Here is a 72,089-nt window from a genome sequence, read left to right on the forward strand (position 1 = left end):
CCAGGGCTGCACTCCCAGTGGCTCCACAGCCCCATATGGCTCAGCCTGGCAGGGAGCCTAGCTGTGGCTCTCCCTGCCTCTTACAGTTGGGTTGCGTGAAGCAGATCACAGTGCAGGAGAAGAGAAATGAGCCCGGGCTCAGTTCCCCTCCCCAGCACTGCAATCAGGCTGGGGAAGTGAGCTGAGCCTGATTGCTCAGTTCCCCTCTCCAGCCCTACGATTGGGCTGGAGAAGGCAACTGGGCCTGGGGAAAGCAACTCAGCCCAGCTGAGCTGAGTTTCTCTCCCCAGCCCAATTGTAGCTTGATCTTAGTGCTGGGGGAGGGGAACTCAGCCCAGCTGTGCTGAGTTACTTTCCCCAGCCTGATGGTAGAGCTGGGGAGGGGATCTCAGCTCAGCCAGGCTGAGTTGCATTCCTCAGCCTGATCATAGCACTGGGGAGGGGAACTGAGTGATAGGGCTCAGTTCCCTTCCCCAGCTCCCAGGACTTAGGTGGCAGCACCCGGCTTCCTTTCCTCATCTGGCAGGCAGATTGGGGGCCACAGCCCCAGGAGGACTGGCACAGCCCCCACATTTGTCCAGGGTTGTGGGCCCCCATCTGCCTGCTGAACGAGAGAGGCTCTCACTGTTTTAGCTAAGTGAAATGGAACAGCAGTTTCGAATCAAAATTAAATTTGAAACAAAACGCTGTTTCATGAAAACCTCAGAACTCAAGTCAAAATGGAATGGTGCCATTTCACACAGCCCTAACCCACATGTGTCCTCACTTCTTTCTGATTCAAAATTCCTAGGTCTAGATCTGAGGAGGTATACCTATTGTCCTTATGGCAGTGTCACATTTTGCACAGTGACCTAGTGATGAGAGCACTTGTTTACCAAGTGGGACACTTGAAGTTTAGGCTCTCCTTACCCTGATAAGATTGAAACTCACACCTTGCAATTCTGGGGAGGTATTGTCATCACCAGGATATAAACTAGTCTAGGTGGAGGCACCCTCTTCACCTCATGTTGAAGCTGGTTGAGTAGGTAGCCAAGAATGCAAGAATTGTGAAGCTAGAAGGACAGCAAACAGAAGGAACCATGTGAAAAAACTCTAGTTTTGATGTCCAGGGAACTCTGCATTCCACATGGAGAAATGTAATTACTTATTTGCATTGACTGAGAGCTGTATCTAGAAAGGAGCGCTGATGTTTCAGTACTTAGCTTTTAGGAGCCAGTTGCCCAGTGGCGTATCCAATTCTTATGTAGGCATCCAAAGTCCAAATACAATTCATATGAGGGTTTGGCTTGACAGAAGCCAGCCACCTAAGCAGAGACAACCTAAACTAGCCACTAGGAAAGGGAACAAACCTAACATAAGTCTCATTAACGGTTAGTAGACACTTTAATCAAAAGGGAGTTATGCATCTCCACTTGGGATTTTCAGCCATAAATCCTGTCGGGAGTTAGATTTCCAACCCTACAGTGTCATGTCCCAACCCTTTTACCCAATAGCCCAGGAATTCAGGTACTTATCTGGGAATTAGGAGACCTCTGCTGCTTGATAGAGAGGAGGGACTTGATTCCAGGTCTCTTACATCCCAACAGGGTGCCTCAACCACTGCGTGGTAGAGTCAGTCTCTCTTTTTCTCTTTCTCCTTTGTATGAGTAGTTATTTATACAAAACTGAAAGTATTAAGCAAAGCTTTATCCCCTCAACTCTAGTTGTGCCATTAAAATGCACGTTTTGCACGGTGTGCTTTATATCTTCTTTCTTATATACCAGTAATTCCTCTTTTCAGACTTTTCTCTATGGACTATTGGACAAATCTAGTTTAAACACAGATTGCCATACATGGTATCCCTCCTTTTCCATGACAATATACATTGACATACATAGTATCCCCTCTTTTCATGGTAGTATATTCCACAAACCTGTGTAGTTATTTTCACCTATTCAGTGTAAGATGAGGTGCATGCAAATTACCACCAATTCAGGATGGTTTATTTATACCTTGTTTGATCAGTTTTATGGTAGCTTTCTATTAGAGACTTTTAAAGAGGCAAGTATCATTTGTACTGTTTTACCATTGCTTGCACAAAATTGAGTCTGCAATAAATAAGCATTTCACAAACTCTCCTCTGATTGCATCTTCATAATGAACCTCCCTGAGAGTGTAAACCAAAGGCAGAGTGACTGTAAGTTAAAAGACAGAAATAATTCAATTTCCTAGTTTTGGGGGGAAGAGGTTATTTGCAGCGCTCCTGCAAAGACCATTAGCATCCTTATAGGCAACATGTCTTTTTTAAGAAGCAACAGTACCAACAGGGGACAAGTTGTATGATACTTCAGTGAATTCCTAGTTCTGTTGAGGTTAGTGAGTTAGTGGCAAAATATCTGCTATGTAAGATAGCCTTTCTTTGCCCCAGGCCTTCTCCCCTCACCCTCACCCCCCACCATCCCTGCCATTTTCTTTTTTTAATTCTCCAAAATGCTTACCATACATTCAGAAGCTTACAAAAATGAAACACAAACAATAAGAAATACTTATAAAATGAAAAGAGAAGGAGAATGTGTTTAATATATGGCATGATATTTAATAATCTGTAAATACCTGTAGATTTTATAGGAAAGATGAGAGTATTATGGATGAGTAGAAGAAGCCAAGAGAAGTAGTGAGGGATAGACCAGCATTATTAGAAGAGATGGCTCCTTAAAGGAAATTACAGCAGAAAGGTGGTGAGAAGACATGAAGAGATGGGTGGAATTAGTGTACTACCAAACCCAGTGAGAGGCAAATGATGATAATAATGAAAAGCATTAACAACTTCTATCTCTTTTCTCATGTGACTACATCTTTGAGGAGAGCATAGAATTAGCAGCAGGTAGGAAACATCATAATGATTGTCATTCTGGTCTGCCAGTTCTAGTATAAAGCCAAGATAAGGTTGCTTATTCAGACTCCTAAATATTTGAATTCAAGATTTCCTGTGTCAAGCAGCAAAATTACATCTGCGTAAAAATAAATTGTTTTCAGTTAAATACTTTTTATTCAGCTAATAAATTACTTAGTTTGAAAATTAATTTTTTTTTTCAGGGAAAAATAACCATTACTAGGCTTTCTCCACTAGAGGTCTCCAGAGAAATACAAGTAGAAATAGTCAGAGCTGGGAAAGATGCATTTAACCTTTTATCTTGGCCCCACTCACATTCTTTAAAGACAAAAATTATTACCTGCATTTTGTTAGAATAAGGAATTACTGAATCTGCCCCATTTGTTCTAACACATTCCACTTACTTTGAATAGTTTGCAATCCTTGCTACCCACACTAAAAATGTAATTTCATCCATCATATTATTTTTAATGAACATTATAATAACATATTCAACCTCATATGAAATATAATATTCTGGAATGCAAAATAAATAAGTGAATCATGTAATAACACTACAAAATAACTAAGAACTAGATTACAATAAATATAGTAGCAACAAATACAGATGAATAAGCCCTGTGTTTAATTAACCACTACAATATTTTAGTCTTTCACTTGCAAAAAACCCACAACCCCCCCCCCCCCAACAAAAAAACCCCAAACCCTTGTTATTTTGGTATTTCCATGGGTGATAGAGACCTGAGAGCTTCTTTGTGCTAATATTTCTTATAATATCATATAGTCAATTATCTGCAATTTGATTCATGAAATCCATGTATTTGTTGTTGTTGTTGTTGTTATCTGATTAATTGTTTTTTCTCTTTTCTAGATTCATTATGTTTTTTGTTCTTCCAATGTATGTTTGTTAACTTATACGTCTGGCCAATTCCCTTCAATTGACTGAATCACTTCCTGAATTAGTTGGAAAGTTATCCTGTCCACTGCAGACATTTCTTGTAACACATATGACCATCTGTAGTTTCTGCGTAATCATTCTTTCCTTTGAACTCTTGCTATAGGCTATTAGGTCAATGATTTGAACTTTCCAGGAATACTAGGATTGTGGTCAGTGATCTTTTTTTCTTGCCGTATCCTCTTAGTTGGATCACAATGGCTCCAACCTTGCAACAGCCTACACATGCCAACCACAACTCCCTATAATGTTCCTAAGCAGTTGTCTTCATATTTCTTGTAGAGATGTGCTTTGTTAGGAAAGAGTGACTGTAATCAAATACACAGGGCTTTTCTGCAGTGGGATTACTATCATGATTAAAGTTAGGTGCAAGTGTAACTCTTTCCTAGAATTAGGTACAACACTATTATTAAGCAGGACAATATCTGTATCTGTGATCATTTGGATGAATTTCTTGAATGTGTAGAGAGCTAGGAAGCTGTGAAAAACATAAAACTGAATTTTCCACACTTAGTCCAGTGGAAAGATTAACCATTTAGGTTTTCACAGGAGTGTGTGATTTCCTCCCAGAAAATTTTAATTCCTATGGCTTTACTCCCACTATTTATCCTCATAATAAATTAACAATATTCAATAGTTGAGACTCCAAATCATAACCAATTTCTTTCAAACTGATTTATATGACTCAATAGTTATATTTTTTCATCATGCTCTCATTTTACTCTCTGATATTAGAGCTATATGCTTAAGTGTGGCGGGCATGTAAGGCTATATAGTGCTAATTATATAGTGCCCTCTTTATATGCAGGAATGGTAAAATAAACTATTTTGGTATTGTTATGGTATAATGCTTAATATAGAATCTGAATTCTCAATGGGTTGTTCAACTGGGTGGATCTTAAACTGTTATTCTTTAATTCCTGTTGGTAGATGTGTCTCTGAGGTTTGCTACTATAGTTTGCTACTAGGATGGAACTAGGAAAGCCCCATAGCCCTTTGACTCAGAAGGATTTCTGAAATATGCCTTCTGCTTCCTCTTTACATGATATACTTATCCTAGGAGATGAACTTCAGAAGGATCACAAGAGTCCATTTCATAGAGGAAGGTTATTTCATGCAATAAGAACAGCTGCCATCTCATTATACGTAAATAAAAACTTAATTCCACTTTCATGACCTTACTGTTTCAGGGTTTGTTCGATTTTATTTTAATTTTACGTGCCATTGGAAAGATGGAAAAGCATTTAATCATGATGCCTAGTACACTTTAAAAATACAGCCCCACTGAGTAATCCTGAAGTATGCCCCCCACCCCATGTAACTATATGTGCTGAAACATCCATAATTTCTGCCCATGTTGTATCTAGTCTGTAGTTAACCAGAGGAAAGATGGGTCTGAGTGTCATTCCAACAATTTTAATGCTTACCAGACTCACCTGCAGTTATACACTTACACACCTGGGCATGTTTAACACCAAAGATTGACTTCTAAGTAGAAAGCATTCAATGCAGAAATGTAGGGTTTAAATTAGGGTTATTAATGTATCCAGTCTTATAAGTATGTGAAAATATTTATGGATTCATCAGATGCATATTTGTTTAAAATATTATATATTATGTGTGTATGTATATATGTATATACATATATGTATTTTTTTTAAATGAATATGTCTGCATGATTTAAAGAAAGTTTTCTGTAGGGATCAGGAATGTCTGTATTCCAACACGGCTACAACATATACCCCTGTATTCTGGTATGCCACTGGTTCATTTTGTAGCCATGGGGAAGTCCCTTTACCACTATGCCTTAGTTCTTTCATTTGCAAAATCAGAACTACTCTTCTCTATCTGCTTCAGAGGATTGTTGTAAAGATTATTTGGCCAGTGTCTATAAGAGCTGTGAATATATAATATGCCAATTACATTGCCGTTAAATAATTAATAACTAATTCACAATGATTATGTTAACATTAGGGTTTTTTTCTGAGGAGACATACTATCTGGTGCTAGTGTTTTTGAAGAAGTATTGATTGTAACATTAATCAATTTCATTAATAAAATGGCTGAACTCAGGTCACAACAGGAAATGCACAGACATGGAAAAGCTACATGGAAAATAAGGGAGTTCTTCTGGGCAGAAGTGCAACAGCTAGCACAACAGGACCCTGATCTCAACTCCTGGATGCTTCTTCAGTATAAATGTTAAGTCATAAATTAAAGCCTGAAGTTCTTTAACTTTTAAATGTCAACTAGAAAAATGAAAAGCATCCACTCTTTATGTAATAAGGAAGAAATTAGTCAACACCAGGGGAAAAATAACTTGCTTGGCATGTTTAATGCACAGTATTAATTTAGCTGGTTGAATCTGGCAGCCGATTGAAGTTACTGTTCTGAGGAGGGTGGTACAGTTTCAGGTTGATACACTGTTCTCCTCCCACAGCCTTCTAGCATGTATATAAACTGTAAGCTCTTCCAAGCTGTTTGCCAGTTCTCTCCTTAGGCTTTCCAGGAGCAATAGAGGACTAAGGATGAAGATCCTTTTTTTATCCATCTTTTCCATTTTTCTGTTATCTGCTTTTGACGGAGCAGACTCTTCTGCTCACTATGACAAGATTTTGTCCCACAGTCGAATAAGGGCACGTGAACAGGGGTAAGTACATGCCTTAACATTCTAAAAGGGGGACTTATTTGCTCCCATATCCATCTAAAATGAGATTTGTGTACACTGCCTACATCTCAATTTTTAAATACATTTATTATGAAATAATCCATATAACTATTTGTAAGGAAACTGTAAAAATAGATTTTCTGAACTATTGGAAAGTTAAAAAAATACTCCTGGAGATAAATAAAATGTAGGTACTTCTGTATCATTAAAGACTGTTATACTTTTATCACAGATATAGTAGGTGATCACATATGTTTAATGTGGACTTTTGACCAGGATAGGTGTACATCTAACACTATTTTCTCTCTAACATTGTTTTCTCTCTCTCTGTCTCTCTCTGTCTAATTCTGTCCTGCTAAAAAGTTTGACTATGTCCCATTTTTTTCTGGTTTGTAAACTCTCAGTGAGAGCCCATGGTAAAACTTCTGTTCCTAGTTTAGTAATACAAGCATGTTGTATGGCATTGCATTCAAAGGCAGTGAATCAAAATCATTCTTCAGAGTGAAGGTAGCTTAATAGTAAAAAATTGTTCTGACAGAGAGAGAGAAAATATTTAAACAGAGCTGTTTTCAGACATGTTGGTGAAATTGATCCTTTTTTTAATTGTACAAAGCTTCTTCCTCTTTCCAAGATGAACTGAATTTTTTAGAATAAAAAATGTTCAAGGTGTTCCTCTTCCTTGAAAGGATATATTCTAGCACTCAGATGGATAAACTACTACACTGTAATAATATACACATTCATGGCAAAATAGTTTTGCTCCTTCAAATGTTCTTTTAAGAAAATCTTTGGGTAGTACATCGCCGTATTATAAAGAAGTTACCTTGTTTGAAATTTCTGACTTTGTTATATGGCAATTTACCCTTTGGTCCCCCATAATTCTTAGCTTGTTTATTTAGGTGCGCTTAGTATTCCAAACAGTGGCAATCAAAACAGCTGATTTAATTACAGAAGCTGTGGTCCCCCCCTTGAATAAAGAAAAAAGTCACCTTTCTACTCCTCCTCCCTATGACCTACAGCCACACAGCTGTGTACAAGATGAAACCTTTAATGAAAAGAGCTTGAAGGTATTCACAGCTCAGTCACAAGTTGATGGTAATTTACTTCAGGAAAAAAAAGTAATGCATAATAAAGCTTGATTTGGCACAGCTAACAGGCTCAATTCATTAGAAAGAGGGGTCTGAGTTGGCATAAAGAAGCAATCGCCTTTCCCTTAAAGGGAGGGCGGTCTTTCCAAGGAACCCTGCAGGGCCACCTCAGGAGCTTGGACTGTGGCTGTCTCAAATCACACCTGCCCTGGGAATTAGAACCAGATGTTTCTCTCTCTCTCTCTCTCTCTTTTTTTTTTTTTTTTTGCTCCTGACCCATAAATATTGTACTAGAAGCTATTTTCAGTCACTCTCTTTCAAATATATATGAAGTCCTTTTCTCTCATCTGAATTGTTTTACTCTCACCAGGCCAAATGTCTGTGCTCTTCAGCAAGTCATGGGAACCAAAAAGAAGTATTTTAGCACTTGCAGAAACTGGTACCAGGGAGCCATCTGTGGCAAGAAAGCGTAAGTGACACCTACTCCTGTTTCATGACCATTTCATGCTTAATAATATAGTCTTACAGAAGCCTCCGAACGTTTGCTTCAAATTACAAATGCCCACTGCCAGCAATAGAAATTCTGCAACTGTTAAGACAGTGTTTAGCAAAGAAATGCAACTTGCTTTACAACCAGTAATTGATTTCAACAACCTACTCAGAGGTAGGTGTTAATAAAGCTGGTGAAATAGAAGCTAGATCTACACAGCAAGACGTGATTGTAGCATATACCAGCTCATGCTAGGGAGTATCAGTAATTAAAGCTGTATAGACACAACTGTGTGGGATTTAGTGTGTACTAGAAATCAGAGTACTAGATCTCCCTGGCACTGGGTATGTATATGGTTGTTAACATTCACTATAGCTCACCCTGACACACCTTCACTGATATTGTTACCGATGCTCATCCCATTAAACCAGGAATATCTAATGTACAGCCCACAGGCTGTATACACCTCATGGAGATGAGTCATTCAGGTCAAGGGGCTTCTTGTTTTAGCTGCCAGTGGCAAAGGAACCTCTGTTTATGCCAGCAGCAGAGTTAACTCTGGCACTGTTTAAGTCCATCATCTTGGCTGCCAGAGGTGCAGATTCAGCACAACTCTGGTAGTCATAGTGATGGGGGTGTTTGATCAGCAGTGGCTTGCTCTGCTTAACTTCTTGACTGCTGGTGTTGACACAGAAGCTCTGACAGCTGCAACAAGAAGGCCTGCAGGCCAGATCCAGAGGTGGGTCATCCAGCCTGTGAAGAGCCCAATAGTTCAAACTCAGCCTGCAGGACCAAATGAGTTTGAGACCCCTGAATTAAACACAGGGATCCTGGTATATATTACAACTGCACCTTCTTTGTGCAATGTAAACATACCCTCAAACTGAAGTTAAGTGACCTGGCCAGTGCTAATATGCAAGATGGGTTGGGGAGACATGGAATTCAGTATTCCCTGGCTCTAGTCGTGTGCCGCCACCATGCCTTTCACTACATGCTATAGGAGGAAAGTAGGACTAGGGCAGTTTCATTGTTGAGGTTGGTATCTTTTTTTGCTTCATAGAGAAACATGTTTCTATAGTTTTTGTTTTAAATATGACCTCAGGATTTCAAAGTAAAATCAGTTGTCTTACTACCCTGTGGTTGGTGAAGATAACAGGACATGATCCATCTCTGACCATGTAGTATTTATGGGGCATAGATACATTCACATGAGGAACTAAGCCAGAACTCTTCCTGACCTGCATTTCTCACTGCTGCTATGTTGACTAGAAGATCCGACAGAACAGTTATTCTTAGAATTAAATAATGACTGTGCTTTGTCACTATCTGTCACCTAAATGGATCAATTAGTAGTTTCACAGCATTTTACCTTTGCTTTAAATGATGAAATACTACTATTTGGATAATGTATTTTCCCATTATGGCAAAAAACATTAAATAATGTATTTGCCAATTAATCATTTCCAGCATTCAGTTACATCTAGATACTATTTTTCGGAAGTACTTACATGAATGAGGAGTCTAAGACTCATTTTGATAATGCCTTAAGGCCTGATCCCTAACCCTAAAGGTGGTTAAACTCATTTGGTTCTTCCCTGCTTGACATGAAAGTTTCACAGGCTCATGTAGTTACCTTCTGCTTCTACCAGCTTTGGCCAAGGCTGAGAAGCTAGATGCCTTGCTTCTTGCCTAAGCCCCATTTTGGATAGTGGAACAAGGCTGAGTGGTGCCTAAGTGCACTGAGCCACTTGATCCAGTAGATGTATTCAGAGCTCGGTTCCTGAACTTAGGGCTGTTTATTTATTTTACATTACGCTGTCATTGGGTAGAATCCAGAAATAATCCTAGTTGTAGATAGTAAATCCAGTTTGCCTCCTTCTCAGCTAATTGCCTACCCACTAGGCTCCAGAGGTATTCCTTGTTTGCTGTTCTTCTGGCCCCATAACATTTGCATCCCTTTCTGTACTGTGGCTCAACTTCACCCAGGAGGGATAGTAGGCTGCTGGGTGTGGCCCTTCTTTGCCAATGAAAGGCAAGGGTGTCAATCCCCCACAAGTGGAATACGAGTTTGGACCTATGTCTCCCAGTTCCTGCACAAGTGCTCTCACCACTAAACTATTACATTGGGAAAGGGGCAGGGGGCAACCTCTACAGAGGCCGGGTTTAAAATAGAGTAAGCCCTGCTCAGTTCTTTCAAAGAACACTTGTAAAGACCTGCCCTCAGGAATGTGTTCAAGACTCTGGATCCCAAGTGGATAGAGGAATTTTCTTTGTAGCCTATATTTAGCTACTTAAGCCCCAAATAGGGCTGGAAATTCAGACACATCACTGCACTTAGTACTTCTTAGGCTAGGAACAGACATTATATTATTCCTGGACAAGTTGTGCCTGTGTTTGTCCCAGAACACAAATTTCACAGGATTGGTGTGTACATGCATCACTTCTTAGTTCAGGTTTAGTGAATAGCCGAAAGCATTTTATTCTGCCACTGGTTATCCTGCGATTGAATGCCAAGATAAACTGTTAGTACTTTGCATCCCATGAACCTTTTTAGAATTAATCTGTGACAATTTAATGGGGATCTGAATGACTGCACTTTGTCTTGAGATAAAATGGTTTGTCATGGAACAGATATAATGTCTGTAGCCTCAGGGTGTGTACAGGTCTTCATTGCACCTGGTCTGTTCACCTGGCTCATTTTAAGCTATGTGAATGTTGATTAGGAGTGGTGTTTACAGAGACATCTGCTAGTCCCAGGAGCTGTATGGAGAAACTGCAGTAAGTAATTCATGGTGGGATTGGGAGGGTGGGGGGGTGCTAGTGGGTCTGGGGAGGGTTGGCATGTTTGGGTGGGGAGGACTAGCAGGTCCACAGGGTGTGTTGGTGGGTCCTTGGGGTGGGTTATCTGACCATGGGTGGCAGATTTGGGAGGCTAAAAATAACTGAGTCTGCGCAGGGGGGCAAAGCACATCCCTGGAGTAAGAAGCTGGGCTTTCCCAGCACTGGGACTACATTGCAAACACATATAGGCATTCAAGAGATTGGACTAGCCCATTCCCAATCTGTTAGCTCACATTCCCAAGTGAATTAACTTAGATTGAGTCCACCATTTTTGCCCAATTTAACCTTCCTGAATGCCTGTACAATTAGGCATTTAGACTGAGCCAGTGCAGGGGCAGGCAAAATATGGCCCGCGGGCCAGATCCAGCCCACAAAGCCATTCTATCCAACTCACAAGGCACCTAAAATATTTAAAAAGTAATATTTATCTGCCCCTGACTGCCTGTCAAAGATGACAGGAGCCAGAGGCAGCAGGAGCCAGGAGCCAGCGGCAGCAGCAACAATGCCCCTTCCCCCCACCCAGAAGCTTCTGCCCTAGCAGAGGCTTCTGGCCTGGGACCCTTGGGCTGTTCCTGCCTTCCTCCATCCAAGAAGGAAATTCAGGTAAGAACGAGAGGAGCAGGGAGGAGGATCACTGGTGCAGCAGGAGTCAGCCTGTCCCAGCCAGCATCACTTAGTTCCCAGCTGGCAACTGCATGGTGCCAGCTAGGGCAGGCTGGCTCCTGCAGCACCATGTGGTTCTGACCCTGCAGCTGGAACCACGTGGTGCTGGAGCAGTGGGCCAGGGGGAGCAGTGGTGGCAGGCATGGAAGAAAGGGAAGCAGCAGGGGAAGGGCAGTGGCAGCAGGCACAGGGGTGGGGAGTGGGGGTAAACGGCAGCAGGAAGGAGCGAAGGGCCCCAGGGGTCAGGGCCAAGGGCAGCAGGAGCCAGCTGGGAACCTTGGGGCTGGATAGGCTCCTGCTGCTTTCTGCAGTTCCAGCGTTGCAGCTGGGAACCATGTGCTGCTGGGAGGTGCCTGGCCAGGCCGGCCAGCTCCATGCCATGAAGCACTGTATGGTTCCCAGCTGCAATGCCAGAACCGCAGAACACAGCAGAGGCCAGTGAAGACCTGCAGTTCCCAGCTGGCTCCTGTGCCACTTCTATCACAGGGACTGTGCACTGGGGGAAGCCCTGTGCTGGAGCTGGCTTCCTTCCCCCAGTTAATGTACAGGTCTCCAAACTGGGAATGGAGGGAGCCCTGTCCCCCTGCTTCCCCACAGAGTCCACTGTGGAGCTTTCCCATGCAATTGTAGGAACTGCAGGGAGTCGGTGCAGAGCCCCCATGATAGAGGCAGCCAGGCAGGCTGTGCTCTTTGCCCTGCACATAGTGCTGGCTGGAGCCGCAGTCCACAGGTGCTGCACCAGGCAGGAGCTCCCTGAGCCTCCCCTGCCCCCCCGTTGCTATCAGCAGTGGGGGCTGTGCACCATGGGGGGAGTCCTCACACCCCACAAACCTCACACACTCACACCCTGCCCTGACATCCCCCACCCACATATGCACACACCCCCAACATACCCTATGCCTCCCCACGCAGCCACATCCCTCATGCAATATAAAAGGGTATGACTATATTTTTAAGTTATTATGCAACTCTTTCTATATGCAGAACACAAGCACAAATCATGACAATTATTTTTTGTAATGAAATCAAAATATGTTCTAGTAGGTGTTTGTTTGTTTTTTTTTTTTCTGGTTCTAAGATGGCAACCCCTCCCCACCCCCAAAGGAGTATTTCTGGGGGGCAAAGGGAGGGAATTCTGGTAGCAAAGGTTGGGGGTTAGGGGGCAGGACTTCTGGTCCCAATATGGCAACCAGGGGGTGGGGGAACTGTCAAAGGGCAGAACTACCCATGCAGCCCTCAACAGCTTGACAAAACTCATTAAGCAGCCCTCCATCAGAAATAATTGCCTGCCCCTGAGCTAACCCTAATTAGGTCAATCTAAATGTAACTTCTGTGCATACCCTTACAAAGGTTAATTCTAAGCAGCTCCCACTTCAGTGTTTTTGCCATTTTGCATCATCCTTCTGAAACATCTTATTCTCCGCAGCCCTAGGTGCTTTTTTCTTTAGTTCTGGACTGCATTATAGAGCCAGATGCTTAAATCTTAATTTGCTGTGGCATCTAATTTGTAGGTGACTAAATCTTCTTGGATTTGGCACTTAAAAGCCTACTTTTACTTGAAAGCTCATGAGATACTCTCATCATTGTCCAAATAGTTTTTTTTAAAGATGAGGTTCATGTAGTAAATCATTTAGGACTTCTTTATAAGGGACACAAAAAAGTTCATTTGGATTAAGGTAAGTAGTTAATTTACTACTGAGATACATTAGCTCAGATTAAGGTAAAATAAATAGTTGCTCCTTATTAACTGCCTCTTATTTCAGAATAAGACTGTCTTATTTGAAATAGGCTAAATCTACTCCAAACTTACTGACCTGGAATAGTCAAGTTGGTATAGCTATAATTTCCATGCAGACAAACCCTTAGGGTATGCCCAGATAAGCAAGAATGTGCAGTATGAGGCACACATGAGGGTATTTGCCACGCTGCTAATTTGCAGCACAGAGGCTTTTTTTGACACTGGGAGATCTTAGTGTCAAAAAAATCTGTGCCTAAAAAAATTGGGGTGGAGCATGTGAAGGCAGCATACACCACCTGAAACTGGAGACTGGCCAGCCAGAGCAAAGCTCAGGATGCTGGCCAGGCTCCATGCACCAGGTCACTGCTGCTGGAGCCATAGGAGGCCCCCAGGACCCAAGGTCAGGCTGCTGGGGCCAGTCCAGGTGCTGGCCCCAGCCTCCCCTACCTCACCCAGGGCAACTTGCTACGTGCCAGAGCATGCATGCATGGACGTTCCACAGGTACAAGTAGTAGTGGCACAACTAAGTGTCACTGCTATTTATCCCTGGGCAAATGCATGTGTGCATTCATCTGGTCATGCCCTTAGAGGTTTTTGGAAAATTCTAATCCTAGACTACAATGAGTGGATAATAGTGGAGCATTTGAACAGGAAGTGACCAAAATCTTAACATTCATTTACATGGTTAGGTTTCAAAATCAATTTTTAAAAAGGAGGATACATACTTTGTTGGTCTCTGTTTTTACATTTGAACCAGGATACATGAATATGGTTAAAAATAATTAATGATCAAAAGGGACTTCAGTAAATGCACATGATTGTCACTAATGCCCTTTTGACTTATGTCTGGGCAACTTTTTTTTCAGATGAACCCCTTTTTTTGCCAAAAAAAGAAGACTGGGGCTAATTCTTCAGCCAAAGACATTTAAAAGTCAATACACTTTATTCAGTATTTTCAAAATTACACATTCTGATTATATTTTTAGTTTTGAAAATGACTGTTTTCTCAATATTTTTCCTAAAATTTTACGTGTTCAAACAAAATTTAAAATTAGAGCAGGTTTAAAATTTAAAAAATTAAAAATGAGATCTGTGAATTTACAATAGTCCAGAAGAGACATGAAGCAAACTTATACTATGGTTGCTACTGGTGCTGGTCAGTGTTGGAAGGTCATGAGACTGTTTTGCATTTCTGAGATTCCTGGAAGACATTCTGTGTCATGACAGAACTCTAGAATGGACCCTTATAAGAAATTATGGGAAAAGACAGAGGAGGAAGAGGTGGAGGAGGTCTCTGGTCTTCTTTATGAGAAAATATTTTCAATATCTTTTAGTGTCATGTGGTTTTGTGAGGTCAATTATGCTATATAATAGTGAAGATATAATTCCAACACATAATCTTGCCTTTCAAATATTCCAGTGATTCTCAGATCAGTTTAGACACCAGGCCTAAGTACAGACAGTCAAAAAGCCCAAGGCTGAATCGATTCAGTCTTTGCATCTTAGTCTAAACTGCAGAGATTAAACTGAGAAACAAATGGACAAACATTCACTTTTGATTCAGGAAATGCAGCCACATACCTGCAGTGGCTGAGGCCAGAAGCTAGGAGGGCACTACAGCATGGTTCTCTGGCATATAGACAGCATGGGTTGTGTGTTTGCTTCCTTTTCCTGCTGTTTCTGAGGTCTCTGGGATTTGCAGTCCAGAATCACAACAGTAGGACTCTGTATGGTTGCTCATCACTTCTTCCTGCTTCCAGGTGCCTCTGGGATTTCTAGTCCACAGTCGCAGCCAGCAGTAAGTTTTTAGTAGGGCAGGGCAGGGCAGCTCTGTATTCAGGGGAAGGGAAGTTTAATCCCCCTCCCTGGCCCCAGACTCCAGCTGGGGTTTGCTAGGAGGGGGGGGGGGGCAGGAGTGGGAAGTCCCTGCCTTCTCCCTCCCACTCCCCAACCCTTTTCTGTGGGAGCAGACAGCACAGCCCAACTCAGGACTGGAAAGCATGCTGGACTGCTGGGGAACTGTGATTTAATTTGAACCAGGAAGGGGTCTGGGACAAAAGTTTCATAAACCATTTTGATCCAAATCAGTTAAGTCTGATACCACATTCAACCAGGTTAATCTTAAACCAGTTTCAGCCCTTTTGAAATTGGGTTGTGTGCACTGAACTTCTGTTCTGTTACAGATTTAAACCAGTTTCTGATTACTTAAATCACTTTATGTCTAACTTCTGTCCCTCACCCAGGTGTGAAGTCTTGGCCTCGCTAAAGCCCTTGGAATAATGCCCATTGACTTCAGCAAGGCCAGGCTTTCATCCTGGGCTTTCTGCTGTTGTAAACTGAGATAAAATTCACTGTTCATATTTCCCCAAGAGGTTCAGATGAGTAGCAACATTATTATGCTCCTAAATGGGCTTATGTTATCTGACTGAACAGGCAGAGATACTGCTTTAAATTTTCAGAAGGTTTCCTAGAAATGTATAATAATAGCTATAATCTATAATGTATAAATACATTAATAATAATTAATCCCATAGATTTTGACAAGGTGAGTCTGCAGAAGGATCATGATCTGGGTCATGGTCTATCTGCTGCTTCTTTGAATGTGCTTAACTCAGTTAGTTATACCTCAGGTTTCAGATTCTCAGAAAACAATGGAGATTAATTTCCAGGACTCAAACTGGTGCCACTGAATTTCTTTGATCATCCCTCTGACTACAAACCAAATTTTTTAGTTTATTTAATGTTCTTTCACCATTGAAGTCTGTCTTTCTCCTCCAGGTGGCATTGCAATACTAACTCTTTCCTTCAGAGTATATTGTGTCAGCAGTCCAGAGTACTTATTCACCTTTTATGTAACGTTTGCCATACTGCTGACTTCTTTGGCATTACACCTCATCCCACAGGAAACACATTAGGGAGAAAGATGTTTCTTTCAAATGATTTAGGCTGAACTTCTTTGGAAGTTTTCAAGGCTTTCTTTATATTCCAAAGGTCATATTCTGACCTGCCCATGTGAGTTTACTTCTTCATAAATGTCATGTTTTAGCAGTACCCTGTCAATGAAAGTCTACTGAGTGTATTAAGATGACATGGACAGTATTCATTACTTTGCTAAGCCATAGTGGTAACATGAGTTATTTTTTATGGCGAGGGACATCATGAAGTGATCAAAGAAATATTCTGAGGCAATAAAGAGATTTTACAGTACTCTAAATAAAGTCCTTGAGGATATTTCGGGCTCACCAAAAATCAGTTTGCACAAAGCTATCACACCTTCTTAATTCTTCTTAATTTTTCATGCACTTTTAGATTAAGTGATGACTAAAAAGTGTATCTAAGAGAAAAAAATGTAACTCAGATTAAGTTTAAATTATAGAAGTATTGGTAATTTGTGATTACAGTATAGCATCTAGTCCTCTCTGGGGATCTCCACCTTGTAATGGTGGAGAGGCTTGCATGTTCCAATGATCCTGAGAGCAAGGCTGTCGGGAGCTTCATGCTCCTGGTAGGGTCACCCATGGTGGCAAGGTCAAGGGGGAGATTCCTGACTAAGAGCAATCCAAGAAGACTTCAATGGCAGACCAGGCAGAAGAAAAGTGTAAGCCCCTTTTCAGCAGCTGTAAAGGCAGATGAAAGCTGCAGCAGATCAAGGGTCTTCAGTTGTCTTGGATTCTATGCCTTGGACTGAGATCCCTATCTGTCAAGGACCGTGCCTCTGTTGGCATGTGACATCAACCTCATGCTGAAAGAAGTCACACACAGGCATCTTCCTTATGGGAATCATATAGTGAGTCTCCTGACTCACTATTAAGGTCCTTGGAAGACAATCTTACTCGATCGCAAGTAATCGTCCATCATCATCAGAGCATCGAGTATAAATTAGCTGGTATTTAGAGTAATTTCATTGTTAGTAGGAGATTTTGTACAATAGTGTATCTAAAATGAAACTGCAGACTTCACAACAATATTTCTTCAGTTTTAGCAATTCCAAAGTTAGCAGTTTTCAGATCTTAAATACTAAGACAGTAAGGGTGGCATTCTGTTTTTTTCTGATCATCTAAGTGGTCATTTCTTGGTCATCTACAGGGTATTTTGACACTTACGCTCCCAGGACAATTTTACTTTTGGAGTCATGCCCCTGTACACATGGACAACTATATGCAGCTACATAGTCACATAGACTGAGCACATACAGTAGCTTCCACAGTACATATATGTGCTCCTTGTAGCTGCATAGTGGACTTAGACATCTGAAAATGGAGGAAATCAAAACCCATATCTGTGGAACTTAGCCTCATCAATGAAGAGGGGCTGTGTGTATGCACCTCTTCTGTTCCTGTTGCTTTGTGTCAGGGGCACTTACCTGAAAAACCAGAAGACCCAGGGTATGGACCCCTCTCATCCAGAGAGGGCTTGAATCTGGGACCCTCTTGCTTCCTAGCCTAGTACACTAACCACCACCCTAGAGGTCAGCTACTTTTCAGTACCTCTCTGATGATCCTTTTGAAGCTGAGCCACTAACACAGTTGTTGAGAAATCAGGATGAAAGGCAACGCAGGGTGGAAGCTGTGGAATGGTGGTTAGCATGCTGTGTGAGGAAGTCAGAAAAACGCAAATTTAAATCATTCCTGGGTGAGGTTGGCCCATGACTCAGGACTTCCAGCTTCCCAAATGAGTACCTGACCCACTCAGCTATTCACAGGGAAAAAAGGAGACTCTTTGTCTCATCTGTATGTGACTGTTTAGCTGTCTACATGAGTTCAGGAATTCCTCATGGCACATAAGTGCCAAAAATGCCCTGAACATGACCACAAAATGGCCAGTTAGATGACCAGGAAAGAATAGAATGCCACATTACATGTTCAGGAGATAGGAAATGATAGCAGGTAAATAGGCTTTCTATCTACTACTATAGTAACACCTTTTCAAAATGACCTCCTGAGCTGAAGGCCCTTTAGAAATAAGGGTCCCATTTGGACCATGGATGTGTTTGTGAATATTAAGCAAAGACAATGAATCATTTACAAAAAAAAGTGTCCTAAGGCTGTTCTGCAGTTGACAATTTGCAGTTTTCAAATCCCCAAGATCCTGCTCTGGTGTCCAGGTATAACCATTGCCAGAATGCCCTGTCCATGAACATTTTATCCTGGGAATACCCCTTATCCAGAAGTATAAGACAGGAGTGGCATTGAGCTGTTTTCTTTGCTTAAGAATTCGGCATTATTACATAGCTATCCATGTATTCATTCAGTCCTGTGAGACCTCATTATGTGCTGAACTGGTAGAGTTATGTTGATGAAACTTCAACTTGGAGTGTAATGTTATTGCAAAGACAGCAGTAGCTACCTATCTTCATATGTTCCGTACATGAAGACTACTGAGCAATCATATCCAACAGTGATTTCAAAAAATGCTGCTGGTTCTAACAACCACTTGGTATAAGATCTATTAGGTTTACCCTCCCCACAGGTCATAATAGCTTTGGATGGCCAGATTTGAATTCCTAGAGGTCCCTCAGAGGAAGCATGCTGTATGTTAAAAGGAGTATGATAAGCCAAGGGTACTTGCATTGTAGTTCTTGGCCAGAAAAGCATTTTCTTTGTCCATTATGTTCTTTGGCTGATGTTCTACTTCGCATTCATTGTATTTGCATCAGACTGTATCTTTTCTCTGCTGAATATGGTGAAAAGAGGAAACCTGTTATTTCTTGTGATATGGCTGTAGCTCAACCCTCTCTTTCCTATCACCAGAAACAAACTGAGATAGCATAAATACACTGAACATTTACCAGATTCCTTTTAGAGCACTTCGTGCCTAGAAAAAAGTACATTTTCTTATAATATGCTGGGAAATACATGGGAAACAGCTAATTGCTGTTCTGCTGTAGAGACTGAACAAGACCCAGCTTCTTTCTGATTACTGCATTTCATCTGTGTATAAGTAAAGTTTTGAAGCCCAATTTTTAACTCTTAAAATTCAACCTTGACTTATACACTGTATTCCCATCCCCTGCAAGCAGCACCAAGCTTGGCACTTAGCTGGTGCAGCCCAGGCAACACCACTTGGAAGGGATGAGGATGCACCAGCCAAGCACCAAGCCTGTTTTTATCTGCTGTGAGTGGTGCTACTCAGTGCCAAGCCAAACCTCATCCCCTGCAAGTGGCACTGCCTGGGCTGCACCAGCTGAGTGCCAAGCCTGGTGCCACTTGCAGGGGATGGGACCACAACAGCCAAGTGCCAAGCCTGCCCTTTCACTGTGAGTGGTGCTGCTGAGTGCTGAGCCCAGCGGTGCCAGCCAAGCTCTGAGCCTGGTGCTGCTTGCAGGGGACGGGGCTGGGCTTAGTGCTCAGCAGCACTGCTCGCAGGCGGATGAAGCTGGGCTCAGCATTTGAATGGCATGGCCCCATCCCCTGTGAGTGGTGCCAGGCTTGGTGCTCGACTGGTGTAGCACAGGCAGGACTGCTTGCAAGGGATGAGGCCACTCCAGTCAAGTACAGAGCCTGGCCCCTTCCCCTTCGAGCAGCACTGTGGCATGTGCCCATCCCCTGGGTACCCAGCCTGCAGTGAGGGCACACAGGGGTTGGTAAAAGTTGACCCCATATTTCTGATTCAAAAAGTAACGTTAACTTAAATATGGGATTTATGACATTCCTTACTTTTTGGATCAGAAAAATGTCAGCTTATACACCATGTCAACCTATACACTATGAAATGAAAATCTAGAGGCATTCAGGGTAGGGGAGGAAAGGGTGAACGGCCTTTCTCTCACGCTTATGTGGCCTGTACAAAGGCCAAAAACTTGTTCAAGTGCACCCTGGAGAGCACAAACTTACCAGATGGGGAGGAGCAGGGAGGACAAAGGTTTGGCATGCTAAAGGGAAGCAAGGTTCACTATTGCTACTTGTCATGGAGGAGGAGAAGGTAAAACCCTGCTCCTTGCCAAATGTCACAATCCAGTCTTATACATGCCAGGTTTGCCTTCTCAGACTTACTTGTTGTGAAATAGTAGTCCAATATATATAGTTGTCTTGCCTTCCAGTAGGAATCTTTTAAAGGGAATTGTCTTAATTGAAAGAGAGGTTATTTTTTAAGAGTGCACAAATCCCTTTTGTTACTGCTAACTTTTACCAGGCTGATTTCCTGGTTGAGATGGACTTAGTGGGTTCAATAAAAGATATCATTCACAAGAATCCTTGCCTCTTTTGTATTTCCTGGACCATCACAGCTATGAGATCATTCCAACAGTACAAATAACTTTTGAAGCTTACTTAGAATAGGCATGTAGAAAACTTAGCAGAAAAAGTTGTATGTTTTAAAATCCTGTTAAAAAGAGAGAGAAGGAAGTTAAACAGCCTACATTCATAGCACAAAATAACTAATACGATATAGGGCATTTGTTCTAATTAAAAGCTCTTTGTTCTTTATCAGCTCAGTCAATTTGCAAGAGATTATGTAGCTAAGAGTCTCACTTGAAACCCCTGCCTGTAATGTTATTTCAGTCTGATCTCATTTCTATGGCTCTTCAAATAGACTTTATACCACAATTCTGCAAATCCAACTTTCAAGTAATTGGAGTAAGCTTTTTAATTTAGCATATTTGTGGTGAATATTTTGTCAGCTCTAATTCATTACCAAAATAACAAAACCACACAAAGCTGCCTCTAGAGAGCTTTCAGCTGAAAACCTGGGACTCAAAACTGAAACCACATATATGTATATCAAAGCCTTCAATGACTTACTATCTAGAACTCCAGAACTGCATGAAAGGAGTGCAAATTAATCCCAGAAAACCCATATGTCTTAAGAACAAAATAATGTAACATTTTGATTGCAACTTATTTCCAGTGATTCACAGCACTTGGGCAGTAACTACTTTGAAAGCTTAGCTGAAGAAAGAGGTTGAAAATTTAAGCTACTGCTTAGACTTCAGTATACTGATATAATTTATTGCATTCTTGATCCTGGACCAACCAAACTCAACTTTGCTATAACTCCACTGACTTTAATGGGGTTGTGATTCCTTACAATAGGACTGAATTTGGTTAAAGATGTCTATTTTCAAGCTTCAATATGATATCAGAAAAACTCAAAGATAAGTCATTTCTAAGACAGCTGGTATAGGTTTGTCAGTTAACTTCTAATTCCTTTTCTTTTCCCTTCATACATAAACTCTTACTCCTGTTGCTTTGTTTCCCTCTGTTAACTCTTTCTTTGGCCTTGTACAAAGTTCCTGCTCTCCCAGGAGAAACTACATGCGCACAAATGTTCAGGCTTTTTCTCCCCGAGTTAAAATGGCTGCTCCAGGAGAAAAACAACCTGGGAAAAACCAGGGTTAAATTATTCCTAGAAGAGTTCCTCCTGGGAGAGCAAATGTCTGTATATACCATGGCTTCTCCCTGAAGAGAACAGTCTTCCATCCTCCTTCTTCCCCCTCTGTCCTTAGAGGAGATGAACAGTTTGTCTCTGGGTGGACTCTGCTGCTCCAGCAGAAAGAAGGACATGCCCTCTTCATAACCCCCACATTGTATGGCAGGGAAACACAGCCTGATCCACATGGTATGAGTCAGCCAGTGAGGGCTGTCATGTGCACTGCTGCCATCCGTTGCTTGGCAGACTAAGGAACCTTGCAAAGTATGCTGAGATGTGTGCATAGGGACCTTCCATGGCTGCACAGTGTTGACACTGCAAGCTTTCCCTTCTTCCTTTGAATGCCTGTACACATGGCTCTGGGTACATTTCTCTACCAGAAGAACAAAGCCAGGAAAATTCTTCTACATTATTTGAATGGGTGTATGCAGCCTTTCATTCATTGCACCAGTCTAGTTTTCCCCTTAAGTGAGACTGCTTCAACTAGTTACTAATGGCATTTTGTCTTCTCCATCCTTCTTGATCTCTCTACTGGTTTTGACATAATCAGCCATTCAATCTTTATTGGCTTCTTTGTCCTTCATTGGCCTTTTTTCTTTAAATTGTCCTCACATGTTTCTTCCCCTGTCTTCCTCAATGTCTCTAAGATCTCCTCATCTTGCTTTCTGTCAGCATTCCTAAAGCTGTTCCTAACTCCACCCTCTGTTTCTATACCCTATTACTGGAAGATTTCATCTACCTTCATGACTAATTTCTGAGAAGTTTGGTCCTCAATTTTTGGTTTTTGCTAAATGCCAGTCCTTTTCTTTTGCATCCACCCCACTGTGTGCTGTGTTTACACGTCTTGTCCATACACTAACAATCCAATCACTCCTGATTACTATGACCTTCTCTTTGGCTTTCTTCAACCCTATCTACTCCACTGAAATTATTACTAGCAAACTTATTTTATTTACTGGTTATTCAAATCACATAATCCCTTTTTGTGTCTTTTCAAAAAATCTATTTTGCTTTCTATACGCATTCCAAACAATCAATTTGGATAGGCTTCAAATTTTAAATGTTTTATACTTAGTGAAGAAATATATTGCAGCAATTAGTAGCCTCTAATCTGATATAAACAGAAAATAGGCTACTGAATCTTAAAACTGGATGATCAGTTACATATAGTAATACAAAATGAGTAGAAATAGACAACATGGAAAAAAAGAGAAAATTAGGTAAAGGTTTATAATGAATGTAACCTTTGTTCTGCTGTGTTTCATTGAGGTTTTTTTTTTTCTGTATTTTATAGAACTGTCTTATATGAATGTTGCCCTGGCTACATGAGGATGGATGGTATGAGAGGATGCCCAGCAGGTACATTCTTAGATTAATCTGATCAGCTCTATATATGAGATATCGAGGATATATATACCAGATTTGCTGTCTGAGTGCCACAGCCTCATTTGATGTCAATTGGAGCTCTATGTTGTCAGCACCATGAGAAAACAGCCCCCAAATATCTAAGACTGAACTCTCAAAATAGAAGAATGACAAGTTAGATGCCATTTTTAAATGCATTTAAAACCCTTCAATTTTGAACATCTGACTATCTGTATGGTTAGTCCTGACAATTTTTTAATCTACTCATGTAGGCAGATTTCCTAGCATCAGAAGTACCAGTCCCACCATGTGAGGAAGCAGGAACTGGTGAAACTGTCTAAGCATTCCTTAGGTATTTTGAGTCCTGTGTCACTTGTTTCACTGCTTCAAGTAGCCAAGCAGAACTATGCAGGGGAGAGAGAATGTGGAGTGACTGGATGTGAAATGGCATCAGAATTAGGGGGTGGGTGAGCATTAGAGGAACATTTGAGGTACAAAAGACTACTTAACTCACTAACCATAAAAAGCAACTTTTCAGTTTTTTCAGAACATAAAGTGGAATAATCCTACCCCTCTGTTATTTGTCATGTTATCTTTTCTGTGAAATGAAATTAGAGCTAAGCCGGTGTTTTTTCCAGCAAATAGCAAGTTCACTTAAAACTATGGGTTCCAGCAGTCCTAAAATTATTCATAAGTTTGAGTTGAATTCACTAAACAGTTTCATCTAGGAGTTAAAAAAAAAAAGAATCTAGGTTCACAAAGTTAGAGGGAGAGCTGTTATCCTCCTTTTTTCAATAGGATGTGAGAGAGACAAATTCAATTCCCTTTTCTCTGGGAGGGGATATGAACCCATGCTACTCATCTCATGCTATAGGCCAGGTGGGAAAGGGGTGCAGGTAATGAGGGTTCTCACTATATTCTCTGTTGATACTCTTCCATTTGGTATAAATAAATCTTTACTAGATCAGGTAGTGTAATCCAGATGTCCAAATTCAAGTGAGTGACTGAACGACAAGGTTGGCATTTTGCTCACTCTCTGGCTCAGCAAAAGTTCAAGCCACCATAGAAGAGCATCGACAGGAGAGACAACAAGCATAATTTACAGTTTCTTCCTTATATGGGCTTGCAAATTTAGTCTTGTACATTTAGCAAATAAATGCCCCAAAAGGAAATGTTTCAACTTGAATGGGACATTTGGCCTGAGGCTGGAGTTCATTTTCATCATTTTTTTCATTCAGCAAATAATTTAAGTCAATTATTCATGTATTCCTAAATGTATATTGCCAATTTTAACTTAATTTGAATAGTTTGTAATTCTTTCTTGAAAAAGTTTTAGATGAAAGAGTTCCATGTCATACATTTTATCATGCAGTTGGAATCATGGCAGTAGATTTGATTCTCAAAGTTTGCCACCATTATTGAAGAATTTGCAATAATCTCTTGTTTATTTCAGTTGCTCCTATTGATCATGTTTATGGTACCCTGGGCATCGTTGGAGCTACCTCCACACAACAGTATTCCGATATGTCAAAGCTGAGAGAAGAAATTGAAGGAAAAGGATCGTTCACATTCTTTGCACCAAGCAATGAAGCTTGGAACCTGTTGGAGCCAGTAACTACATATTTATATATTTATGATTCCTTATTTTAGGATAGCATAAAATTAACCATGAAGCTGTACACCAAATAAGAAGGCATTATGACCGTTCTATATTAATAGAGATTATACATTTAAACACATTTTGTGTATTTGGTATTTAGAGCTGTGTTGGAAGGACATAGATATTTTACATATTTACAGATATTTTTTCCTTAAATTGTAGAAACATTCAACATTTGTGAATAGTACCTGTTTGAGCATGAGCATCGTTATTGTGTTCAAAACAGCACTGAAAATAGTAGAAATACCAGCAAAGGAATATAGTAATTGCTCTGTTTGTTGGTTACTCTGGGGAACTTTTCCTATAATAACAAAATCTAATACTGATTTAATTCAGATCAAATATCTCATACAACTTATTTAGGTGGTGAGCCCTGTTGTCTTTGATCTTAAGCAAATCAAGTTAGGGAATATTTTAGCTAGCCAAAGATTAGTAAGAAAGGAACTGAAATGTTTGCCTAGTCAGAAGAAATATATGTTCAAAACTATATTGAAAGCATATGTTTTGACAAAGATATATAAGTATATATTAACTATATATCTAGTTGATTGGAAGAATGTCCCTAATACGTCTAACTGAATCTTCTTCCTCAGGAAATTCATAAGAATTTGATTGACAACGTAAATATTGAACTGTATAATGCTCTCCATCACCATATGCTAAATAAGCGTATGTTGACAAAGGATCTTAAGAATGGCATGACTGTTGTATCTATGTACAATGACCTGAAACTGCTTATTAACCACTACCCTAATGGGGTAAGTTTGTCATAAGTATCTTGTATACAGTATTTCATATTTTCACTTCCCTTTACTTTAATATTTTTTATGTAAAGAAGAGAGAAGGTCATGGTGGGATTAGTGCTCAACATAGATTCATAGATGTTTGGATTGGAAGGGACCTCAGTAGATCATCAAGTATGAGCCTCTGCCCTGGGCAGGAAAGTTATGGACATATTAGTAATGCTTCTAATGTTACAAATGTTAAAATAAAATCTATTTATAAAGGACATGTTCATACACTGAAAGCTAAATTTTAAAGAAAGGGTTAAGTTACATGGGCTAATTATTATTAGAAAAAGAAAGCAAACTCCAAATTTTCCTTTAAACAGAGGGACCCTTTTGTGACTGAGAGAGACTATTATAATTATACATCTAAATAGATAGATATTCTTTTTAGATGTGTGTCATGTGTCACAAAACACATTTTGATCAAATCCTTTGTTCCAAGGACTGCACGTGAAAGAAGTATTTAATGCCATGAGAGTATCTATTATCTTCATTTTAGAAGGGCCATAGCCAAGTCGCTAGTGTTTTTGTTCTCTTTGATTCATGGAAACTGTTAAATCAACACTTAAAAGATCACAAGCCAAAAGAAACAAACTTTTTTTTATCCATTTAAGGGGAATGGAACATAAATCTAAATAAATGTGATTAGGTAATGGAGTTTGATGATGAGATCAAAGTGACCTGAACATATAGATCTATTATTAGATGTTTTCTAGGTGTTTTCCAAGAGAAAACAAATTCCAACATTTCAAGTATTAAAATTCACCTTCATCTTAACTCAAAAGTAAAGGAAAACATAATAAATACATTGTCACTGTCTAATACTTGCTTTGACTATTATATGAGATACATGCCAAGTGTACTGTCAAATGCGTGTTAACATTTTCTTGCTTGATTCTTTAAACATAGGTTGTTACTGTTAACTGTGCCAGGATCATCCATGGCAATCAGATTGCTACAAATGGCGTTGTTCATGTCATCGACCGTGTCCTGACCCCTGTTGGAAATACTATTCAAGATTACCTGGAAGTTGAGGATGATCTCTCATCCCTTAGAGTGAGTGGGGAAAAATGCTAAAACCCCCCCCACTTCTTTGATATTGTAATCCTCTGTCTCTCTCTCTTATGTTTAGATATAAGAAAGTAGTTACACACTGTGAGGAAAATAAAAGAAATTAAGGACTAGTCCACCAAATAATGCAATGTGAAAGGACAATACATGTTTCCAGTAAGGGCTCAATCCTGTACTTCAGAGGATCTTTTAAGTAATGTCAGTAGGGCAGATTATGTTGTGTGTCTAATTCTTTAAGAACTGTGATATTTAGCCCATGCAAGGAAAAGTTGCAGGACCCAGCCCCACTTGAATAAGATGACATTTACAAACAAGCATGGATGCAATAAAGACAACGCCAATTGGCACTATAGCTTAGCAGATCTTACTGGTCTCAAAAGGCTGACAGACATATGGGAGGGTGATGTGCCAGAGCCACAGCACTGGGCTACTAGGGAATCTACCCAGATCTCTCTTCCTCTTCTGGAGCTGAGGGATTCTTTAGTCCTTTCTTTTCTACTTTCTCTTCCTTCTCTCTTCCATAGAAGAAGAGGAAAGTTAGAAGCAGCAGGGTCCTCTTTGTACAACAAAGAGGTAAGATATAGGAAGAACCTGCCCTTCTGTGTATCCTTGCTTCCCTGCTTTACTAGCAGTAGTGACCAGGGATCCTGGTTTTCTCTGATCTAAAAAAAAAATCCCAATTTTTGGTAAAAAAAAAAAAAAGGAACCCCAAATCCACATTTTTCCATGATTAAAATGAAACACAACTATATATACATCGATTTATAAGTGGTGCTTCATTTTAATCATGGAAAATGTGCATTTGAGGTTACTTTTTTTTTAACTGAAAATTGGGGATTTTTTTAAATCAGAGAAACCTAGGATCCCTGTTAGTGACATACTTAACACAGTATATAATTATACATTCATTCTGGGAAGGCAAAGAGGAGATACATGGCAAAATATAGCTCTTGTTTTAAAATAAGTCCAGAAATATTAAAATAAGATCATTTTAATAAATTGTTCAACAACATTTTCAAGCATATTGGACCACTGGACTGAAAGGCATCTCCTTGGTAAATGGGTTCAGTCCCTTTCTATTCTAGGCAACCAAGTTGTATACCCTTTTTTATAAACTATAGTCAATGTACATTATTTGTATTTATAGTTTCAGTTGGGTGTTTTGTGATGGCTGAATCTAAACATACTATATGGACTGATTGGTCTCCACCTCGGTCAGTAGAGTTGCAGCACATTTGCTTCAGTGTTAATGGTAACTAAATCTCTCTTAGCATCTGCTAAGTCATCAGAAAAAGTTGGAACATTAAGCCCAGGCATTCTAGAGATTTAAATTTCTTACCATTTACTTGTTTTTGTAGTTTTGCAGAATTCTGGAGCATATTGTTATTAAATTCAACCTAAAATATTTGGATAAACATCCTAGAACGCTAAAACATGATCTCATTTACAGAGAATTTTATGGGTCAAATTTCACCTGCAGATTCATATGCACAAATCCCGGGGTTTTCACTGGAACTTTGAATATACACAGACAGGATTTGTCTGAATTTTCTATGTTAAGGGCATTGTGAGAGGCTATGTTCTCTGGCAGGGAATATGTTTGCACACTGATTCAATAAACAGCAAATTTCTTTTCTAGGCTGCTTCCATTGCATCAGGGGTTTTGGATACACTTGGAAAACCTGGTCATTATACACTTTTTGCTCCTACCAATGAAGCTTTTGAGAAACTGCCAAGGGGAGTCCTGGAAAGGATCATGGGTGACAAGGTGGCTGCTGAAGGTATTTCAATGATTTTATCTGTTTGGTTCTGAAAAATTCAAATATGAAATTCAGACACAATCAGATCAGGAGTTAGAAACTAAGAAATTGTAAAACCTCCAGAATCACTGAAAATGTATGAACATTATAACTATTTATATGTTTCTAATAGGAAAGGATCTCAGTTTTATAGTTCAGATAGAGTTGCAAAGGGGCATCTGACTTGGGTTTTGACCCAAACTCATCCCATAAATAAGTCTTCCATAATAAGGATCTATGCAATCTATGGGCTAAAGTCTGACTGGAAATAACAGTAGCAATTTGTTAAGTGAAGCGCTATGCACCTGTCTTGTGCTGAGACAGTAATAATGAACTGAAGGTTATGCTATTGTTTAGTATAGGAAAAGTGCAGTCAAATCAATTTGACCTCTTTAGCAGTTAACAAAAATAGGCAGATTCCTAAATCCAATTGAAATTAATTGGGGATGGGGGAGAGGGGGCAGGGGAGGGGTAAACATGTCCTGACTAACTTGGGAATCTCCCCATTAAAACTCAGGATCTTATCTTACTCCAAGGTAAGATTTTACCCTATAAGCTTTAATTTTGATCTTATGCTCACTGCTTTAATTTTGATCTTATGCTCACTACATGCTCAATTAATGCAAAGCAATAATCTACAAAGCAGTTTGAGCTGGACTAAACTATTTCCAAACTCAGTGTCTACACACAGGCCCAGGACAGTATCAGTCTGAGCCAGGGAGGATCAGCCCTGGGCTCCGGGTGGCAGCATTGTGAGGTAGAGGGGCTGCCTGGGGCATGAGGATGCAGAAAGTGTGGAGCCATGTGGCTGCAGTCTAGCCCCCAACTTGGTGGGCTGACCAGGAGCAATTTATATCCACTGTCAGTGTCTACACACGTGTTTAATCACAGTAAATTACCCCAGCACAAGATAGTACTGTCCCCGACAGTACTACAAACAGACTACAAACAGTGTAAATTAATTTACTGCAATCTAATACTGTCACACACGTAGACAGTGACGCATTACTCTGCAGTCATTAGTCTACTTAACAGTGAGCACATCTACACAAGACACTGTGGCGATGTAGCTCGTCACTATTGAGCATTGCTACTGCACAGTAGGGTCAGAAAATGACCCGTGCACTTCCAGGACTACACAATAATTGTGGTTACTGTGCAGTAATGGGAGTTACTGTGAAGTTATTTAGTACTTGCTAACTGCTAAAGTATGTACTAAATGACTGTGCAGTCAGGTGCATGTGTAGACATGCTCAGTGAAGCGCATGTGTAGTTGTGGCCACTGAGGCAGAACTCACATTGGTTTAATGGATATTATACTTGTAGCAGGACTACTGAATCATCAGCCCCCACTAGAGAAACAAGAATATAGTGGGTTAAATCAACATATGGTGTAACCTTTGTTGATTTTAGTGGAAATATATTGACTCGGTCCAGTGTAGGATCTGATACAATTTTACTACTGAAGAAGAATCATATAATGATAATTATGCAATGCACTTCAAACAATAGAGATAATACCAGTTTCCCTGTTCTACTAACACATATTTGCATAAATAAGCTGAAGACAGTGTAATAGTATTATTTTAAAATGTTACTCATCACTAAACCCCAGTCCTTGATCAGATTGCCTTGCAAAGGTATCATAGCACACATATCTCTAACACACTTACCTACAGTTGTGTGCTACCTAGGAATAAGAATTCTGTAACAACCAAGCTATCAAATGGGAGACTATGCATCTAAAAGTAATGAACATTGACTACATCCATTTGTAACTCATAAAAATTTACTTTCCGTAAAAGGAAAAGGAAGTCCCATTAGAATCATTATTGTTGGAATTGCAGTTAGCATCTGTCCTTCCCATTAAGAAAAGGCAGTTACTGACTAGTGCAAGAGTGAGTATTTCCCTCTTGCTTCAAATTACCAGAAAAGGTCCCAAGGGATTCAAAATAAGTGTAAAAGCAGGATGTCTGGAAACAATCTATGGAAACCTCTGCAACTGCAGTTTCTGTATGTATCATCATGACTATTTAAGGTGCTTTTCTAGGTTAACTGCAAAGAGCATTTTTTTGCTTATGTCTTTTCTTAAGCTTCTTTTTGCAGTTATAAAATGTGTTTCCAAAAATGTGGGGGATTACCCCCAATTTTTTTTTTAGAAAAACACAGGACATTTTTAAGGCTAAATCCTGTTTCAACTTCACACAGCTAACAATATTTGTGTAACTGTGCAACTACAATTTTGGACCCTAACCTGTAGTTTGGTTTCTATTTGTACTTGTGGTGCAAGAGGATCACCCTACATGTGTACTTGCTGGAAGTGTGATGGAGGAAAAAGAGGACAGTGTTCTGTCATCTTTTAACCCAGTAATTAGGGAATGTCTCTAGGTGAAAGATGAATCAGGTTCTAGTTACAGCTCACCCAGAGGAGGTTTGAACCTGCACTACTTACTTTAGTGACAAGTACTCTAAACACAAAACCATGGGAGAGGTATAATTGAGGGCTCTCCCACTTTACCTTGAATTTAATATTCATTAGAGAAAATGGACAAATAACACTGAAACTATTCCTGCCCTATAGGGAACAGGAGCCCAGGCTAGAAGTTAAGACTGCCTCTTCAGTATCCATCTCAATGAACCACTCTTCTAATTTGCCAACTCCTGGCCCTACATAACTTTCTCTTCTGGCTGCCCATTAGGCCAGCTTCAAGAGTAATGTTGGAAACAGTTCTCTGTAAAGTCTAGCTAGTAGTTTAGTAGTTAGTGCAATTTCATAGATTCATAGAAAACTAGGGTTGGAAGGGACCTCAAGAGGTCATCTAGTCCCAACTAAGGAGGTATTACAACAAACCTGTTAGGTATTGTAGGAACTGATGAAAAATAAAGAAGATTATTCAAGATTAGTTTGCAACAACACCAATTTAGTCACAATCCATTAAACTGTTTTATGTAATCCTGTTACCATTAAGCACCTGTACATAAATGTTTTATTTTTCCCCCCTCAGCTCTCATCAAGTTCCATATTTTAAATACTCTCCAGTGCTCTGAAGCCATCATGGGTGGAGCAGTCTATGAGACCTTGGAAGGAAATACAGTGGAAGTGGGATGTGATGGTGAAAGCTTGACTGTAAATGGAATCAAGATGGTAAAGAACAAAGATATTGTGACAAGTAATGGTGTCATTCACCTCATTGATAAAGTGCTGATTCCTGATTCTGGTGAGTGACAGCTATAAAATTGTATATGTACCAGAATATTTTTTTACTAGATGGCATTTTCAGATGTCTACACTGGCTGGGTTGTTGAGTGGACTTACCTGTGTATTTCCTTGGGACTTATTCAACATCCCTATACCCATGCAAGCTACGACTGACTTTCTTTTCCTTTTATGATTTGCAGCTAAGCAAGTCATTGAGCTTGGAGGTGCCCAGCAGACCACCTTCACAGACCTGATGGCACAGCTTGGATTGGCTTCTTCTCTAAGACCAGAGGGTCAATACACCCTGTTGGCTCCTCTGAATGGTGCTTTCTCTGGTAGGTAATATTAGAAAAGAGTCAGCTCTCTCTCTTACATAGTATCAAAATATGTTAAAATCATATTTGCTGACATCATGGCTTTCTAGAGGAATTTTTTCCCTTGTGTTTATTTTATGACCCAATGAAATGATGAAATTTAGAATGAGAGAAGTTTTGTCCTTTTCGATACACATGTTCAGTGAAATTCATTATACTAAAGAGAAATCATAAAAGGCCTGATCTTAAGTCTACACAGTTTTCTTATGCCAATGATATCGATACCTGTTTGGTCATTGGAAATATTTGACCTAAAATAAAACGCAAAATATAAATCAATGTTTAACAGAAATGAATGAATGTAACAATATATTAGTGACTATTTGTCTAAAGAACCCCCAATTCACATGATTTATATTTTCAACCTTTCTTATTTACTGTCAATATACTCTTCAGAACCCCACACATTTGCTAATATGACCAATGTAATATATACAATAGGTATCTGATGATTTGAAATGGTAGCAGTCATATGGCCATCCTGAATACTCTTCTGTATTGGCAAACACCCAATCACAGAACAGAAGCAACATCATGTGATTTTGGACATCCAAGCATAGAGTAAATTACAGATGGCAAATACTTACCTCAAAAGTTGCAACAGACACTTCACTAACCAATCCAAACAATGAAATACACCTATGTATTAGTTTCCCAATAATTTCCACCAATAGGTTAGTAGCTTTTTCAGAGACAATTTTTAATCACAGAAGGGTATAAATTACTGATTTGCACTTGCTGAATAGTTGGCCTAAATTTACAGAAATCTAAGTTGCAAAAAAATCCAAGAATTTTGAATAAATTACTATAATCTGTGCAATAAATGTACTTGAATGCAAGAATCATTTATATATTGTGTTTTAAATTTAATAGATGATACCTTGAGGATGGATCAACGTCTTCTGAAACTGATCCTGCAGAACCATGTTTTGAAAGTGAAAATTGGCCTCAATGAGCTCTACAATGGACAGGAATTGGAGACCTTGGGAGGAAAATTGCTCAGAGTCTTTGTGTACCGCACAGTAAGTAAAGGAGGACATAAATATCCTATCTCTGACAAATAAAATGAAACCAAACCCTTACACAGAGTGTAAGCTCAGTTGAATTGATAATGATATTGGTGTTACAGTTATGCTCACTATTAAAAGTCAAATGATAAGCCTTTACACCACTGTACATGAGAGGGTTTGGGTTTTTTATTTTTATTTTGCTGTATTATAAACTTTATGTAAATGGAAACTTTGCCTGAATAGAAACTCAATGGAAAGCAAAGTAAAGGCTTCAAGATTTGACTCATAATAAAGAGTTCAAAGTCTTAGTTTAAAAACAACTAACAACACTTTTCAAGTGAAGCCAGTAATCAGCATGGGAAATATTTACATATTTATTTTACACCTATGTAATGGCTTCTTTTTGCACAATACCTGTTACTGATCTTTAAAAAAAAAAGAAAATTTGCAGAGGAGGAGCTGGATAAATTATATTTTTAAATGACAGAGGTTGCAAATGAGGTCTCATTTCTTCCAAATAGCTTGTCATTATCAGAGCTCTGCTGTTGGGTCATTTTTCTTTTTCTCTTTTAATCAGGCTGTATGTATTGAAAATTCATGTATGGTGAGAGGAAGTAAAGAAGGAAGGAATGGTATTATTCACCTTTTCAGAGAGATCATCAAACCAGCAGAAAAGTCACTGCATGAAACACTAAAGAATGATAAACGCTTTAGGTAAGGCAGTCTTTTGACAGCATAGAAACTGTGGAGACTGTCTATGTAGACTAGGCCTGGTTAGAAAAAGTCATGTTTTTGACAAAAATAGGGGGCAGGGGAAGGGAAGGTGTTCCCTTGCTGCCCCTCTTCCCCACTGCCTCTATTTTCTAATCAGCCATAGCAGAGACATAGGAAATTGTTATAGTATTGTTATAAAGTCTCACTCTGATCACCAGTCCAGTTTTTTTATAACATTTGTGTGGCAATAGGAGGCCAGAACAACATTACATTTCCCACTTGGAAATTCTCCAGTACAAAGAGGGGCCCTGGCACTGCAGGTCTGTTTTCATGGCCTTACTTGGCCCCTTCCATTCAACTAGCGGTAAATCTAGAGGGAACAGCAAGGCCCTAGAAGGGTTTTGGCCAAAATGTTTTCAATAGGACTATTTGTGGAGTAAGGTACTACTCATTGGGTGTGTCTACATGAGATGTTTACTGCAGAATTGCCTAATTAGCTGCACAGTAAATTTTAATCTTGCATCTCCTCTTCCTCCATTCTCCCTCTTCCTTGAAATCACTTGACCTAATCACAAGGGAAAGTACTAGATATGTTTTTTTTCCTAAGAAAACAGACTTGTATGCTCCATAAGTTTCTTTCAAAATGTATTTTGTGAAGAAATCTATGGGAACTGAGATATAACAGAACTTGTGTTTTTTCTCTGATTAGCACATTTCTCAGTCTGGTGAAAGCTGCAGATTTAGAAGACCTTCTTACACTGCCTGGAGAATGGACTCTGTTTGTCCCAACCAATGATGCCTTTAAAGGGCTGACTAATGAGGAAAAGGAAATATTAATCAGTAAGTAGCAGAACAGAACTACAAATGTAATTAGCAGGGCTGAAATCCTGGACCCATTGAATGAATGGCACAAACCCCCACTGAATTCAATAGAGAAGGATTTGAATATAAGGGCAAATACAGACCTTACATTTAGATAGACTTAACTAAGGTTAGGTTAACTAGCATCTAAGCTATGCTGCTTGCAGAAAATCACATAAATTGGACTGATTCTACCTTTGGCTTTTTGAATGTCTGTACCTAGCCTAAGTGCAGATCTGTAGAAACATTCAGGGAGGTTAAATCAGGAAAAAAATGGCTGGCCAGAACTAAATTAGTTCACCTGAGGTGTTGAACTGGGAGTGTAGAAAATGTTGATGTTCTTTTCATAATAAAATGAAATCAGATTCCAAAATACCAACATTATCCCTGAACTGTAATTAGCTTACCCACCCCCCACCAACTCTAGGTTGCAACCAAGCACAACTAACTTTATTGGCATATTTCTCGAACACAATGAAAAGTTTGTCATAACTTTAATGGGAGCAGAATAGTGTATTGATAGAGGTGTAAATTGTCATTATTCATGTCTGTGAGGTGCTATAACGGTGAGTGATTATGATAGGTTAGATGCCAATCATTAGCTGTTTCATTGCTAGTCATTTTAAGAACTCTGGACTTGTGGAGAGAGTTTACATACAGAATCACTTTTTTCACTCTGACAATTCATATGCAGCAGGGGTTCCCAAACCATGATACATGTACAGCTGGGAGTATACAAGACACTTCTGGATGGTATGCAGGATAAAGTGTGTAATGGCAGATTTAATTTTCATTTTAATAATAATTGGCTTTTAAGGGGTTAAAATAGAAAATGTATGCTGGTAGATGTGGGAAGGTGGTAAATCTGGAAGGAGGTACTTAATAAGAAAAAAGTTGGGAACGTCTGATATACAGAATTGATGATATTTTACTGTTTCAAATAGTTTAGCTTGTGAAAATTTAATATTGCAGGCTGTTTAAAAGCAATCTTATTCTATTCATAATAAGCTTGATGCTGCATTACACTTGTTGTTTGTGGGATTTACATTGGAATAGAACAGACTGGAGCATTCAGAGGCATAATGTTTAGAAGCAAGTGACTAATGCTGAAAGTTATTTTATTCTACATGTTTTTATACCACTATTATCACTATACTATCTGAGTATGAACCAGTAGTTCACTAAATGATGTGACTAACTCCTTTCATATGTTTGGTTCATTTTCTCTCTCTAATCTTTTTGTCAGCAGGAGTAATATATCCAAATACAAAAATCTCATCTCTTGTGACTGCCTAAACAATAGGTGATATGAGGCTCATCCCATGATATCTTAAAAAATCAACTAAACAACATTATTTAATGTTGTTCTTTGTGGGTTTTTTTTTTATATAGGGGACAAAAATGCTCTCAGGAACATTATTCTTTATCACCTGACACAAGGAATTTTCATTGGCAGTGGTTTTGAACCTGGAGTGACAAACATCCTCAAAACTATCCAAGGCAGTAAACTGTACTTGAAAACAGTAAGTCTGGTTAAACAAATTCTCCTGATACACCTTGTAATAAAGATTTGGCATGTCATGACCATGAATTGAATGTGCACTACAGAAAGACATCTCTACTTGAAGAATATGCAACTGCTAGAATGATAAAATGCATTTCTTGGAAATATACAGGTTCACTATCTTGTGTTCTCTCATTATTGTTTCTTAGGTAAATGACACGCTTCTGGTGAATGACCTGAAGTCAAAGGAATCTGATCTCATGACAACTAATGGTGTCATTCATGTTGTAGATAAGCTCTTGTATCCAGCAGGTGAGTATCATAAAGGGAAAAAATTCACATCATGGGTCCAGATTTTCTTCCACCTATTAGGCACAGAAGCTTTCTTAGGTGCCCAAGTATGAGTCTATTTCACCCTGCTTAACTCCCTGAAAATAAACTAATGCATCTACTTTGGTAACACACCACTATCTGCACCTTTAGACCGAGTCATAAAAAAACAATGGTGCTATAACAAACAAACAAGCTATAATGGGGGAGTGCACAGCTACAGCAACGTAGCTGCTGGTCACATGTAGACACCTGTTGATGCTACGTTGTTGTAGTGCATTGCTACACCAATGTAGCATCACATATAGATGTGCCCTATGTGTGTTGATTTTTTTAATAATGTCAGCTCCTTTATGCAAAGTAGAAAGAAGGAAACTTTGTCTTATTATTAATATTACAGATGACTTTCATCTGATACAGTGATATCTTTTTAAACTGCAAAAACATCTCCAACCAAAAGAAAAATATAGGATGGTCCAAATTATTATCCCAACCAATTATGTGTGATGAGAGCAAGAGACAAACAGAAGTGGAAGAAAAGATTTGGACTCAATATTATCAGTGTCTGTTATAATCACAACCCCTTCTGGTCATTGAGAATGATGACCAAAGGAAGTAGTTATGGTTGCTTGTGCCCAATATACATTAATGCTACTTCTTCCAGGCATTATTAATCTTACAAACACTAAATTGCTTTCATTGTCATCTATATAGAAAAAACATATTTTATTAATGGAATGAATATTGTGTCAGAGTGTCATTCAATTATAAATCCAAATATTGTTGTCTACTAAGCATAAGAGATGCCTTCAGTTCAGAAATATACAGTTCATGCCAGTTAGTGAACTGAAGTTATTTGCATTTCTTTCCGTTTCTACAAATACTTGTACTCCCTTTTGCAGATGTACCGGTTGGAAATAATCAACTGCTCACAATCCTCAATAAGCTGATTAAGTACATTCAAGTTAAGGTACTTGCTAAACAATGCTTTGATTGTTTTTGATTTTCCTAGTATGCATGCAAACATCTACATTACACAAAAAGGGGGTCTCCACCTCAAACTGTCTCTAGTGAACAATATTTTAATATGGCAGAAAATCCTCTGCCAGTCCTAAAATAAAGGTCCGCTGTCCATAAATTAATTAAATAAGCCATTACATGTACTGTCTGGAAATACATTTTAATATACTAGAATGACCAAATCTCTCTCCAAGTGACTGTGGTTACAGTACATTTGAACACTGAACTCTCTGATATACTTTGGACCAAATCTGGACCTTATTCTTATTGCACATCACTAAGTGGCAGAAATCTCATTCCTTGAGAGGTCTTCTTTATGAAAGAATCCTTGCATAATAAAGTTGCTATGTCACCATGCACTCAGCCCCAAATGTGGGACTGAAGGAGATACAGCTGGAAAACCAGAAGAAATAAGCTCTGAGGCTTCTTATTCATTGGCTAACACAGATCAACAGAGCCTTATTATACTGTAAAGTGTTTTTTCAGGATATACTCATGTCTACTCTTGTGTATATTATGCAGATGTCCCTTGTGATTTGCACTGCCATGATGCACCCAATAGCTGGAAACTTTCATAACCTTATATCTTCAATGTGAGAATAACAGACTACCAGAATGATAGGTAGCACAGGGCCTGAACCAATGCCCATTTATGTGCTCATCCTGTGCATGTCTTGTCTTTGCTTTCAGTGGGCTTTGAATCTGACACTTATGAAGCATAGAGCAGAAAAGATGAATGTACAGCTTATTTTTGAAGTCTTTACATATGTACTAGAATAAATTATTTTGTTTTGCAGTTTATTCAGGGCAGCACCTTCAAGGAGATTCCACTGACATTTTACAGTAAGTTCACTCACTATTTCCAGATATACTTGCTGATATGTCTTTTAAAAAATAAACCCTGAAAAGGATTACATTTGCAATTAAAAATAAAGTCACCTATACAAAAATATGACAAGCCAGCAATGGACAATATCACTAAGTAAAAGGTTTATGTGGAATCCCAGAAAAATAGGACTGGAAAGAACTACAAGAGATGATCTAATCCAACCCCCTACTTGAGGCAGGGTCATCCTTGACTAAACCATACTAGACAAGTCTTTATCTATCTGGAACTTAAAATAGTCCAAGACTAGAGACTCCACAGTCTCTCTAAGTAAATTGTTTAAGTGTTAAACCATTTTATTACTGGGCTGCTTCAGGCACTGATGAATTGCTGAAGGAAGCAGTTTAAAGATCATGGGTTAAAGTGGTAGGGGAAAAGGCTCTGTTTCAATAACAGCCAATAACAGTGTTGAGGACAGCACAGATTCACAGAAGTTTCAGCATACCACATCAGCCTATGTGGTACTGTTCTCTCTACATTACTAGCTCTTCTGATATTACGAAGTGAGAGAGGACTCGGCACCCACCTCCTCTATATAACCAAAGGGCTTGTGACTGAGTCAGTACCAAGAAATAGTCATTATGGATGATCCCTGTGAAGCAAAAAGACATAAAGGAGGAAATCTTATTTACCACCTCCTTGCCATTTTATTCAGGGGTTACATTTAATAACTGAATCAGAATTAGGCTTTGGAGGTCTAAGACTCTAGTTAGAAATGGAAAATATTGTACTTTCCTTTAGACAATTCAGAATGGATAGGCTGACATTTTAAGTTCAGTTTTTTAAATAGTGTGACTCAAGGTTGGTGTTTTCTCCTCTGCCTATCGCATGTGCTCCCTCCAGAACAGAATTTCAAAAGTGCATGAGTGAGTCTCTGATTATCTTTTATTTACCTTCTGTTGGCATGCAACTGGCAATGAAAGTAAATGACATACTAGTGTAGCCCAAAAATATAGCCATCACACCTAGTACATGGCTGATGCAATATAAACAATACAATCTAATATTATATTTAGTCAAATTATTTGTTAAACAGATACCACTTGTGTGACATGTATGACTACTCACTGGATTTGAAAGGCTTCATAATCTATTTCTCTAAATTATACTTTTACATCATTTACTTTGATTGTACCCAATTCTTTATAGCAGACCCAATCTGAAAGTTGGGTATCATTCAACAATAACCTTGTTTGGATGCTGTTATGTGTGTATGTGCTTCACATTCCATTGCCTATATTTTCAGAGATTAAAGTGATTGAAAGCAACGTCCAGCCAATAATCAGAAAAGAAGGTAAAAGTGGCCCCTTTTTGTTCTGAAATACATTGATGTACTAGGCTGAATGTTGGCAGAGGACAAACCCAGATTGCAGGATTTTGCTTCAAAGCAATAATAAAAACACAACAAAAGCTGACAATTTTTTTTTACCAAAAAGTTTTCTTAAAACTATTCTTCCCAAGTGGCCTCTTACCATCTTAATTTAATTTTAAAAATGGTATTTGTAATTATTTTGCTTTTGGAAAAAGATAACCTCCTTTTTTGGTGTTGTGTGTTTTGTTTATATCACTTCAAAATGAAACGTTCTGCACTTTATCAGGTATCAGACAGGGACCTTATAACTTATGTTATAAATGTATAAAGTTTGTATCATGGTTATTATTCATTGTTCCTGAGAGAGCTTCATCACAATATTAGAGACATGATCTTGCTTGTTGTTTAGTTAATGCAGACCAGAATGTGAGTTGGTATTGTTGCATATACAGATCAATGTCATTCACCAAAGAGAGATGAAATAAGTGTACAAAATTGTGAGCATTGACTAATCACTCCTTTAGCTGCCAAAACTGGTAATCCTTCCTTTGACTACAATCCAGGGAAAGCTTTCTGTTTGCCTGGGTTCTGACTCTGCCCAGTCTCACCACTGATGACTCAGGAGCAAACCCCATAAAGCCAATTTGGGCTCTTCTTGGCTTCCCAGAAACAATAGTCTCTTTTCCAGCCCATAAAAAAACCCCTCCAAAACGCCTCTTGAGGCTAAAGAAATGTTACTTCTACCAGTTATGCCAGGAAGACCAGGACAGACCATGAAGCAATAGTAAGAAGATAATTATTCTTCCAAGTCACTTGAGATGGTGCCATTGGCTAATCTTCCTGGACAAGGCAGAAAAGTACTGCTTTACCCTTATTTTCCACATTTCTGTTATGCCAGTCTAACACAGAACTAAAGTGGATCAAAGGTGAAAAAATATAATTTAGCACTACTTAAAACTTACCATTAGTAAATGTTATCCAGTACTGAGATCTTTTTTTGATATTATTTGACATCTTCTCAATTAGAATTCAGGGAAGTCTTTACCTTTAGACCAGGAGCAACTAAATATGACTTATTTTTGTTGTGGTACTAAAATGCTTACATGTGTTTGTCAGAAATACCCGGTAGGAAAATCACGAAAGTAGTTGGTGGTTCAACAGTTCGAAAAGTTATTCAAGGTAGGATTTATTAACAGAACTATACATTTTGTGACATGCCAATGTGCTCTACATTGTGGCTGAACAATGGTGGTGAATTATTTAGACCTAAAAGCAGAACAAAAACTCCTGTGCATCACTGTCTATTAAAAATATATTCATAGTTAAGTCAAAATGAAAATTTATTATTTTCTGCTTTTGCTATAGGGGTAATAGGAATCAGTCACCTGAAGATCAGGAGTCTCTTTCAGCCCTAACCCATCATTAAACCCTGGAAGAGCTGTTAGCAGGCTTAGCACTGCTAAGGCACATGCCCACAAGACATTTACTGCAAAGTTGACTAATTAGCTCTACAGTAAAACATCAGTTTCTGCATATGAGCTATTAGGTTGGAGTGAACTAATTAACTCTGACATAGAATAGTACTGCCAGACACAAGTACTATGCTAAGGCAGAGTTATTTACTCTGCCACAACACATGTGTAGATGCTCATGGGCATGGTGGAGCATGAGAGTGTTTCAGTGTGGGGGCTGTGCGTTGGCTAGCCCCACACTATAGGCCACTTATGCCCCAGCCAGCCTCTCTCCAGCACATTAAGTTGAGTCAGAGCAGCCCCAGGCTGGCAGGCTGACCCCAGGGTCCCCTTCCAGCTAGGGCTGCTCTGACCCAGCTCAAAGTGCAGTGGGCCCGAGCACAACTGCAAACAAGGCACCCGGGAAAATAAACTCTGGCATGAACAGTACAATAGTTTATTCAGTTGCCTTAACTGCATGTGTAGACATGCCCATAATGTTCAAAAGAGTGAAGATAATGCTCCAAAGAAGAGATTTCCCTGCTAACATCTGGGAAGGCTTCCTTTTACCTGCAGAACCTAAGGGGATGTTTTCGCCATAATGGACACAGAGTAGTTAATAAATGTTTACCATTCAGGTATAGAACAGGAAGCAGATACCCATTAGAAAAAAATAGCGCTTGCTGGTTGCTAAATAGTAGGGGTGTATGAAACAGGCTGTATTCAGTTTGGTTTCAGATTTGGCCTGTACTGGGGACAGTGATTCGATTCGTTGATTCAGATCACTGCCCCGATTTGATTCAGCTGAATCCGAATCTGAAGATGTTATGTTGATTCGGAGAATCAGTGATTCAGCCATAGACAGTTTTAAATGTTTTTTCTATATAAGTTGAGGTACCAAGCATGGCTCATGATCACCAAGATCCTGGGCAGACGGAGCATCCCACGGGAGTGCAAGGGTGTCCCCAGTGCGCTCGGCAGTGGACCCAGAAATGGACCAAAAGTACTTCCGGACTACTTCCAGGTCTACTGCTAAGAGCACGGGGGAGCCCCCTGCACCCCCTCTCAGCTTGACAGTTGGCCACAGGGGGATCTCAGGTGCCCCTCCAGATCCAGGAGACACCAGTCACTGAGCCTGGGGGGGGGGAGCGGAGTGTGCTCCCCTGTGTGCTCCCCAGCAGACCCAGAAGTAGACCAGAAGTGCTTCTAGTCCACTTCTGGGCCCACTGCCAAGTGCACTGGGGACCCCCTCCCCATGCTCCCTTGTGACTCTCCATCCACCCCAGCATGTCAGCTTTCACGAGCTGCCTGGTACCTTGAGGGATGTAGAAAAAACATTTAAAGCTGTGTCTATGTTCGAATCATCAAATCTTTCTGAATCTCCCCAAATTGATTCGTAGGGTTGCAATTCAATTTAGAGAGATTAAAGGGTCTCCTGATTCGATTCAGATTTGGAGATTTGGCCGCCAGAAATGGCTGTATCTCTGCTAGATCGAATCAGTGATTGAAGCTTTGCACAGCCCTACTAAATAGTATATAAGAGAAAATGCAGGATTGCATAGTTACTCCTATGAATTAATTCTTAGTGTTATTTCCACATATAAATCTACACCACTATTATAATAATTTAAATAAAATGATAAATTCTAGGGAGTGGAGAGGTTAATGTCAGTCTCATCTCAACTCTTTTGAGAATAATACATATTTCCATGTACTGTTTACATCCAGACATATTTGTAACAGGTTGATTTTTTTTTTTCAAATAATATTTTATAGAGCCAACATTCACCGGAATTGAACAACCAGAAATCCAGGTGATCAGGGGAGGAGAGACAATAACTAAAGTAATTCATGGAGGTGATTACATTTTCATTGCCTAGAGTATACTAGCTAGAAATCTTCAGAAAGCTTTACAATTCCAATTTAGGTTTTAATCCAAAGAGGAAGGGCCATCTGGTTTGGTTTGGTTTGGTTTGGTTTGGTTTGGTTTGGGGGGGAGGGGGGAATTTCTTTTTTTGAGATTGAGATATCCCATTTGATTTTAGCATGTGATTTAGGAAACATCTATTCCTATGTTCACTAACTATTCCCTAGCCATGTCCCATAATTGTATCCAGTGAAATAGGTTTAGCACTTCACATGCTGGCATGTTACAGTTACAGTTCTTTAATAACTGTTAGTTTGCAAGCTAAAGCATGGTAGACAGTTATATACAGAAAGACACAGTGCTTGGACAGAGAGACCAGAATTTTCTCCCACTGCTCTGGGAGTTTATACCAAAGATGGACCTCAACCAAAAATGTATATGTGATCATTCCTGTATTTTGGTGAAAGCTTAGCTGTTGTTTTGGATCCAAGAATAGAGGTAGACTATGTAGAACTGTTCTTACTATTAATTTTGTATCATGAAAACGCCAACAGCTAGGTGTGTACAAACAGTTCCTTCCCAGAAGAGTTTAAAATTTAAATCAACAAGACTAAGCAAAGGGTAGATGAGGAAATAGAGGCACAAAGAGGTCAAAGGACTTTCTTAGATCATGCAACAGTATGTTGGCAGAGCCAGAAATTAAAACTAGATTTCCAAAGTCCCAAGGCCATGAACTATCCTCACGTATTTGCTAATAAGAAAGGGGGGATCTTCAATATGATGTGCTTCACTTGTTATTTACCTTTTTTATTAATGTTTTTAATTTGGAAAATCTCTTTAGAGCCAATTATAAAAAAATATACAAAGATCATTGAGGGACGACCTGTAGAGGTGACTGAAAAAGAGGTGACAGAAGAAAGAATTATTCAAGGTAAACTGTCAGACTGTGTCAGATACAGTGTATGAATGAAGATTGTTCAAGTCTCCACTTAAGTTTCATTTGGGCTTGTATACCCTTTACAGGAAGGCAAATTTAAGTCCTTAACACTGGTCATCTGAAGGGTTAATGTTTTACAAACATTTAACTAATTATGCCAGGTTACAAATTTTTTTTTTCTTTTAAGGATTTTTTCCCTCAAGCTAAAAAGACCCATGTGGGGGGAAATGTAAAAACTCCCTTTTCTGGTATGCAAAAGATAAATTGTCAATATTTGTTCTGAAATAAAATTTGAAGAGTGTCAACATCTCCTAAACAAAATCAGAAAAAGTTAAGAATGTTAGTAAGTAATGTCATAAAGTTTAACACAAATTAAGAGTGAAAGCATTCAATGATCCAAAGCAGTCCAGTGACCTAGGCTCTTAGGGCATATCTAATCTGGAACCACTCTAATTAGAGTGCCCAGGGCATACATGTGAATCAGTGTCCCTGTGCTGAAAAATGGTGGTGGGGACACTTTAACTAAATCTTATTAGGGACATTGATACATATAACACTGGAGTCTGCTGGAGTGTGGTAATTACCGCGATTAATTGAGTCTGCTCCGTGCTGTAATTACAGTGTGTCAGAGCAGCCTCACTGCACATGTATAAGCTCCCCATGCTCTTTAGTTAATGCACATCAAGACGGGCTGATGTGTGTTTTCCTAGCACCTTGCAATGGAGGTATTAGATTTAATGCATGTTAACTAAAGCACTTGAATGCACATGTAGATACACCCACTAGCACCATTATTGGAATGGGATTTTGGCACTTAGTATCATAAGTCTTATTGAAAGTCCAAACTCACTTAGGACTCTCGAAAATTACACTTCTTGTTTTACTTGATTGTAGCTTTGTCTCAATTTTTGTCCTAAAGGTTTCTGAATATAGGTGCATATTGATTAAAGGACTGATCCTGCAAAGTAGAGCTAGTCAGTTGTAACAGTGCTAACACCATCCAGAGGGTATACACCATTTTGTGGTTTCTCAAATGACAAGGCCCTCATCCTGAAATTCTTTCTTTAGTGAATAGTCCAGTTAAGAATTACTGTTTTGGGCCATTTAGTGTATTATCAATAAATAATAGCACCTATACTATTCTCATACAGAAATAGTATCTATATTGAAATGACATATGGAATTTCAGATCTTTGGTCCTGATAAATAAGGAAATGTCTAACCTTAAGCATGTGCGCCTTCCCATTGACTTCAGTGGACTACACTTATATCTTGCTAATTGGCATCTTCTCCTGTATCTGAAAGCTGTATTTCAGAATCATGTTTCATTACAATTTTTTAACATAAGGCTGCTGCTGAAAAAACATACTAAGCATTTCATAGGAGCAACACATTAACATACACTACTTTGTTACAGGCCCTGTAATTACCCAAATTACTACAGGCGGTGGATCTGATACCGATGAAAACTTGAAGAGATTACTTGAAGAAGGTTAGTATCTTTCTAGCAAAGAGAAACATAGGTTCAGTGAGACCTATTCAAGTAGTCAGTCCCTGAATACCATAAAGTTTATGATTTTAACAAAAGAGCATACAAAAGGAGGGCTTCTGCAAAAAATACAGATACAGGGATCAAACGCTTCCAGACTGAGGACTGTTCAGATCTGGTTTGGCCCATTATAATTAAATGGACTTTGCACCGTAACTTGAGAATTGCTTATCTCTAATATGCATAAAAATGTGCTTGGCATGCAATGCAATTTAGGTGTTTTGTATGACACTTATCATTGTAATAGATGGATTTTGTTATGAGTTTGATCATTAATGTACTGTAACAGAATTGTCAGCATTGTATATAAATCAATTTTATGCCATGAACATGTATCCTATCAGAGGTTACCAAGGTGACAAAATTCATTGAAGGTGATGGTCATTTACTTGAAGACGAAGAAATCAAAAGACTTCTACAGGGAGGTTAGTGAGTGTATGACAACTAACCTCTTTGTAACAGGTTATGGAAATTGAAACTTCTCTCAGATATATTGATCTCTAAACATTTTAAAGACTGATCTAATTTGATGTTAAAGCCATAGAAGGCAAAAAAAGAAAAAGTTATCCTGAGAGATAAAATGCCAAAGTTTAAACAATTACTTACAATATGGTCTTGATCATGAACATATCAACAAAAAATTGTCTTTTTTCAGTCTTTAAAAGGTTACGTAATTCAAACCAAGGGGAGCAATGAAGATTTATTCCATTATCTGTGGTACTTTTTCCAGCAAATTTTCAATTCTGAGAAACACTTATATAGTGCAAAGTATTTCATTAGGCTAAATTCAATATATTTTGCAGTTCTCCAGAAATGAATATTCATTGCTCTCAAGTTAACAAACAAAGGCATGTTTAGCATCGCTTTTTAAATACTTACAGGTAATGTGGATCAAAGCATTAACGTTAATTCTCTTTGAATACAGCATTCCAAGGAATGGTTTTCTCTCTTTCTGTCTCTTAAGTCTAACTGTTTTGTCAATAAATAACCAGTAGATTTAGAAAAAAAAAAAGTAGAAAATTTGTGCAAATGAACCTAATCTTTATCTAAAGATACGGAATGTCTTCTGCTTGTTGCATAGATTAGAACTGCCTATAACAGCAAGATGAAAGACAAAAAGAATTCAAGCATTCTAGTAGAACTTAGTATAAACCTGAATCATAAAGTCCAAATAATACTTGGATGTTTCTCTTGGCACATGGTAGAATCTCTGATTTAGATTAGCCAGGTCTGTTTTTTTTATGGTTTTCACTTTTTCCTAAGTGACACATTTAGAAGTAAGTCATAGCCAACCACATATTCACTGACCAAATTCTGCTGCACTCACAGACAAAATGCAATAGGGGATAGATTACAGCTTCTCATAAATAATGATTTTGTAAAGGTTGCAGGATTCAGCTTATAGCTTCTTTATAAAATAAAGCCATCAGAGTTGATGTTGACTGGTCCACTTTAACCTAACTGAAAATCTCAGAGCACAGGTCATGAAAAATGAATGACAATTGTGTCCATAACTGTGGTACCTCTAGGTCAAGATGTAAGGTGCCATGACTAGGGCAGTGTGGGGGAGTTCCCACCATTGGTGTATATGGTATGCATGCTCTAAAGGTAGAGTTTCCACGGCTGCGTTGCTCAAACTTTTTACCAGCACTAGATTCTGTTGAAACTATTTTAAAATAAAAATTACCAGAAGCATTGGAGAAAAATATAAAAGTGCTAGAATAAAATTCACTGGTTTCAGTCAGGTCATAAAAATAAGGAACGCAGGATTTGTTCAAATGGGTCTAAATTCTGCTTGTGTGAATTAGTGGATTCTGATCTTGGCATGAACTAATGTGATTCTGATCTTTGCAGAATCTAGCATTTCTCTAAATGTTCAGTTGAATCCAATTGATTTATAATGATAGAATTTGCAGTTGATTTATAGAAAAATAATAAATTATTTTTATTAAATTGGGAAATACAACACAGTATCTTGAATTCTTTTCTTCTCCTTGCTATTGTAAGGTGGTTAGTAGAAGCATCCTGCTTTACAGAATGAATCAAATAAGTAGATATCTTTCTATGGATTGTTTCTTTTCATTTAGTTTTCTCTACTTTGCCTTTAGTCTTCTCTACTTCGCCATTATTTATCTAGGCCTCTATCTTTGGCTGTCACCCCAACACCTTAAGAGTACCTGTAGTCAAAAGGAGCAGATATACATGCTGGGTTATGACTATTATAATAAGGATAGTGATCCCTCTCCACTCCCTCTGACTGCATCAATTCTGCTTTGCAGTGGAAAATTTTCTTAAGGACTTAACAATGAGTCCAGTTACAAATATATGTATTTCCCATTTTTTAAAGCAACAGGACAGTCTCAAATGGGCTGTAATTCATACAAAATTCACAGTGCCAGTAGTTACAATTGGCAGTCTTTGCTGAAACCAAGCCCTAACTCAAGATGCAATAAATGGCTTGCAGACCTAGAGAAAGTGACTTCTCTGTGTCAAGGCTGCAAAACTTGGCAGGGCCAGATGACACAACTTGGCATCCTGTTCACCACAACACTCCTGGACTAAATGTTTCAAGTTGGGGACCCTTGAACATGGAAAAATGCAATCCCAGATTTAACTCATTTGTTTTTAATGCTTATCGTAGCTGGAACAGAGTACACCAAGGTTACTAAAGTAATTGAGGGAGAACCACAGATTATCGAGAGAGAAATCAAGACAGTTCATCTGGAAGGTTAGTTTATCTCAAAATTCAATGGCACTGAGATTTTCTTCATCTCCAGTGATCATTTCAGGTGGGGTTTTATAGCATCCATGACAGAAGATATTTAGTTCCCCATCTGCATTTTGACAGGAAGACTTCTGTCCTTTTAAAAAAGGATATGTTCATCCACACGTAGAAGAGAATAATGTCAAAGCTTATTTTGACGATCAAAAATTAAATACATTATTTATCACATGTAGTATGCAAGTTTAAAATGTCTATCGGCAAGTTTAGGTGGCATTGCTGAGAGAATGTTCATAATAAGAACTACCTGTTGAGTAAGTAGCACAACGAGGAGACCACGTAAGTTTTCTGTGATTTTGGTTTATTTCATTTTTTTTAATGTTGATTCATTATACCTGATATTCTCAGTGTGGGGTACACAACCCCTGGGAAATCATAAGCACGTGGCAGCAGGTTTGTATCAGTCAGCTCTTCTCATCTTGCTAAATGGGAAGGAAGCTGCAGTAGGATGCCAATATGGAAAACATTGAGACCTACTGAGGTAGGTAGTGAAATTCTTGGAAGCCAGATTTATTCCAGGGTTTTGCCTGGGATGAGTTTTACTCTTTCTAGTTACTTTTCTCACAGTATCTACTGCAATTAAAAATCAAAGTAGTGGGTTTTTTTGAGGGGAGGGATGGGGGCAGGGGGTAATTCAAACAATTCAAGGTAATTTACCAAACTCTGTTTATTCATTTGCTGATCAATTTCCAATAAATCCAAAACTGCTGGTGAATGAAGTTTTCCCTAGTCTATTTTCAATACCAAGAAATTTGATTTGTTGCAAATATGCTTTTTGTTATGTTAACTAAATTGATTGTATAAATGTCAGAAACATCATTTAAGGCATATTTATAGTATTCCAGGTTTGACATTTCTCTCCGCCACTGCATGCCCTGTGCAGCCCCAGACCTCTGCTTCCTGTGGAGCCAGGTCATGTGGCAGGGACCAGCATTGCCCTGTCATGCAACCTGGCTCTACAGGGACCAGAGATCTGCACCAGGGTCTCCTTGCTGCCACTGCCGCTGCCAGCCCCATACAACCCCACATCACCGGACCGGGCAGCTGTGGCGAGCAAACCCCTGGCATGGATCTCTGCTCCCTGAGGAATCGAGTCATGCGGCAGGGACCAGCAGATTTGCTCGCTGCTCTGCGCTGCTTCCCTGCCCCGCAACCCGGTATGACAGGGATCAGAGATCTTCATAAGGGCCTCCTTGCCTGCATGGAGGTCAGCAGCCCTCTCCCTCCCCCAGATGAGCCACCTACTGCCCCATTGTGCTCCCCCCTGGGGCCCTGCAGCCTCAGCCTCAAGCCCCACTTGGCTGGGTAGGTAAGGCTGTGCAAAGCTTCCCTTGCAGCCCGTTCGAAACAGATTTGGAGGAGATTCAGCCGGAATGAAATTGGACAGTGATCCAAATCACTGAAATGAAATGCTGTCCTCTGAAACGGCCGAATCTAAAACTGAATTGAAACACAGCCATTTCGCACAGCCCTATTTGACATGATGTACCAGGACTTTGTGTACATAGCATGTATAATTCATCTGTATATAAGGCACGTATATATGATTGTTTTACTAAAAATTAACTCAAGAGCTGATCCTGTACAAGAAAGACGGGAGCATGTGCCTACATATAAATTCAATGATGAATAGAAAGGTGATGCAAGGAATTCTGATCTTATATGGGTGAGGGATGCCCAGTAGTAACATACCTGAAAACAGCTTTAACTCCATTTCATGGGAAGCTGAACAATCTCAGCTGAGCGGTCATGTTTGTAAAAGGAAGCTGCATTAGCATGGTGAGAATTGCATGTTCAAGTGCACTTATTTTCTGCCTCACTTGAAAAAAGTAGGACTTGGAGGATTTCTACAGTGCTGTGTAGACAACCAACACCTAACCTTAGGTGTGATCTTGTGGAAACAGAAGTGGGGGGGCTGTATGTAAACATTTATGAAGCTTGCTGTTCACTGTGAAAAGACTTGCAAGATCAAAATATGAAAGTAAACAAAGGAAAACAGAAAGCTAGTTAGTGGTAGGTGTTAGTAAACACAGCTCTTATCTGGAATGGATTTTTAAGGCAAAATTTGCTTAGTTAATCTTGTCTTGGATATTTTGGTCTTCCTTAAATGTCTAGTGTAGTCCTATTAACATTAATGGATATAAGGAAGATTGAATATAGGAAACACATTTCTCTAAGCATGCCAAATGAAGTTTGTCCCCCATTTCCCCAACTTCCAAATGTTTGACAATTCACTGCTCTGTATCACAGAATAGGGGTGATCACCCACCTTAGAAAATACTTTGTAATTTATATATATAAGTTCCAATATTTATATATATGTGTATTCTGGAACACAGTCATGTCTCTCTTATGAAAGACAGCTCTTCTATATTAATTGTATCATTATTCTAAACCACACTCCTGAAAGAAGGGAATTCTGGGAATGAAAACGTGTATCCTGTAGAATGGGGCCCTAACATCACATTGCTGTAATTCATCTTTCCCAATGTATAATATGTGACTGTATAAGAGTTGGAACTGGCATCTCAGTGATGGTTCAGCTTCAAGAATGACAACTAGACCTTACATTTCTCTTCTGAATTCAGTAAATTATCAATTTGCTATCTTTCTTGGAAAATAAAGTCCATGAAGTACACAGTCCATTGTGATCCAGGTTAAGGATTGTTCTTTATTTTTTAAAACAAAAATTTTAAGGCAAAATTATTGTTCTTTGTTATGGTATATAGAATAAATGAAATCAAAATGCTTTTTAATTGTTTATTTGAGCATAAGCTTTTACATTTTAGGTCATCAAAGTCAGCAAGGTAATTTAAGGTAATCCTGAATGTATTAAGAGCTACCAAAATGCTGACTTTTTCAAGTTAGCTATGAATTTCAAATATGTTTATTAATTCAAATGCTTTTACAAATACCTTCTGATTGGATTATTTCATTTATAGAAACACCAGTAAGGAGAGTATCAGGCACCAGAAGGACACAAGGTACAGAAAAGCAAACACTGAATCATTTTAATGTTTGTCAAATACTTTTCCTCATCATGTCTTTAAAAAAATAATCATTCTTGAATACATACCAGTGGAAAGAACATTAACCATTCTTTCTATATGGTAATGTTAATATAAAGTGTTATAGATTTTTTTTTTTAACAACACATGAAAAGCAACTCCTAAATATATACTGTATTTAAACACCATTATATATTGTATTTATTAAGGACAGGGAATTAAAGGATAGTTCCACTCTGAATGTTAATTCAGTAATAACAGCATTGCTGGTGTTCACTGTCTCTCACTATTAACATGCTAGTTCTGATTAGTTGATAGGTAAAAAGATATTTATATTTTCCCAAATGTCAATTCTTTCCACTGACCAGGATCTGAAAATCAAGAAAAATTATCTCATATATCTGTATCAGTAGTAGATATATCAAAATAGTGAGGGAATAACTGTTTTGCAAATCCCACTGTTTTCCAATGAGAACTCCAGTAGGCTTATGCAATATGATTATCCTTAACTGGGGTAACTAATATATTAGTGTATCACTTGGATTGCATCCGGTCTGAAATACTATGACATTTATAATCAGTGCGAACTTGGCTGAAATAAGTTATAAAAACTGTAAGTGTTTCAGGATTCTACAGAATCAGGATCAGACTTCAAATATTTCTAGACCTGGAGGTATTTGGATCCAGGGTTTTATAAAATCGAGAGAGATCTGTGAAATCCAAAGCTAAATCCAGACAAACTCATTTCCATCAGAGCAAGACATGTTTTAGACCAGGTCAACAGTCTTATACCTAAATATTATTGACTATCACAATATTTGTAAATTAATTTTTCCTATTTTAAGCAGGGGGATCAACGAGGAGGAGAACAAGGCTAGTTCGCCCTTAGAAGCTTTCCAAGACACAGTCCACAAAACTACACATGAAGAGCCTGATATATGAGAGGAAGCGAAGCTGTTTAACAAAAAAGCAAAACACAAAGAAACAATGTCATTTTCTAATCTAGTATAAACTGAATCATGAGCCCATGTAAAGGGTTTGCCTCACTACTGGGCATAGCACCCACTGACGTAAGTAGTCTATTAAATTGAATGACGCTACTCTTGGTGGTCAGCATTATAAAAGATGAAAACCTAGTTTCACTGAAGTTAACATGGAGATTTATCTCATGCTTGGCAGTAATTGTTTGCAAGAGTGGGCCCCAAATGAGCAGGGAACAACTCAGAATGTAATTTTTTATTATTTCTTATAAAAGGGAAATATTAATGTAATTAGATCATTTCTAGAAATATACAGTTTAGGTGATTTTTAGAATGCTAATAATGTGAGGAAATGTAAGATATGTAAGCCTAGCACTTTGGGTTCAGTAATATCATATGCATTTTGATGTCAACTTTTGTCATGTTTTGAACGTTATAATAACACCAACAACATTACCTTTTCTAAATTAACATTTATACCATATACTAAATGTATCTTTTTGTTCTGCATCACATATCCAAATGTTTCCTGATAATCTGGCTGGCAGAGGTATGCAAAATAATTTCAAAAATTACAAATGAGCTTCCTAAAATGTATCTGGAGTTTTGCTGATTACATTTTAAATCTATTTATATATTAAAAAAAAATTCTTGCTATTGGAATCTTCTACCAAACATATAGCCTAAGATCAATAAAAATGTTATCCCTTTAACAAAGTTGTGTCCATTAATTTTTAAAGTATAAGGGATACAAAAAATGCATGCAAAGAATTACCTCTGCATAGAAACAGGTATTATAAAAATTGGGGTTTAGTAAAAAAGCTTTCATATCAAAACACGCTTTGCTAATGTTTGGTACTAATGTGGTTTTATATGTAAATTATGTCATTTTTATAACTCTTGTTTTGTAAGTCATTTGCCTTTTGTAAGTTTTTTATCAAATGTCAGAAAGCCAAAATTTTGGGTAAGAAAATCCTTTTCTTCAAAGTGCCTTAATTCTGCAGAACCAAGGTTTCAAAGGAAATATTGGGCATGCTTTTATACTTCTGTTTTGAAACAAATACTCATTAAAGAAATTGGGCTGAATTGTGTTTCTCTTAATTTCTTCAACAAACCTTTCATGATAAGACTTAAAAATATTTCTTTATGATTCTAAGATAATCTTAAAGCAACTACATTCCTTCAGGGAAGGAAACACATATTTCTATTGCTGCGTTAGTATCTATAGTCTATTCTAAACTTGGTGTGTAGGACTTTAACTGCAACAATCTCCTGAGCAATATGTTCAAAACATCTTGAAGTCAGTTAAAATTCTCCAGCTGACCAGCTTTGTATCAAATCCTAAAACAGTTCATATATATCTTTTGTCAACCTAGTAATGATCACTGATGACAGGCAGGTTTTTACACATATGATAAGTCATTTGGTCTTCCTGAATTGATTCAGTTTTGTCATGGAGGATGTAACATTCTGGCTAAGTACAGAAAGTCAAAAAGCTTGAGGCTGAATTGATTTAGCCTTTGCAGGTTAATCTAAACTGCACAGATTAAATTGAAACAGAAGTGAATGGACCTTTGAAAGAAGTAACAAGGATATCATTGGCAAATGACACCAGTATAAACTATTATGATGTAACTGCTGTGTCTGTATGTGCCTGCTGTGATACAAGTATAGCAAAACTGTTGCAACCTTAACTGTGTTTCATTCATGATTTAAGTTTTACCAATTTAGCTAACTTGAATCTCTACAGGATCATGCAAACACAACAGTTACATCATAATAACTGATGCCACTCCTGAATCAGTTAATTTAGATGAATTAAGGCATGCAATGACCACATGAGATAGGTAAGCTCTGTTCTAGGCATGGAGATATCAAATGTCAGTATTTACCAGAGTGAGAGCCAGAATATTGGCCCCAATGTCCATTTTTAGCTTCCTAAATAAAAAAGAACCCTGATTTCTCCAGGAATAGTAAAGTTACCATTCTTACTGATGTCATTAGATATTTAGGTAACAGTCCAGCCAAGATATTTAGGTACCAGTACCCATGAAGAGTTCCTTTGAATCCCATGTATTTGTGTGTATCCACAGAGGTTTCCCTTCATGCATCAATTTGCAGGGTCACTGTCTTGCAGGGGCACGTCTGGGGGTATTCAGTGGTACAGTTGCACCCTGTCTTCTTTGATTTCTGCTCCACCCAAACTTTTAAATCAACTACTTGGGAGGGGTAGTGGCATTTCTATTCAGGCAGCACTGAGTCAATTGACTGCATGTCTCATTATAATCTACCTGTTTCCTGCTAATGTCTCTTCATTAGGGCTTAACAAACTATTTTTAAAAACTGCAATTCATTGCAAGATTTTAAAAAATTGTTGCAATTAATTGCAATTTTGATCACACAGTTAAACAAGTCAGCATCCTCCTCCCCCTCACCCAACAGCTCGGAGCTTGTGCACCCTACAGATCCTCCCCACCACCACTAATGGCACACAGCCCCACCCCAACCCCAGCCTGCCTTGTGCCCACTTTGAATTCAAGCTGGCCAGAGCAGACCAGGCAGAACCCATTTGAATAGTCCCGAACCCAGTCACCCTGTGCCTGCTCCACACTCACCTACCCATGCTGAGCAGCAGTGTCAGTAGCTGGGCAGAAGTTTTTGCTTGGCACGAGGGAAAGGCTGCCTCTCCCCTTTACCACTGCTGGTCCCTTCCTGGTGCAGCTGCTTGAAGCCTGCACCTGGCTACCCTGTGGCCCCTCTGCACTGCCACTGCTGCCCTGCTGGAGGCAGCAATGACAGTGGCAGAGAGGAGCCTCAAAGTAGCCCAGGCTTGAGCTCCAAGTGGCTGCAGCAACAAGGGCCTGGCAGCGGTAAGAGGGAGGGGCCATTTTTCCCCTGTGCTGAGAAGCAGCTTCTGCCTGGCTGCTGCCACTGCTGCTGCTCAATGGTCAGGCAGTCTACTGCAGGCACAGAGTGGGTTGGGGTCAGGGCTGTGTGCACAAGTTCTGGCTGGTCCAGAGCTGGTCTGCTCTGCCAGGCTGAGTTCAAAGCAGGTGTGGGGCAGGCTGGGGTCAGGGCTCTGCACATGGGTCCCCACCAGTATCACAGAGTTGAGGCCAGTGGCAGCATGGTGTTTGCAATAAATGTTCATTAAAAAATTAATGCGTTAATTTGTTTTTGCGTTAATCATGTAAACTAACTGCGATTAACTGACAGCCCTAATCTTCATTCCACAGGTGTTAATGACCCACTCCTTTTTAATGGTCTTGATAGTCCACTATTCAATTTATCCTTTTTTCTGCAATTTTGCTCTGTTAAACATTCCTATTAGTGTCTCTCTTCTATTTCACAGCCATGAAATAGAATAGTTATATAAGAACCTTAACTAAAGTACTAATATTATAGTAATATTCACTCAGGTTTAGAAATGACTGATGGTGAAGGGTCCATTTTGGAGGCACTGCCAAGGCACCAAGAAAACTAGATTTTGGTTTACAAATTTGAATAACAATATTTTTTGATGATTTTGACTATTTTGTCTAGTTTCTCATGTGTTTTTAAACTTAATATTTAATCTAGCAAATTAGTTACATTCCAATAAAATTCGATTTGTTTTTGCTTTGAACGTAAACTAAATAATATAGTACTAGGGCCCTAGCATATTAGTAATGCTTCTAGTTTCTCTTTAACTGGCTAAAAAATTGTTGTGTATTTGGTGATTCATCATGCCATCTGCACCCCTCTTTTTGAAATTTTAGGTCCACCCATGCTGTCTTGTGCAGTTATTTCCAGACACCCTTGTTTGGAATGGCTAGTAGAACTGACTCATGCACATGATTCCATAAGAAAAATTACAACAGGAAAGAAAAAGACCTGCCTTCTGTCCCCTCTGCTCGGATCACTAGTGCTTAAATCAATAGTCCCTATTGACTCAAAATGTTTCTTCTTCAGATTGTGTTTCATTCATTTCTTCACACCAGGAAATCTTAATGAAGTAGAAGGAAAACAATTTTTTTGTTGCATCAAGGATTTTTGTTGCAAAAGATATCACTTTTTTATTAAAAAAATATTGTTATATCATTTTAAAGGAGTTAAATGTAGAGTTTAGGTTATGGTTTGTATGGGATGGTTTAAGTAGGGATGATCCTGCCTCAGGTAGGACTAGATGACCTCTGGAGGTCTCTTCCATCACTATTTCTCTATGATTCTATGAAATATGAATTAAATTATGCATAGACCTTCAACCCTACCTCAGCAGAAAAGTAAATATGACAGATTCTAAATAAGGAAAAAAAGAATGACTTCTGAAGGCACAGAGAGTCACAAAAACATGTCAGGCTAAGATACCAAGGACCCAGTTCAGTAATGATGCAAAATCAGTGGTATGTTTTACATTTTGTTATACTGATTCCTTTGTAGGCAAGATCATTCATTCCAAAGATTATAATACATTTAAATATTTCTTTTCTGTTTACTTTATCTGGTATTCACTAAATAACACAGAGCTAAAACTTCACATTATGGATATCTATCTTATTAAACAAAAGTAATCTATACAAAGGAATTCATAACGCTACAGATTATAAAGGCCATCAGTCCTCAGGCTTGTTGTATGCACTGGTCATGATAGCTATAATCATAAAGAAATGTTTTGTTCTATAATACCATTTAATGATCACAGTTAATTAGTATTTTACTTTCTTATGGAGCATCTGCCTTCTTAGTAATACTGAAGATGCCAGAAGAGATGATTATTAGCATGATTATCTTATCTGTGTCTATTACCATAGGTAATATTCACAGAGAAACTCGGATGTAGGAATGATCAGTTTATAGCTACCTTTCCCCTAATCCAGCTCTTTCTACTAGTACCAAATACAAGAAAAGCTGTATCTGAACTCTTTCTTGAATTAATAATACAACAATATAATCTGTTTGCTATTATAGCATCATTTGCATAGTTTTGACATAGATTTATCATTTGCTATTAATTCAGATTTGAGGCCATTATTTATCATTTGGTACAAGCACAACTGACAAATGAACACAAGCAAACAAGCCAAAAAAGTGATTAAACCAAAAGATCTCCCCAAATGTAATTCAGATGTTTGTCCCTCACCTCAGATCTTCCCTCTTGCACATCCATGCAGAAAAAAAACTCGGGGAAAAGGGATACATCTTAGGTTATGGCCAAGTCATCACCAAATCCAGTTATTCATAAACCAAAGGAGGAAACAATTCAAATCTAAGGCACTTTCCCTCACCTTCCACCAACAGTCTTCTTTCATGTAAATTAGTCTGAGTACCTCTGATGATGATTACTAGGGTAGTACCACACACAAAGGAAGAAGCAAACAAAAAGCGAAATATGTAGAGATCTATAGATTAAAATAAAATGGAAGACAATTCAGATCCCAGGATGGTTGTGACAAATACTCTTTATTAAGTGGGTAATCACATTTTATGTATGCATTCCACCATTCTTTCTGCTTATATGCTCTGTTCTCTAAGAATTATCTGAGTCCTGTCTGGATTGATTTTTGGCCAAATAGTCCTCTAATTGCTAATCCAATTCCCTTTTATTTTCTTAATGAAAAGTTTGACAGCTTTTTCATCAGCTCAGTATGCCAACAGTGAGATCAACTCAGAATCTGGAATATATTTCAGCCGGATGGAGTAAATTTAGTGTAAAATGAAATTTTTCAACATTAACAAAAATTAAATTGACCATTTAAAAATGGTCAGTGTTCCTCTCAAGCCAAGTGCCCCATTTTACTATCATGTTTAAGACACCCTGGTTTCTCTAGCCAATAGAACACAAAGGGTGATGGGGCTAGCAGACTGGGTACCCAGACTGTTATAGTTGGATTAACTAGGAATGGCCTTCAGCACGAGTCTGCAGTAAGGGTCACACTCACACCTCTGGAGCTGTAGCAAGACACCTTAATTACCAACATGATGCCTCTACATGTGTTCATTAAAGTAAGGTAAAGACAGTAGTACAAAAACTTCACATTTTGCAATTCAAATGGAGTTGAGCTGCCCCACAGAGGCAGACCCTGGAAGCTTGCCCCAAGACCTCCAGTCTCCCAGCTCTATGACAAGTAGCTTGAATGCCTTGGAAGTCTTAAGGGTTGCCAGGCTCCCCAAAAGGAACCCACATTAAATTAGGACTAAATCCAATTAAGCAGAGAGATCAAACCTGGCTTGTGGGCTGAGTTTGGCCTGAAGAGCCACTGGATTTAGCATAGGGAAATTGGGACAAATCCAAAGGACATGGTTTGACAGAACTCAGGCCCCCCCAGGCAGTAGTGTATATGACCCTTGGGAGCAGGAGCAAGCACAAGCACTGTGCTACCACAGCCCTACTCACCCAACAGTCACTTGGCTTATTGTCACTTGTCCAGCAAATCTGCTTGGCCTCTGGGTATTTGCCCTATAGCACCGCTACTGATGCCCTGGGCTGGATCCACCACCCCACTATGCCAGATCACTGTTCCCACCTCCACCACTCCATGACATGTGTCAGACCATCTGCCACCCAAGCCATATCTGCCCCACAGCCGAGGCAGGATCCATCCCACAAGCAGCCCTGCGAATTCAGCCTGGAGCACAGGGTGAGTATGACACCTAGTAAATGCCCATAAATCTAATAAAAGATTTAGGTGCCTGCTTAACATTTAGGATCCTGATCATCTAAAAAGAAATCAGAACCCTCAGTCTTAGAAACTGAGAACCATATAGAATTCCTGTGGAGAGTTAGTTAACTTATTTAAAGAAGGGAGATCAGAAAACCCCCAAAACTGTGTTCAGTAGGAAGCCACCTTGAGTTGACCAACAGGAAGTGCTAAGCACAGAGGTGTGCCTGAACCCCCAGCCTCTTCTGGAGTTTAGGTGCATGCATTAGGGCTGCAGAGAGATGACTCTTTCTATTTTGGTTCCAGTGTTTGGAACTTTCTTCTTAGAGTAAGCATTGTGGTAATGTTCACCTTTTATGCCAGAGCCCACTGATTAAGATGTTCCCGCAGAAATGGGAGGCATGGGTCTAGACTGTCCTCAGCCAGGAGAGATTCAAATCCTTATCTCCCTACTTTCCAGAAAGTGCTCTAGCTGCTAGGCTATAGGTTTCATTGGCTAAGGTCACTCTTCATACCTCCTGGTCAGTTGTGCTAACCATAAGCTTAATATATAAAATTAGACCACCACCACCACCAATTTCTCTTCCAGTTTCTTTTCTTCAAAAGAAAATGTCCAGAGTGGTGTTGTGTAAGGAGCTGAAACCTACTGTGAGGCGTACCACAGCTGACCCCTCAGGGACTTATATGATCATTGATGAATTTAGTTAGGCCAAGTTAGGAAACAGGAATCGAGCTACTCAACATGACATAGTTCTGGCCATGTCCAGAGATCTCTAAGCACCTAGAAAACTTCAAAAACCTTCAAATATTGTAAGGTCATTATGGAAAGGATGGAGATGGCTTTTAAATGTAGTTTTAGGGCATAGGAGTAGGAGCAATAGCTTCAAGCTGCACTGGGAAAAAAATGGATTGGATATTAGGAGGAACTTCTGGATTATGAAGGTTGTTGAACATAGACAAGGTTGTGGTCAGGCTGCCTAGAGAAGTTGTTGAATCTTCATCCTTGGAAGTTTAACAGTGCAGCTCAGACAGACACTTGGCTGGAATGATGTATTCATTGATGATCTTGCCTTGAGCAGGCGGCTGGACAAGATCACTTTGTGAGGTCTCTTCCGTCCTTACTTTCCTACGTTCCTAAGATTCTATGAACTTTGAAGTCAAACAGCATGATGCCTCTCCCAGAGCCAGCCCCATGATCATGGAGCTGGCACTGGGAACTCTCTGCTGGTGGGGGCTGGTCTGGGTACCCAGTCTGCTAGCACCAGTCTATTCCCTGCCCAGTTCCATGATTGTGGGTGGGGAAGAAGCTGAAGAGCTTCCCCAGCCTGCTCCCCAACCAAGTCAATGCTCATAGAGCTAAGCAGGGAAAAAACTCCCCAGCCTCCACCCCACATTCAGGGAGTAGGGGCTGGGAACTGTCCCAGTTAGGGGCAGGTCCCAGTCCTGTACCTCATCAGTTGATTGAGGAATGGGGCTTGGAAAAACCTGAAGGGGTGAGGTAGGTCCCAGTCCCCTGCCCTGATTCATAGGTGGGGCAGCTAGCAGCAAGCTAGCTGCTAGCTGTCCCACCAGTGGATTGAGGCAGTGAGCTAGGACCTGCCCCTCCCCTGAAGCTCTTTGAAAGTCTGCTGCCCTGCTGCTGGGGCACAGGAACACTGTCTCCACTCTGGTGGCAGGCAGTCCCCAGGACGGGGTGCAATATCCTCACCCCAGCCAAGAGACAGCTGTCTCCTGGCCTGGTGCTTCCTGCTAGCCCCTGGGCTAGCACCAAGGGGGAGCCTTGAGCTCCCCCGGGTAACAGCAGGGGCCCATTGCAGGTCCCCAGAACTAGGAACAGTTTGCTGCCATTAGCAAGGAATCTGCTCCCCCTTCCCTGCACTTGCAGACTCCTTCTCGGGGGCATTTACTCATGAGTAGTTTACTGATGAGTAAACTGCTCACGGATATAATGTACATGTAGACACACCCACTAAGTGACAGAGATCACAGTAATGAATTAAATTTTAATCAAAGAAAGGAGGCTGATCCTTTTATATGTGAAATCATTTTCATAGGTTCATTTTTGGCAAGGACTGAACCATCCCTCTTTGCACAGGTTTGGAATGCAGGCACAAAAACACGTGTCTGTATTTATTATTTTTGCAGCTGTGAATCAAAGAATCAGTGGCATTACAGATGGAAAAGTCCTATTAGACTTCTTAGCCAATGAAAGTTTATTCCCTGCTGAATGTGAATTTCTCTTTTGGCCAGCCTAGTAAAATGTTTCTATGGCCAGTATCTCCAATTCTGTCCATGACCAATTCCATATAGTTTGCTTCCCTTTGTTGGCCAGTATTTTCTTGTCTGACAGGTAGTATATATGAACATAAATTCACATACCAGACTTTTAATATAGATAGATGGAAATAGTAGAAAGATATTATAGACATTATTGAAATGGAAACCCTTTTAAATTCATTGATGTCCTTGCTTATATTCCCCTAAATCCATTTTGTGTCTAGGCTTCACCATCATATATGGGAAATATTCCTAGACCTTTCTACTGTTATCAGAAAGTAAAGATATTTGAGAATTTGTGGCACCTGGATGTATTGCATGGCTGGTAGACTTTGATTTAGTTTATGTCAGACTGGCAGAGATTAGCAGTCTCCCTCTTAGCATTGAAATGGTGCCACCCTACATAGAGTCTGAAAAAACCCTTGTTTCCAATTTCTGAAAAAAAATTGATCATTCAAAAATTTGTGTAAGTTCAAATTGAATCAAGTTAGATGTTTAGAAATTTATCTTGAACTAAAAACACTCCTAAAAATGTTCTGCAAGCACCAAAATGGAAGATGTTGTCCTGGACCATAGTAGTTGCTCACTAATAAATTAAACATTTGTGTCAGTTTCACTGATGAAGTCTGGAAGCCTGGAGAACCAGGCATTTGGGAATTTGGAAACCCTGGAGCTGCAAACCCCAGAGTCCTTGTCATGATGTGCTATCCCACAGAGGCGGACTCGAGGAGCCCATCTTGAGATCATTAAGAAGGCCTGAGAACCCCTATCATTTCCAGGATCCTGGTTTACTGGCCAGATTTTCTGCTGCATGGTAGAAGCTCATCACCTGGAAATAACAGAGGTCAGGGACATGTTGTCACATGTCACAGATTGAGCTACAGGTATGACCCCCAAATAAAGTATTTCCAGCTAAGGAAGGGAAGTATTAATATGTTGTACAAGACACTGATGAAACTTCATCTAGAATACCACATACAAGTTTGGGCATCCATTTTCATAGATTCATTCACAGATTGCAAGGCTGAAAGGGATCTTGGAAGATCATCAGGTCCAGCCCCCTGCACCAGGCAGGAAAGACAACTGGGGTCAGATGACCCCAGCAAGGTGATTGTCAAGTCTCCTCTTGAAGATTTCCAGGGTAGGCGATTGCACCACCTCTAGAGGGAGCCTATTCCACAGTTTGGGCACCCTGGCTGTGAAGAAGTTTTTCCTAATGTTGAATCTGAAATGGTCTTCCCTGAGTTTATGGCCATTACTCCTGGCTATCTGCAAGGGCGCCCTGGTGAACAGTTGTTCATTGAGCCCTTGATGTACACCCCTGATGTAGCAATAAGCCACTATCAAGTCCCCTCTCAGCCTTCTCTTTTTCAGGTTGAAGAGTCCCAGGTCCCTCAGCCTTTCCTTGTATGGTTTGCTACACAAGTCTCTGATCGTATGGGTGGCCCTACTTTGGACTCTCTTGAGCTTTATCACATCCTTGCTGAAGTGCAGCACCCAGTGCTGGACACAATACTCCACTGCGGTCTCACCAATACCAAGTAGAGTGGAAGAATCACTTCGCTAGTTTTTCAAGAAAATTTAATTCACACTGGAACAGGTAGAGAGAGAGCTATTGGGATGATCAGGGGAATGGAAATCCTGTCATTCAAGAGAAGATTGAAACAGCTTAGCTTATTACACCAAAAAAAGAAAGGCTGAAAGAGGATACAATTGTTGTTTATAAATACATAAGTGAGAGAACAGGAAGAGAAATAATTAAGCTAAATGACTTTATTGAAGAATAAATAGGTAAAAACTGGACCTTAATTCCTTTAGGCTATGAAATAGGATAAGGTTTCTAACCCTTGGGACCTTCCAGTAGGAGCAGATTGGGCTAAAAACCTAATTACTCCTAAGATGAATATTAATTGGTTTATGAAAGAGATGATATGAAGGGTTGACTATGACTGTTCAGATTTGCAGATGACACTAAGATCTGGGGAGAAGTGGGCACGTTAGAAGAAAGGAATAGGCTGGAATCAGATCTGGACAGGTTACAGGGGTAGGTGGAAGAGAAAAGGATGGGTTTCAACACTGATGACTGCAGGGTACTATACCTGGGGAGGAAGAACCAGCAGCATACCTACATGCTGGGGAACTCCTTTCTTGTCAGTGCAGAGGCAGAAAAGGATCTTGGAGTCATTATTGAATCCAATATGAACATGGGCTTACAGTGTGAGGATGTGGTCAGGAAGGCAAACCATACCTTGTCATGCATCCACAGATGCATCTCAAGCAGGTCCAAGGAGGTGATCCTCCCTTTCTATGCGACACTGGTTAGGCCACAGTTGGAGTACTGTGTCCAGTTCTGGGTGCTGCACTTCAGGAGGGATGTGGACAACATGGAGAGGGTCCAGAGGAGGGCCACCCGCATGATCAGGGGGCAGCAGGGCAGGCCCTACGAGGAGAGGCTAAGGGGACCTGAATCTGTTCAGCCTCCACAAGAGAAGGCTGAGGGGGGATCTAGTGGCCATTTACAAACTAGTCAGGGGGACCAGCAGGCTTTGGGAGAGTCCCTGTTCCCCTGAGCACTCCTAGGAGTGACAAGAAATAACAGTCACAAGCTGGCAGAGGGTAGATTCAGACTAGACATTAGGAGGCGCTACTTCACTGTCAGGGCAGATAGGATCTGGAACCAACTTCCAAGAGAAGTGGTGCTGGCTCTTACCCTGGGGGTTTTTAAAAGGAGGCTGGATGATAACCTGGCTGGGGTCATTTGACCCCAGTATTTTTTCCTGCCACAGCAGGGGGTCGGGCATGATGATCTGCTCAGGTCCCTTCCAACCCTACCAACTATGAAACTATGACTGCAGAAGGATGGAGTTGTTATTCTATTATATCCCTTCCAATCCCATTTCCCTAAGACCTGGGAGCTCTGGTTTGTGGCAAAGCTCCCAGAGCCTCCAACTCCCAAGCTGCAGAGTCAATCCTCAGTTAGAGCTAGAGCTCCCACAACAGGGATCCTAAAGTATATGGTGATTGTGGTGACCTTCTTGGCATGGAAGGGGTGCCCTAGATGTACAAACCATGGAGGTCTGGTGTCCCCAGCCCCAGAATAGTTTTCAGTCAGGTGTTCCACAATTGTAGATCCAAGAAGCTTGGAATCCCTAACAGCCCAAGTTGATACAAGGTGAATCTACACAGCACCCTTTACTCTGCAGTAGAGATAATTATATTGCACGGTAAGCTTCTGGGTCTACACGTGCAGACACTTACTGCACAGTAATTGGCTCTAATTATAAGTAAGTAGCAAATTTACCCAATTTTAGTAACTGCGCAGCAGTGTATGTGTAGACCCCTGATTGGGAGCAAATGTGCTCGCAGTCACCTGGCAGCAGAGGGTGGGAGATTGCCCCTGCCCCTGGGACTGCCATTGTTCTCCTTCCCCGGCAGCAGGGAGCTCCCAGCCCCCACTCCACAATCACAGGGCTTCTTGATCCTTTTCTCCCAGCACCAGCTCTATGATTGCAGGGCCAGTACTGGGGGATCCTTATCTCCCAGCCCAAGCCCCAGAATTGGATCTCTCAGCTCCTGCTCCGTGATAGTGGAGTAGGGGCTGGGAGGTCCCCACTGGTATGGGCTGAAGAGCCTGTTCCCTGCCCAGTTCCATGATTGCTCTTTATGTAAAGAAGCACTATACATCCACCCTAATCAAGATGGGATCAGAGGAGGAGAAAGTTGAGGCATTGTGGGTTAGGGTACATGGAAGTCTAGGGGAAAGGAACTTGGTGGTGGGGGTCTGCTACAGACCACCATGGCAAGAGAAAAAGCTAGACTTGGAATTCTTGAGGAAGCTCTCAGAGGCCATACAGTCTAGGGACATGGTTGCCATGGGGGACCTAAACTACCCTGACATCTGCTGGGAGGAGCAGTCAGCCAAATCCAACTGTTCACATAGGTTCTTAACCTGCGTGCAGGACCTTCACCTAATGTAGGAGGTATACGGTCCCACTAGGGGAAATGCCTAACTGGACTTGGTGTTGGCTACAGGGGAGGACCTGGTAGGGGAGCTGCAGATTTGTGTTCACATTGGGGACAGTGACCACCAATCAATCGAATTCACCATCCAGTGTAGGGTGGGTAAGATAACTAGTAGGGTGGAAGTGCTTGACTTTAGGAAGGTTAAATTCAATGTGATCAGGAGTGTAGTCAATGATGCACTGCAGGATAGAAGTATTGACGAGATGGGAGTCCAGGAAGGGTGGCCGTTCCTAAAGGAGGCAATCCTTTGGGCACACAGGGAGACTATCCCAGTACAAGGGAAAAAGGGGAAAAATAGCCAAAACACTTCCTTGGCTAAACAGGGAAATCCAGAGGAGCCTAAGGACAAAAAAGAAGGCATGCAGGTGGTGGAAGCAGGAGGAAGCTACCAAGGTGTCACGGTGGACATAGTCTTTCTGGACTTTAGGAAGGCCTTCAGCACTGACTCTCACCCCATTCTCATTAAAAAGTTAGAAGATTGTTGTGTTTATGCCTACACAGTCAGATGGGTCGCCAATTGGCTGGAGGGCCACACCCAGAGAGTGATGGTGGATGGATCATTTTTGACCTGGAGGGAAGTGGGCAGTGGGGTCCCCCAAGGCTCGGTCCTTGGGCCCACATTGTTCAACATCTTCATCAGTGACTTGGACGAGGGGGTGAAAAGCACCTTGTTAAATTCACAGATGACACGAAGATGTGAGGAGAAATGGGCACACTAGAAGGGAGGGACAGGCTGCAATTGGATCTGGACAGGTTACAGGGGTGGGCAGATGAGAATAAGATGGGATTCAATACTGACAAGTGCAGGGTACTGCACGTAGGGAGAAAGAACCAGCAGCATACCTACAGGCTGGGGAACTCCCTTCTTGTCAGCACAGAGGCAGAAAAGTATCTTGGAGTCATTATAGACTCCAAGATGAACATGGGCCGACAATGCGGGGATGCAGTCAGGAAGGCTAACCACACTTTGCATCCACAGATGCATCACGAGCAGGTCCAAGGAGGTGATCCTCCCCCTCTATGCGACACACGTCAGGCTGTAGTTGGAGTACTGTGTCCAGTTCTGGGCGCTGCACTTCAGGAGGGATTTGGACAACATTGAGAGGGTCCAGAGGAGGGCCACTCACACGATCAGGGAGGCAGCAGGGCAGGCCCTACGAGGAGAGGCTACGAGACCTGAACCTGTTCAGCCTCCACAAGAGAAGGCTGAGAGGGGATCTGGTGGCCATCTATAAACTGGCCAAGGGGGACCAGCAGGCAATGGGAAAGTCCCTGTTCCCCCGAGCACTACTGGGAGTAACAAGGAATAATGGCTGTGAGTTGACGGAGAGTAGATTCAGGCTAGATACCAGGAAGCACTACTTCACAGTCAGGGCAGCTAGGACTGGAACCAACTTCCAAGGGAAGTGGTACTCACTCCTACCCTGAGGGTCTTTAAAAGGAGGCTAGATAGACACCTTGCTGGGGTCGTTTGACCCCAGCATTCTTTCCTGCCCATGGCAGGGGGTCAGACTTGACGATCTGCTCAGGTCCCTTCTGACCCTACCAACTAGGAAACTATGAAGGAGGAGTGTACCTACTTGGCCCACACTTGCAGGGAGGCAGTTAGAAAGGCAAAAGCAACTACAGAGCTGAGGCTAGCAACACAAATTAAAGATAACAAAAAGTCTTTTTTTAAGTATGTAGGGAGTAAGAGGAAGGCGCAGGGCAGCATAGGACCCCTACTAAACAAGAAGGAGCAAGTAGTGACAGACAGCAGGGACAAGGCTGAGCTATTCAATTATTTTTTTGCCTCAGTGTTCTGGAACAGGGGTCAAGATAAGTCTCCTAATGGGCTCTTAGATGGGCATCAGAGGCACACCAGCCCACCAACTGTCAACACAGACTTTGTGCAGAGTCACTTGGATGGACTGGATGTGTTTAAGTCAGCAGGCCTGGATAAGCTTCATCCAAGAAGGAATTGGTCAGTGTCATAGCAGAACCACTGACACGGCTGTTTCAGTGCTCGTGGTGCTCAGGTCAGGTCCCAGAGGACTGAAAAAGGGTCAATGTGGTCTCTATTTTCAAGAAGGAGAGGAAGGAGGATCCAAATAATTATAGGCCAGTCCGTCTCACCTCCATCCTTGGAAAGGTCTTTGAAAAGATTAGGAAGGATCATATCTGTGGGAGTCCAGTGGGAAAAATAATACAGCAGAAAAACCAGCATGGATTCATACCACATAGATCATGCCTGACCAATCTGATTTCATTTTATGACAGTCACAAAATGCTTAGATGCTTAGATGGAGGAGTAGAGGTGGATGTCTTTTTCTTAGATTTTAGCAAGGCCTTCGACATGGTATCGTATCCCATTCTCATAAATAAGTTAAGAGGCTGTGAGATAGATGTTTACATGATCCGGTGGGTGGCAAATAGGCTTAGTGGTTGCACCCAGAGAGTAGTAGTAGGTGGGTTGGTATTGACCTGGAAGGATGTGGGTAGTGGGGTCCCTCAGAATTCGGTTCTTGCACCTGTATTCTTCAATACCTTTATCAGTGATTGGATGTGGGTGTAAAGTGTACTCTGTCCAAGTTTGTGGATGATACTAAATTGTGGGGTGAAGTGCACACTCCAGATGGTAGGGAATGATTGCAGGCAGACCTGGACAGGTTAGAAAAGTGGGCAGTACACAATAGGATGCAGTACAACAAGGAAAGGCGCAAAAATATCCAGCACATTTACTGGCTGGGAAGTGACCCTCTCAGCAGCACAGAAGCAGAAAGGGATCTTGGAGTCATAGTGGACTCCAAAATGAACGTGAGTCGTCAGTGTGACTAAATCATTAGCAAAGCTAACTGTGCTTTATCGTGCATCAGCAGATACATGACAAATAGAACCAAGGAGGTGATATTTCCCCTCTATGTGGCATTGGTCAGACCGCAGTTGGAGGACTGCATCCAGTTTGGGTGCTGTACTTCAAGAAGGATGTTGATAGGCTCGAGACAGTCCAGAGGAGAGCCACTCATGTGGTCAGGGGCTTACAGGACAAGCCCTGTGAGGAGAGACTGAGGGACCTGGACCTTTTCAGCTTCTGCAAGAGAAGGCTGAGAAGTGATCTTGTGGCCACCTACAAATTCATTAGGGTGACATAGCAAGGGATCGGAGATGCTCTGTTTACCAGGGCACCTCTTGGGGTAATAAGGAACAATGATCATAAACTGACAGAGAGCAGATTTAGGCTAGATATCAGGAAAAATGGTAAGAGTGGCCAAAATTTGGAATGGGCTTCTAAGGGAGGTGGTGCTCTCCCCTACCTTGGGATCTTTAAGAGAAGGCTGAATAGGCATCTGACTGGGGTCATCTGACCCCAGACTCTTTCCTGTCTAAGCAGGGGGTTGGATTTGATGATCTGTTGAGGTCCCTTCTGACCCTAGCATCTATGAATCTATGAATTACAGATCTGGGTAGGGAATAGGCTCTCCAGCATGTTTCCCTCCCAGCTCCATGATTGCAGAGCTGGGCAGGGAACAGTCTGTCCAGCCCCCACCCCATGAACATAAAGTTGGGGCTGGGAACTGTCCCAGTCAGGGGCAGGTCCCATCTCCATGCCCCAGTCAGGTGATTGAGGCATGGGGATTGGAAAAAGCTGCAGGGGAGGGGTGTGTCCCAGCCCCCTGCCCCATTTACCAATGGGACAGCTAGCAGTGAGGCTCCCCACCCACCAGGGGCCTTAGTGTTAGCTGCCCCACTGGTGGATGGGGCAGCGGGATGGGACCGAGGACCAGGAGCTCCTTGCTTCCAGGGCAGGAGGACTTTGACCCTGGCCAAGAAGCAGGCAGTCCCCTGGGGGCAGGGAGCAATGTCCTAGCCCCCACCAGGAGACAGCTGTGTCCTGGCCCTGTACTCCCTGACAGCCCTTGGGCTAATACCCAGGGGCAGCCTAGAGCTCACCCTGGCTGCTGCAGGGAGCTGGTGCAGGGCCAGCAGGGGCAGGAGAAGATTGCTGCCATGAGCAGCAAATCTGTTCCCAATATCCTACACATGTATACATGTGCCCAGGAGTGTTTATTCATGACTAAACTGCTCCCAGATCAAATGCATGTGTAGACATACCCACAGTCCATTAAAACTGAGCACATTTCTGATTCAGTGAACTGGAATTTTCTATTTTATTGGGAGGTTTCTGACCCTCTCTAGTTATGCTGTTGATATATTTTCCTCTGTAGACGTAATACTAAATTCTTTTTGTATGGGTCAGTGTAGAAGATATTATACTGGAGAATTAAGAAATAATAGTAGGAAATAGAATCACTGTTATAAATTTCACCTAATAACACATTATCCCCAACCACTCCCTCCATGTTTATAGAGCCTTTCTTATGAGCAGACATAATAGAATAGAGATAGAAATACCTATGGTAATATCTGAATATCCATTCTAGTCACCTACACTGAAAAAAAAAAAGTGTAGCATAAAATCACTAGAGGTCCTTAGTACTTATGCCCTTCTGGAGTGTGAGCTTTGAAAGAACTAGGCAATGTGATGAAGACCAAGCTCCAAACAGAAGATTTCTATACTCACAAAGAATTAGTGATTATAGATTTTAAAAATTTACCTGAAGATCTGGCAAACACAGCCATAATTTGCCTTGTTGCTGTTACCTACTGCAAACAGAAACATGAGTGAACTTTTACATGGACACTTTTGGACTTTGCTTTCCAGTATCCATGTGGGTGCAAGATTTCACCATAATATTTATTTTTCACGTTCACGTTATGTCTTTTCTTCATTATATTTAACTGAGATGTTTTTCTCTCTAGGTTCTCTCTCTAATTCTGGTTCATTATCTAGCTAAAGAAGAAAGCAAGACTGATTAAAGTATCCCACTAAACATGCTGTTAGGCAAAATCTATACTAGTGTTCTTCAGAGTATATAAAATGTGTAGTAGCTTTTTAAAGGGCTATGACAACACAGAGTTGCAAATGCCATACTAGCTATCTCTTAGCAGACATTACTGTAATAGCAGTAATAGAGGTCACAACTAAAATTAGTCTATGTGCCATGGGCAAATACACAGGGATATACACAGGCAGATATTCTCTGTCTTGAGGATATTATATTTTCCACCAAAAAGTTGGCAATTAACATAGGCATGTTTGACTAAAATATTTTTTTTCATTGAAATTGCCACAGGGCAAAAAAGAAATCCCATCACCTCTGTTTAAGAGGCAGTCTTCCTCTTGTGTCATCCCCCAGTGGGTGGAGCAGGCTCTCTCTGCCAAATTCAGCCAAAGTGGGCAGGGGAAAGGCAGGGCAAACCAGGGACCTATCTGTTTTCTGCCCCTACCCATCTCTTTTGAGGTTGTTAATGTTCCTGAGGATAACAGCAATATGGAGTATGTCTCTAGGACATACCTGGTGCTCCTTGGAGCAGCGACTCTCGAATAAATACGCCATGAGTGTGTCTACATGTTCATTAATGTGCTTTTGCTACCTCACATTAAGTTTAGTACCTCTAATCTGAGGTACTAACTAAATGTGCATTAGGCTGCCCTAATGCACAGTAGCAAAAGTGTACACTTTTTTAGTGATGTTTACTGCACAGCAGCCTAATTTTACTGTACATTAGCATATTAGCACAGTTTTTGCTGTAGCAAATTAGGCTACTGCACCTTAAAGCACACATGTAGATGTGTCCCCTGCTTATGTATTCCTGCTCCAAATAAACAGTGTAGGGGTGAGGCTGCTTGGAGAGGGAAGGGTACCCTTGTGGCTGTTTTCAGATTCTAAGTCTTTTGCTATAGGGCTACCTCCAGAGCACCTACAGTTTTGCAGTTATGACCATCACATGAGGATACAAGAGAGATAGGACAGGCTTTTGCCTCAAAGTATAAGAACAAGGACATTTGGGATGTGGCCTAATTCAAAGTCTAATTGTAAACAGTTGGATATGTATCACTTCATGTATATCATGAATGCTCAACTGGCTTCACAAGGCCCATGTTTCATAGCACACCTAGGAAATCTATTTATGTCATTTGTGAAGGGGAAAAAAAATCACCCCATTGTATGCAGCTTTTCACAGCTGTATTCTAGAATTCAGTGAAACTGGCCCAGAAAATGGACTGTTACATTCCCCTCCCCAAATGGCATCACTATTTTAATCAAATCAAATATTCTTATTGCCAATTGTTGGCAGTGCGGCAGCTATCATTTTTGGTAAAGTTTTGATCTCATAGTGATACCATATGTAATAAACATGGAGCTGCCCTGCAATTTTTTATGACTATTATGATCTGGTCACTGGCATGTTACTGCAGGGCTATACAGGGTGAAATCAACAGTGTTATTGGGAAATAAGTAGGAAGACAAATAAATGGCTTGAGAAAGGATTCCCTTCAGTGAGTGAGTGAATGAGAGTTTTTAGAGGACAATGGAAGTGTCATTGACTCTGCATGGAATAGCTAACTGCCCATAACATCAGGCCAAGGAGGCTGAACAGTGAGAAAAAAAGAAAGTCAGGGCTTTGTTACATATTCATTTTAGGCAGCTTAGGGAGCTCTTAACCCCTGGACTGTTCACACATTAAGAGGTGTAAAATAGTTTTAAGCACCCTTTAGGTGTCTTAAAATTACAGCACTTCAGAGCAGGTTTATCTCTGATTCATGTTACCTTGCTCATGTTCAATGAATATCTGGCCACTCCCCAGAGATAAGTAACCCAAGTTGCAGTCTTCCAGCATCTCAGGATATAGTTTCCTCTCCCCCAACACTTCTGTTCTGTGTGAACAACTTACAAGCCCCCGATCACCAGACCTCTAGTGGCAAGTCACAGCTGTGCACCTTGGGGCTAGTCAGAGAATGTTTTTGGCCTGAAAGTGTACCTACTGTAAACTTGAACTAACATTAACATTGATCAACATTTGAGAAGTGTAAAGTGCAACATGTAAGAAGGCCTTTAGACTTGATGAGAAAGTCAGTCTCTCTGCAGGCATGATGCAGTTGGTCCCAAGTAGCTCTA

At 40.2% G+C, this 72,089-nt stretch overlaps 1 protein-coding gene across 15 annotated transcripts; it reads left to right on the forward strand.

Annotated features, from left to right (window-relative positions):
- The first annotated feature begins 6,280 nt into the window (after positions 1-6,280).
- Positions 6,281-53,236, forward strand: POSTN (periostin). 15 transcript variants are annotated; one of them, XM_059713907.1, is made up of 26 exons: positions 6,283-6,478; positions 7,955-8,053; positions 22,978-23,042; positions 24,502-24,659; positions 25,302-25,466; positions 26,406-26,552; positions 28,207-28,348; positions 31,372-31,584; positions 31,766-31,900; positions 32,813-32,961; positions 33,527-33,663; positions 34,373-34,503; positions 35,917-36,047; positions 36,238-36,340; positions 37,261-37,328; positions 38,176-38,221; positions 39,511-39,558; positions 40,693-40,755; positions 42,804-42,884; positions 43,736-43,825; positions 45,249-45,323; positions 45,725-45,805; positions 48,022-48,108; positions 50,952-50,979; positions 51,105-51,146; positions 52,016-53,236. In XM_059713907.1, the coding sequence occupies exons 1-26, from the start codon at positions 6,357-6,359 to the stop codon at positions 52,110-52,112; spliced, it is 2,703 nt and encodes a 900-aa protein (XP_059569890.1). In that variant the 5' UTR covers positions 6,283-6,356; the 3' UTR covers positions 52,113-53,236. The 15 variants fall into 15 exon arrangements, with proteins under 15 accessions (XP_014459043.1, XP_059570024.1, XP_059570135.1 ...); XM_059713940.1 differs by having other exon boundaries at positions 52,019-53,236; XM_059714041.1 differs by lacking the exon at positions 40,693-40,755 and having other exon boundaries at positions 6,282-6,478.
- The last annotated feature ends 18,853 nt before the right edge of the window (positions 53,237-72,089 follow it).

This window comes from Alligator mississippiensis, chromosome 1, assembly GCF_030867095.1.
Source record: "Alligator mississippiensis isolate rAllMis1 chromosome 1, rAllMis1, whole genome shotgun sequence".
NCBI classification, from domain to species: domain Eukaryota; kingdom Metazoa; phylum Chordata; order Crocodylia; family Alligatoridae; genus Alligator; species Alligator mississippiensis.

Bases quoted from the DNA above. Each gene is read 5' to 3' on its own strand.
- POSTN (XM_059713907.1), top strand. From the start codon at position 6,357: ATGAAGATCCTTTTTTTATCCATCTTTTCCATTTTTCTGTTATCTGCT. The intron at 37,329-38,175 runs GTACTTGCTAAA...TTTGTTTTGCAG, and splicing joins TTAAGTACATTCAAGTTAAG to TTTATTCAGGGCAGCACCTT. The intron at 40,756-42,803 runs GTAGGATTTATT...AATATTTTATAG, and splicing joins AGTTCGAAAAGTTATTCAAG to AGCCAACATTCACCGGAATT.